Source organism: Phaethon aethereus, assembly GCF_964289735.1.
Source record: "Phaethon aethereus genome assembly, chromosome: 3".
Classification (NCBI taxonomy): Eukaryota; Metazoa; Chordata; class Aves; order Phaethontiformes; family Phaethontidae; genus Phaethon; species Phaethon aethereus.
The window spans coordinates 90,736,712-90,797,659 of record NC_138576.1 but is presented as its reverse complement, the minus strand read 5'-3'; the positions used below and the strand labels follow the sequence as shown (position 1 = coordinate 90,797,659).

The 60,948-nt window shown below is 43.5% G+C and overlaps 1 protein-coding gene and 1 pseudogene across 2 annotated transcripts; both read right to left on the bottom strand.

Moving 5' to 3' along the window:
- Positions 1-293: 293 nt before the first annotated feature.
- On the bottom strand, positions 294-27,158 carry LOC309403911 (protein ELYS-like; the record flags this gene model as incomplete). The annotated part of the gene is given in 28 exon segments (XM_081998206.1): positions 294-512; positions 1,002-1,109; positions 1,655-1,796; positions 1,883-2,030; positions 3,193-3,324; positions 3,419-3,563; positions 3,736-3,923; positions 4,680-4,826; positions 6,010-6,066; positions 6,174-6,295; positions 7,797-7,798; positions 7,800-7,890; positions 8,650-8,674; positions 8,678-8,754; positions 9,547-9,687; positions 9,851-9,940; positions 10,027-10,117; positions 12,063-12,194; positions 13,134-13,195; positions 13,663-13,844; positions 13,933-14,065; positions 16,416-16,566; positions 20,621-20,705; positions 21,724-21,840; positions 23,069-23,276; positions 24,055-24,235; positions 25,571-25,824; positions 27,038-27,158. Coding segments are annotated over 28 exon segments (3,504 nt in total). The 3' UTR covers positions 294-340.
- Positions 27,159-32,603: 5,445 nt separating this feature from the next.
- LOC309403912 (saccharopine dehydrogenase-like oxidoreductase) lies at positions 32,604-43,510 on the bottom strand (annotated as a pseudogene). The gene is made up of 12 exons: positions 42,793-43,510; positions 42,430-42,542; positions 41,450-41,530; positions 40,845-40,974; positions 39,480-39,529; positions 37,796-37,926; positions 37,154-37,271; positions 35,870-35,989; positions 35,688-35,744; positions 35,045-35,156; positions 34,348-34,429; positions 32,604-33,878 (listed from the first exon to the last, which is right to left on the bottom strand). The product of its transcript is annotated as a saccharopine dehydrogenase-like oxidoreductase (transcript).
- Positions 43,511-60,948: the final 17,438 nt, after the last annotated feature.

Genomic DNA, 60,948 nt, shown 5'->3' with positions numbered 1-60,948 from the left:
AGATTCGAGAAGATTCTAGAAGGAGAAGAGGGCATTGCCGAAGAAGACACGCCTATTCATGAATATGTATTAACAGACAGGATATAAACCAGGAACAGGAACTGTACCGCGTGCGTCTTGGTGGAGCAGAGACTCCCGGCGCACCCAGCGCTGTTTGCTTGCCTCTATTCGCTTAATAAATTGTAAGTTTGAATTGGAATCCTGTTTGGGACTAAATCATTTATAACAGTGTCAAATCCCTTTGCAGGTTTCATTTTAAACAAAGTTTACAAGCTTTTGGTTTGGCTGGTTTTTACAGGTTCTTTAAAATACCAACCTTAACCACAGGAGGAATCTCAAGTTACTTCCGCTCTGATACTCTTGAAAAATCCTTTTGTGAGATGGAACCGTGGCTATTTGATTTCAGTGGGCTGGAGGCCATGAATGAAGCAGGGGCTCTGCATGGTGACTGAGCGCTACCACCCTGTGCTGCAGAGCACGAAGGAACAGGATGAACCACCAAATCCAGCAGTCTGTTAAGATCCACAATTTAAAAGAGGAAAATAAATTAAAAAATGGGAAAAAATCATGCTGCGTTCAAGAAATCGGAGGTGATACATAGCAAAAACATTCAACAAACAAGAAATACGGGTGAGCCCTCACTCACCAGGCCCATGAACCAGTTACAGGCATTTTCTCTTTTTCTAATGATTTCTTTATATTCCATACTTCATTTCGCAAATCACTGCCTCTGAGGCAAGAGTAGTCCAATTTTAAGCTGCACAAGTGATGTGCTTCTCATGCCAGAAGAAAAATCATCCACATTTCAATGCTGGGACCACTTCAGATTCTCCACTTAGTTGTGTCCCTGAGTTGACCTTTTCTTTAACAGACACAAAACTATAGGAAAACAGAAGACTGCAAACACTGAGACTATAGACACACTCACACACACACACACACATATATGCATGAGAAGCAACACCTTTTTGAAATAATCGTTCTGTACAGGTCTACTATACCTGGAACAGTTTGGTGAACATTTTGTAACTGGTGTCACAACAAATGCATCGCGCAACTCTGCGTCAGGGAGAGGATGTGTTACGGCTGGTGGTTCCGTAGCTCTAGGACTAGATTTAAAAGGAAAATGTAAGTGACTTTCAATCCCCTGAAGTCCGTACGTATCAGAACTCAAATTTAGTTGACCGTACCACCTGGAGGAAAATCATCAGACAGCTGCTAGCCTCTTTTCCACTCTTTACAATTCTGCCTGGGTTTCGGGTAAAAAAGGCAGAAACAAGGCAGAAACTGGGCAGGAGGAGGTAAAAGAGTACTATTTGGTCACATGATCAAGTCTATCAAAATCCGTACACCGATAGCTTGGACGGTAATCACAGCTTTACTTTCCGCTATCTTAAATTCTGTAAACACATTTGCCATCATGTAAACATGTATATTTGCATAAATAAGATCATTGTAGCAGAAAAACTCTCTCCAACTATTACTTATGCTGTGTTGCTTCTTCAATGTTACATATCATATGAGCAAAACAAAGTCAAACAAAGCTTCGTTCAGGTGCACCTTCCCTCCGAAACACTAGCATCATTCAAACGGATTTTTCTCTCTCTCTCCCAACACGTACCTCAAGACTAAACTCTGTGAAAAGGCTGCTCACCTAGCATAGCGTGAGAAACTGGTTTGCTGCTCAATTCCCACTTGAACTTCTCCAATTTTGGACAATACATTATGGACAAAAGAATGCGCATTTCCTGCATGAGCTTGTTTTGTTACTGTTGACAATGGTGTTGGTCTTGCAACTGTAAAGCAAGAGGGAAAAAACATCAGCCTTGTGGAATCAAAGCCATGGTTAGTTGTCCCTTATATTTCACCCCCTAAAAAGTACCTTGACTTAAGACCGATGAAGGCAAACGGTAAGGCTTGGCTTTCTCCACAGCCACCTTCCTTTGAACTCTAGGCAGGATCTTGCCATATTGGTCTACCGTGGAATTTCTGGCAACCGCTCGCTCTCTCAAGCGAGGATCACAATCGTTCTGGTGCATGAAAAGCGTAAAGCAAAAAGGTAACTGATTACATTGCACAGAACTATCTGTGCTGTTTCTAATTAGTGAATAAATTTCCTCTACAGGTCGAGGAAAATACACCCACTGCACACACCAGCAGCAAGTTCTGCCCATCAGCACACGCCAGCTTCACCTGGTAGTTTTGGCAAAGTGGAAGGAAGACTAGAGGAATAACAGAACCCACAACTTCAAGGTAAAACAGCTATGGCACTCTGCAGAACCTTGTTCTGATACACTTGCTGTCACCTGCAATCCTCAAACGGCTGACAAAACAGCAGGCTCTCCCTTGTTTTTCCTGAGTCACCAATGTCCGAGATGACTGACTGTACGGGACAACTGCAAATGGTGTCGGACAAAATGATGTGTATGCTAAAATGAGTAAGAAAAAGCTACCTACACACACCTTCTGGTTGGATGAAAGTTTTCAAATGCAGGATCTAAAATTTCCAAAAGCACCTTTTAAATTTGGTGCACTGGAAAACTAGGGTTCCGGAAAACAGCAAAGGCGTCACAGATCCATAACAGAAGTTCACGCAATACGAAGTTAATCTGGTTAATTTGAGAAACAGAAGTTAGATAAGAATTTCCGCCATAAAAGTGGTACAGTTAAAGTTTTGGAATTGCGGAGCACGCTATAACTTGAGGAAACAAAGATAACCAAACCACCACGCAAATTTTACCCGTGGATGGGCATGCACACTGCTCTCAGCTAGAAAAACAAAGTTGCATGCCAGATACAAGAGATGACACCCACCATACTCTTCATTCCACAGAAAGAAGTGACACAAAAAACCACTTTTGATCATCTATACCATACATATGTGAACAACTGCGCGATAAGACTGGCTGATAGAAAAGATGTGTATTTAGTCCTCAGATGCAAACAAACTATTGTAGGTTGCATCAGCAATGGTCTGTAACATTTCGTTCTTAACTTCACAGAGCAGCTTTGCAGTAGTGAAGTATTCTGTTCAACGTTTAGGTTCAGCTATAACTTAAGGTGTAGAATCTTATTCCTAGTATTTCAACGAATGGTGTAAAAAACAACGCAGGATTATTACTGAGTACAATCAAAAACAGTTAGTTACACCTACACAGAAGCTTGCACACTTGACAGAACTTTTACACTTACCATAAGGTTAACCTTCATTGACTGATTCAACTGTAGTGCTGGGATATAGTTGGCACGCTGCAGATGGTGGACTAAAAGAAATTCATGATTCTGAACACCAGCATTGGTCTGTAAAAACTTCTCCAAACTCTCCTATGAGAAAGAACACATTTCAAAAATCTATTATGATTCTGCTTTTTCTCTTTTCAAAGAGACAATTAAGATTTTTTTTCTTGTCCACACATACTTGTTCAGTGTCTGTGAAAGGTAGCTTCAGTAAGTCTTCCATCAGTCCCATCTCCTGACAGATTTCATACATGTGTTTTAACAGCTCTTCTATGTTTAACTTAGTGGAATGTTGCTGCAACAGACTCCACGCCTCCACCATGCACCTGTAATTAATTTTTTTGAGATGTAAAGGAATAGTCTTAGTATAAGCAAAAAGATGCCCCAAAGTTATTGTATTCCATGTTTCAAGGAAATTTAGGGGATCGTGATTTACATTAGTCGTGCTCCACTTCTCACAATATTTGAATGCCAAAACGGCAGGATATATTTCTTTACCTATTGGACAACAACACAGTGAGGAAAAGGCGCACTTCACTGCTGCTTGACATCGATGGCTTCATCATCTGCAGGTATCTGAGGGCTCGCCTATGCTCTCCTTGGCACATGAGGGATTGAATAATTCTCGTATGTTGCCATGACACAGTTTTGATTGTAGCTGGGTGAAAGAGCAGGGCCAGGGAGTTCTGCAGAAGTTGGAGATCAGGTCTATTACAATATATACATACACCCATGCAACAAAAACATTCACAACTTTCTTAAGTGAGGGTGAATGGGTGTTAAGTAAACTTACATGACTCATGAAATATTTGATACAGGGTACGTAAATAACAATTCTTAAGTATTTGGCAGAAAAAAAAATTCACTTGGCCATACAGAAGAAAGCGGGTGTTTCAAAAGGAGTGATTCACACTCTTCTAGGTTAATCAAATCTCTGTACACAAACATCATTTTTTATAAATACACTCCTAAACAACCAGTTATTCTCCCAGACAAACAGACTATATTAACATCATGACAGGCAAAGCACAACCTTCAGCATCAGAAAGAACATGAATTCGGGTGAAAAGTCTCTTTTGCAGACTTCTGTCTCAAATCTTGCTGCCACGACTGCAGTTTCACTGTTTAGAGTACTTAAAACACTGGTTTTGAGAAAGTGCTCAACTGGTGTGCTGAAAACAACCTAAATGGATGGCTTTGAAAATTCAAATACCAAGCATTATGAAAGATGCTTTCTTCTTTGTTTTAATCAATTTCCTGTCAAAATAATGAAAACAAAGTTTCAAATCATAATTTACTGCTGAAGATGTCGTAGCAGTACTACAAAAAGGTGTCTATGGTTTTAGCACCTGGTATTAGCTAAGCACCGATTTTTTAAAATCATGTTTTAGATGACAGCTTTGTACTGCAATGTATGTCTAATTAAACTGCAACATACTTACTTCATAATCGTTGTGATCTAGAAGCCAAAAACCTTGAATAAGCTTAACAAGACCCCAGGGGATAGCAAAGGCAGTTGGGAAGGAGTCGACTGAAGTTTCCGTTTTATTCGGAAAGGAATGCATGATATCGAGCAGCAAGTAAATTGTCTGATATCAAGTATCTAATTAAGGCTAATAAATTTTAAGACCAAAAATTTATCACATTACATTTAGAAAAACATAATGAAGGAAGAATATAAGTAGGAAGCAGAAAATACTAATGTATAAATCTTGCCATTTTAAGCTATTGTAACCTGAAGATAGTCAGGTTCTAACCACAAAGCTGCATTCTGAATAAATAACCAGAAAGAAATACAGTTTGATTTCTGTAAGGCATTCAAAAAGGTTAACTTCAGGTCTTTAAATACTTCCGTTATAAACTCAGGTTCCCTCTTTAGGCAGCGGAGATACCAACTGGACATTCAGACCATTTGAACATCCAATGCTTAGTGATTAAAGCAAACAAATTCTACAGCTGGTTTTTTCCCCTCAATTGCAGAGTATATTAAACAACGTAAATGACAGTGTCCTTACTATACAACTTGGCTCTGAATGATTAAAACTGGGTTTAAAACAGTATGTGGATCACTCATTGGTAGTGTCATTTTCTGACATCGTTTTCAGGGACATGTTCTAATAAGACAGCTCTGGGCTACAACAGTTTTTAAACCCCTTGCTCTCTTGGCTCCCCTCTGGAGTTAGGCAACAATCAACCAAAAGCAATTCTCTGTATTTCAGCAGCTTAAAAAATTAAGTTGCTGCGCAATGCCTTTTCTCTTCTCCCTGGTTATTATTCTGTGTGCCAGCACTTTTAACAGAACAAAAGCAAGCACTGTCAGCTGGGCTGGAAAATTGATGATTTCAGTAAAAAACAGGTACTGGTTCTAACCACTGTTAGAAATACGTTTGTTCTGAAGCTGCACGTTTCAGTGCATCATTCTAGCAAGTAGCCATTTGCTACAGATACGGGTGCTTCCAAAAATTAAAAACTGTGTTTAAATTTTGAGAAACCCTAAAGAGGCTTATCATCTTCAACATTTCTTAGTAAATCTGTTTTGTCATATCAGAAGGCTTTGCAACAAAACATTAAAAAAATAAATCATAAAAAACCCACAGTGCTAAGAAATAAAACAATCCTTCTGTCTACGACTTAATTCTACACTAAAGGTTTTCACTTGCATTGTGTTTGAGGCATAAATAGAAAAACGACATTAAACTTGTAGGTGGCAAACACTTAGGAACATTTATGTGCATGTACTGAAAGTGTAATAAAAATAATGAGAAAGGATACAATTGCATGTTTGTAGCTTTCTTCAATGTTTTCAAGCAAATAGAGATGCAGCAGCGCCTGAAATGAAAAAGTGGAAGTTTTTAAAAAACTCCTGTCTTTCATAAAATCATTGGTTTGGGGGCCGGGGGGCTGCTGCTGTTGTTTTCAGTGATGATAACACTCACATGCAAACTAGCAGGTGGGTATCTCCCAGTTCCTCCTTCATCTCTCTGCCACACCTTCTCAACTTGGTCTCCTAACTGCGAAACCATTCCATCAATCATCAAGCAGTCAGAATCCCATTTTTCTCCGGAACAAAATGTAGCAAGGATTTGTGCAGAGTAAAACACTAATTCCAGCCTCTCAGATTTCCGCCAGTCAAAACAAAATAAAAGCTCCCATGAGGCAAAGAAAGCAGCAAACACACAAAGGCATGATTGTGACTTGAATTTCAAGTCATGAAAAAAATTTCCGAGTCAGATGAAAGACGTTCGTTAGTTCATATTCAATTATTAAAGGAGCTTGCAATAGAAATCCTAAAAGATCTCTCACTAAGGGAAAAGTTGCAATGACCTTTTAGTGTGTAGGTTTTCTTTTTTGTTGTGTTACTTGTAGTACAAAGGAAGAATAAACAAAGTTCTTTCAGTGCCAGAAATAACCACTCACACATTCTAGCAGAGGAAACATAACAGTATGAAAACATCAGGACTATTCTGCAACACAACTCCAGTGCCTCAAACTCAAGTGTTCCAAATCACAGCTGTGAGACAACATAATGGAAATTTCAGATTTTGTTCTCAGCATCTCTCTTCTGCTACTGAAAACAAGTTACTTTCAGAAAGCTGAGCATACAGGTAAAATCTTAGCATCATCTTAAGCAGCATTTATGTTTCTGGACACATACCAGTACAATTATGGATGGCTGAACTTTTAAAAATCACATTCTTCAAAAGTCCATCGCAGTCTTCTGCTGACTGCGACACTACCCTTTAATTTCCCGATGATAAAAAGCAGGAAAAGCATGCTAGAGGCTGTATGCTTCTAAGGAACACACGGGTCTGTACAGAAGTCACCTGAGCAGTAAGCTAAGTAAGCCAAACCTCCCAGTCAATACCTAACAGACTGCAGCTTCCCCCTTAACTCATCTTGTTCACAGTGCCACAGCCTAAGCTTCTTTAGGTCCTTCTTTAGTGTTCAGCACAATTTCCAAAGAAAAACCTATTATCATCTAATCCGAGGCATTAGCAAGCTAGGCCAGGAAAGAGAGTTCACATTAGGAAGTGACTTCTATCCAGCAGCCAGGAGAGTGCCGGGTGTGCCTAGTAACTACATGTAACTGACTATCTTGTTAAATTACACAAATGCACTTCCGAGTAGGAGATTGAGGCCAACACAATTATTCCCATCTGTTACTCGTCAATAAAACAGATGGCTTTTTTTTTTTTCATAACATGCTTTCTTCTCTGTCCAAAACCATTGCTCTGTGAACGCTATGCTTTGCTGAACCGGAGACGACCAACTCTATCCTAATCACAACATCTTTTTCAGTAGTAACGAATTGTACAGGTTAGACAATGAATTAAGTCCGCTACCAATAAATGAGGACACCAACAAATGCTACTGAGCAGAGGTATATATAAACATTTTAACACAGGAAAGTAGCCTCTGTGTTCCACAGGACACATGCACCGAGAGTACTGCCAGCCAACGCATTAAGCATAGCAAATACAACTGTTGATATGAAAGCCATCCATTTCCACTTGTGAATTTGCAGTGGAACTGTTCTAGAGTTTTTCTGCAAGGCTTACCTTGATAAACGCTCAAGTTTCTGTTGGTGACCGGTATAGTAGCTCTGAATCAGAGGATAGTTGTAGAAAGGTCGAGACAAATGCATATCATCATCTACAGGCAATAAAGGCAGAGCAAGTCAAAGAAGTAATATCACATTTTTAAACTAGAACTTTTGACTAAAAAGACAGAAGATCACACAAGCTAAGCATCAGGAGCCTCCAACTCCCAAAGAAGCCAGTCCTATTTCTGCCTCTGCTAAAAGAGATGTAGGACACAAGACTCAGTGCCTTCTCGTCTCAAGTGCCATTTCAAGTTTACAGTTGATGTAGTGTTCAGAACATGCAGTGTAAGCTGAAATTCACTATATAACAAAAAACAATTCTCAAAGGGAATGTGTTTTTGAAAATACCACGTGAGCATCTGTAAGACAGTCAAGGCTGGCAATAGAATTTATAATCCATCCAAATAAAGAAGTATTTCCAAGGCGTAGTTTTTCCTCAAGCAACACATAAAAAGTTCAAAACATGCAGGTAACGCTTTTACTGTAAAAACAAGCATTCCAGTACTAGTTGGTTAATGGTTATTTGGTTAAAAAGGCGTGTAGTTCAAGCTGTGGACACAAGCAACCCCTTGAAGTCAGAGGCTTATTGCTATTCCTAAAAACATCCAGGAAAGACACCGGTTGCATTATTCCACACTATGTAAACCAGCAAAATCTCAATTTCACCAGAAACTTCAGCATACGCTCTCACTGAACTAACATGACTCGTTACTGTTAAAACATTTACAGAAGCATGGCTAAGAACATGTTCATAGGAATCCCTTACTGGATAGTCTCCTTGTTACAAATGTGTTACGGTTTATGCTCACCTAAAGCCTCTGGAAGGAGACTGGATCAACAAAACCAGATGACCACTTGTGCATACAAAGAAATGAGGCTAGTTACCACTTGCTTGTTTGTCAAGTCTGCAAAACCTGAAAGAAGGCACAAGATGATTTTTGTGATGCAATTCCTTTCATTTTTACAAAACCCTCTTCATCAGACTAAATAGAAAGTACAAAAATAACACAGTAGAAATCTTTGTATTTGCATTTTTCACTCTGTACCTCTTTCTTATTAGAAGAAAAAACCCACAATCATCAACAAAACAAAAAGCAACCCCTACAAAGAACGAGTGGCTAAAACAAAAAAATAAATAAAGCCTGAGCTATTAAATACACTCATGAATAAGACATTTGTTTTCATGTAGCAGACTTTTTTACTAGAGCAAAGGGATATTCTTTCTTTTTTTTTTCTTTTTTTTTTCCCCTCAATGTGCCAAGAATAATTTAAAATATAAAAAGCGATAGAAACTCAAGTAACTTACTTTACAAAGTTACTCACTTATGCTTCCTTCATAGTTTTAGCAATTTGCAATACAAGATTTGCATGCAATTATAAATTGCTAGCTAAGAATGAAAAGGATTAATTTTCAGCATTACCACGTTCAAGTTGCTGTGACTTCAACCCAGTTGCCTACATAGGCTCTCGCTGAACATAGCCTCCCCTACCCACTTGCATGAACTCCACAACAAACCGTTTCCCTGAACTCAAAGCATATTAAACGGTGGTGCCAAGGTCTCAGACTTAAGCCCTTTCTCCCAGCTAAATGTGACTGTCTTCCAACCACCAAACCCAAAAAAAGCTCCTGTTTCCACAATTACAACCCAAGCATAATTCCAACTCTTAATAAAACATAGCAAAGATTTAGTAACATTATTACAAACCTTTTTGAGTAAGCTCTTGTGCTTCTGTTAGAAAACAGTTTAAGACTGTGCTAAGGTTGCTCAAAAGCAACTGGCAGTGCTGAAGAGACTGTAATGTCTGTGGGTCAACGAAGTTGCAAGAGCCGTCAAAGAGCGGAACACCTTTTCAAGAATAAACATCAAATCATTAGCCTACAGCGCAACTGCAGAGTTTCAATGTACACCTAAAGTAACCACGTGCAGTATCATATACCGGCAGATTACTGCATAAGCTCAGTTAGAAAGAATGAGTTTATGTTTGCAAAATGACTATGCTAGTACACACATATTTGGTCAAATTCATCTTTTGTATAGGCCACTTTGTTCCATGTCCACTCAAGAACAAACCGTAAATTAGCAGCGGAACTTGGCTGCTCTTTAAAAAAGTAAAACAAAAAAGAAATGAATCAACAACTTCAAACTAAAAACGACATGACATAAAAACAGCATAAGAACCATTACCTTCAGATGTCCAATATTTAATGCATCCAGTCAGAAGTTCTAAAGAACCTGTCTGGATGGCTGCTGACAATAGTGCTTCTAATTGCTCCTCCTAAACATAACAGACAAAATAAAATGAGAACCTTGCATACTTTCAGTATCTGAACCACCAACAGTAAATGTTTGTGTCTACCTGTGTCCTCATTCAGACATCACAAACCCAATTAGGACACATGCAACTAATTCCACATTCTTTTGCTTAATTCGAGCCGCAGGCTGGGCTGCCTGTTGTTCTGAGGAACACTCTCAGTTTTCCTCCGAAATTTCAACTTACGGAGGGCTAATTCTAATCTTTGCTTCCATGCCTCTGCATTACACTCTCAATTTACTGAGTTCAAATTAACTGGCTTTAGGAGCATCCTCTGCTAATACCCATTGTGCATTTTGTGCAGTTGAGTTTGCCGTCAGGAATGCACGAAGGGGACAGACCAAGTACAACTATGCAATGACGTTTGCAGGGAAACAGCGGAACTAAGGTCAAGCAGCTTTCTTGACTGTGACAACAGGAAGCAATTCTGACACCCAAAACGTTAAGTTATAATTTCTTAAATTGACAGAAAAGATGTGAAGCATTTCAATTCTAATAGGTTTAAATTTTAGGCTGTTCAGATACCATACTATCATGTAGTGGTAATCCTTTACAAGGATAATGCACAGACACGTGACATGAAGTAGCAGCTTAATTCAGCCGGTGTTCCGATACTTCTTTCAGGTGAAACGATTCTTCATAAAGTTTTACTTTTTTCTTTTAGGTTTTTTGATTGTTTGTTTGTTTTTAAACACATTCAAAAGTATCTTTCCCTTCTAGGCAAAATCGTTACACCCAAAGCAATTTCTACACATTAGAATACATATGGGGTATTCCCACCTTTTTCTGAAAACAGGTTTCAGACAAGGGAAACACACCAAATACTGCTTACGGTGGCCAACAAAACTCCTAACCAAGCTTCTTGACCACAATTCTGAAACTTGTCTTACTAACGTGCAAAAGAAATCCCTGCTCAAATACATCACAGGTCTCTGAATGATACAGTCACAATTCAGCAAAGGTTATTAAAAAGTTCTTGATTTCCCAAGTTATATCCAAACTGAAGGCAACATCAGAACATCTCAATTTGAATGTAAGAGTCTACATCAGGCTTGCAAAGGAAACAGTCTACACGCTAGGCCAGCTTGCCAAGAAATTTATTTTAGCTACCACCCTGTGCAGAAGTGTTCTTTGCCCTACCACACTTCCACAAATCTGGTGACGAATCCAGGAGACAGGAAGATGAGGCCAGCAGGAAGACTGCTTTCCCCTTCCTACTAGTTGCTCCACTGGGCAATGACTAGCTAGCTGATCCTTCAGCTTAAGTTCCTGCCTGGGGGAAGATGGGCTGTGTACCACATAGGCTCCATCTCTCATGAAACTCTTCAGATGAGAGAGAAAGGTAGGTGCACTGCAGATGGGAAGCCTATGACAGAGCGGGGTGAAGTCACTATGGGGGGAGAAAGCAGACAGAAGGTCGTGGGTGTCATAAGACAAAGGTGATTAAGGTGTTGCAGCAACAAGAGGGCCGTCTAAGAGGAGAAAACTGGGCTACTGTAGCACAAGGCAAAGGCTACCGAGGTGAAGATCTGCTTCGAGAAGCTGCAGAAAAGCCTGCTGACGAAGGGGAAATGAGGGCAAGCAGTGATGAAACTGTCACGTAGAGCTGACAACAGGAGTTGTTTACCACAGCCCACTTCCTTGGAAGCAAATGATCCTGTTTAGTGCAGCAAGCTGATGTTTGCAATAGCTCGCATCCGAGTGAGACACCCCCCTCGTCAGCTACTGCACTGGACCTAACACTTGAGAAAGTGATGGGGATCAAGGTCGTTCTGAGGGAAAGATGCTTCATGTTGCGCATGACCAGCACAGATTACACACTCCTTTGTGCATATTTGTGGCACAGAAGTAATAAACAGGTCTCTAAAGATGGATGTATTTCCCCCTTGATTCCCTGATGTGCACTCACCTGACTCAAACTGGATGGCTCAACATCAACTAGTCTCGGAGACAGCAAGCCAGCCTCAAGACACCTATTGTAGCTCTCATGAGTGGCTTCTCTTATTATTAAAGGACCCTGTTTCTTTAAAAATTTCAAGGTCTGAAACATCAATCGAGAACTACAGATTAAGACAGCATTATTATTCAGTCACCAAGGTTCTGGGTAACCACTAAGAGAAATAATAGAAACGTTCAGGTAAACTGTCAGAAAGCTTGCATCGGTGTTATGCTTTAGGTTCGCAATCTGAGTAAGCATTACTACGTAGAGTCTTAAAGACGGCAGACAAACCAACAGTTACAGTTTCTTTAAAGGAATCCTGTACAACAAACTAGCAGCCCTTGCAATGCTTAATTAAGTATTTTCAAGCTTCTATGTCAATAGACAGGCCTTTCTGTGTCCATGAACACTGACACAAAATACGTTCTATACAAGCTAAAACTAACGCACAACTTGAAATCACACTGTGGAAGATCCTTTCTACGGCTGTTTGTGCAGAAGCTGATGCATGTTGGAAATATTTGGTGAGCTCAAACTTAATGCAAAGTTCTTTGTCACAATCTGTGCAGTGGCTCAGAAGTTATACCTTGGCCAAGTAAGTTTGGGAGAAAAAAACATTTCATTTCTTCTCCAGCAGTTAAATAATTTTCCACTTTCTCCATTCTGTCCTCCTTTTTCAAGTTAACCAGGGATCAAAACCCTAACTCCGGACTATGCAGGCAGTTCCACTGAGGGGTAGTAAAGAAGTAACAGCTTTCCCCGACTTCCACAACATCTTTGTTCTTGCTCCGGGAGCAGCGTTCTATTCCTTTCTAGACATTCAATCCCTGACCGTGCTTCAACAAGAGACAACGGTAGTTTTACAGCCCCAAGAGTGCACCTAAAACGTTACCCTTTGCATAAAACTGGCAGGACACAACTGCAATTATGCCTGTGGATGGGCAGCACAAGCATAAAATGGTCTCTGACATTCAAAGCCGTGCAATAGAAAACTTAGACAAGGTACGTGACATTCTCAGTAAAGACATAGTAAAAGATCACCTCCTTCTGGAAGCCGGTGCAAGTCACATGAACAACTCCGCAGGTCAGCAAGCACGTAACATCTGCAAAAACAAGGAACGTTTGACAACCTCCCATACTCTCACAGCCAGGTTATGACCAGATTACAAGTTTTAAACAGCAGTGTCTGGAAAGACATAACTGAGGACCCATTTTCTTCATCAGATCACTTACAGACTTGTTTTAAAAAACAATTACTGCATGCAGAAATTTTATCTCTAGTGCTATTGAGGCGCTGTGCTTTGAGCTTCAGTTCAAAGTCATTTCATTTTATGACCGTCACCACTTCACAGGCTACATGATGAGAGCACCAAAACCCAAAACTCAGCAGACTGTCAGAGACGTTTCACAATATTAAATACCTTGTTAGTGCAACGTACTCAGAGTTGGAGGCGGGGTGGGGTGCGGTTTTTGGTTTGGTTTTTGACTGACAAACAATGAACAGGAGAACCAATAATTGGCATTTGACCTCAATTTAAGCTTATCACTATTAAAGCAGTGAAACACCTACCAAAACTATAGTCCCTTGGATGAAAAAGCTGCTCAGGTGGTGGATAAGAAGGAGGAGCTCCCCGACTTAGACTTCGCTCATGTACCAGAATATCCAAAAGGAGGTTTGGAGAAGTCATGCTTATCACAGTGTCCAGTGACCACAATCCAAAGTAGGGGCAGTCATGAAGGAATTCTTCTGGCCTTAAAGAAAACAAGTGCATAAGCTAAAGGCCGGCATTCAAATGAATTTTTTTGGAGGGGTATTGAAAACAACGTAAGAAAAACCTACCTTAGTGAATCTGGCATTTGAGCATGATACCAGCGATTAATGTCAAATACAGCCAAATAAACAGATGGTTTTCCCTGACCACATGTATTCACTTGCCAAGTGAAGACTGACACACTGGTCTCAGGAGATGTTACTGTAAAAGACAAGACATTGTTTCTTATGTGTGGAAAAGATGATCTCTCTGATATTTTCAAAACACCACTTTCTGTTTTGGCTTCATTCTGTTCTATCCCTCATGAAACAGAACACTTACTAAGACTAATCAAAAAAATGTCTGGAATAGCAAACATCTCTGTGATAGGTTTCAGTCATACTGCCCCTTTTTCTTGTTCAAATGGTACCAGCTCTAAGCCAAAGCAAACACACAATTATTAGCTAATTAAGTTTTCCAGACATTAAGAGTTGATCAAGACATTTAGCTAGACAAATAGTTTAGGGAAAAAAATATGCTACGAACATGTACATTGCTACTTTCAGAAAGCATAAAATTATCAGGTACACTCGTATCAATCAGCTGGCATTATTAATTTCCAGATCTGAGTCAACTGCAAGTTTTAAGAATAGCTCCTTTCCAGCATATTCAGAATGAAAGAAATCAATTAGCACAAAAAATTAATTTAAAAAAAAGCCAAACCCAGCAAACAGGCAATTGGAATAAAGATTTTAACATAAAACATTCCCAATGTTACACTTCAGCTCTCTCAACCCAAACGTGTTTTTATTAGACTTTGACAAGCTCTTGGTAGAGGATGGCATCACAAAAGAGATGGAAGTTGCTGCTTCGGGACTAAGTCAAAGATAATAAACAGAAATAACCTAGAAAGATCATGCAAGTGTCGTCTTTCTGACATCAGACGTAAGTTAAGGCCATAAGAAGGAAGAGAGGGAAGGTGAATACCACAGTCAAAGCAAAAGGCTATGAAAGTTATTACTGCAGCAGGCTCAAAGATATGGTCAGAGCATAACTGAATTTGTAAACCCAGAGACATATATTTAATTATTGCAAGATAATGAAAGATGTCCTAAGAGTTTTAACTGCATATATGGACAAGGCAAGTTAACTGCTTTAAGAACTTGTAGGAGTAGGAGCGTATTAGATTTAGAGAGGAAAAAATGTGCAGGCAGATCATGGAATCATGGAATCATTTACGTTGGAAAAGACCCTGATGATCATCAAGTGCAACCATAAACCTGACACTGCCAAGTCCACCACTACACCATGACTCTAAGTGCCACATCTACACATCTTTAAAATACTTCCAGGGATGGTGACTCAGGCACTTCCCTGGACAGCCTGTTCCAATGCTTGATAACCCTTTTGGTCAAGAAATTTTGCCTAATATCCAGTCCAAACCTCCCATGGCACAACCTGAGGCCCTTTCTTCTCGTCCTATCACTAGTTACTTGGGAGAAGAGACCAACAACCACCTCGTTACAACCTCCTTTCAGGTACTTGTAGAGAGTGATAAGGGCTCTCCTCAGCCTCCTTTCCTCCAGACTAAACAACCCCAGGTCCCTCAGCGCTCCTCACAAGACGTGTGCTCCAGACCCTTCACCAGCTTCCTTGCCCTTCTCTGGACACACTCCAGCAACTCAACGTCCTTCTTGTAGTGAGGGGCCCAAAACTGAACACAGGATTCCAGGTGCGGCCTCACCAGGGCTGAGTACAGGGGGGTGATCATATCCCTACTCCTGCTGGCCACACTGTTTCCGATACAGGCCCGGATGCTGTTTTCTTCTTGGCCCCTGGGCACACTGCCTGCTCATGTTCAGCTGGCTGTCGACCAGCAGCCCCAGGTGCTTTTCCACCAGGTAGCTTTGCAGCCCCTCTTCCCCAAGCCTGTAGCGTTGCATGGGGTTGGTGTGACCCAAGTGCCCTGGCACTTGGCCTTGTTGAATCGCATACAGTTGGCCTCGGACCATTGATCCAGCCTGTCCAGATCCCTCTGCACAGCCTTCCTACCCTCGAGTGCATCAACACTGCCGGCCAGCTTGGTGTTGTCCACAAACTTACTGAGGGTGCGCTCAATCCCCTCGTCCTGGTCGTTGATAAAGATATGAAACAAGACTGGCCCCAAAACTGAGCCTTGGGGAACACCACTTGTGACCAGCTGCCAACTGGATGCAGATGCAGATACAGGTTTGAACAGGGGAAAAAAAAAAAAAAAAAAATCAGGTAACATTCCTAAGCAGTGGACGGAATGACCTTGTTGTTCAAAGACGACAGCTAGAGGAATAAAAGGACTGACCGGCATCATATAGATAGCCCCACCACACATCGCTATAACATGTCAGCACGCATAAAATAAAACCTATTTTTTCCCTGAAAGAAGTCCCACATCACTTAAGCACACAGTTTCTTCTTTTTAAATAATCCAAACAAGCTAGTCTATGCAGACATTTAAGACTTTCAGCCTGTGGGTACAGAACAGTATTCATTGCTCAGAATCCATTTATTTTAGAATAACCAAACACAGACAAACCTTCATTAACGCTATCCTCTCTGTCAACGTGGTTGCAAAATTTTTCTACAGTCTGGCAGCTAAGTAATTTAATATTGCTGATCTGCCCTCTCGAGGGAAAGACTCCACCCATGAGATCTAAGCTATACCTTTCGTCACAGTATTCCAAACCCTGGGGAAAGAATAAAAGAGGAGGAAAAAGGTCATTTTGAGATTAAAACATACAGTATACCTAAATATGAACGAATGTCTCTCTCTGACATAATATGCATATTATACCGTGTGTTACCCTTGAGTTCTTTATTACGGTAAATAGAAAGTACAACTGACATGCAAGAGAATTAAGTGTCAAATTGTAATGGGTAAGTTTGGCTCTAAAGGCTTTGCACACCTCCAAAATGTAGCATTTCCCTAATGTTATTCAGATCAAAAGAATTTGCAGAATTCCATGCAGCATCAAGGTTTCTTTACAAACCTAAACGTATATTTACAAAGCAATACCTGAAATAATACAACAGATATGCACGCAAAGCTCTTTGCTCCATGTCTTGATTACAGAACCGATGGAGTTAGAAAAGTCGTGGCACTACAGCAGCTAAAGCTCTGTTGAGAGCTCTTCTCTACAGGCACACCACTGGAGTGAACATGCACCCCTCTGTCGCAACTATGAGGCCTTCTTAGTGGTTCACAATCTTCTTTCAAACCACGTCAGCTCTTACCAGCTCCTCCTCGAAGCTTGTCAGAGAGTAATGGGTGAAATATCCCTCAGTTCCTTCACCAAGCACAGCCAATAGCAAAAGGGGAAAACAGAAAGGACATGGGGTGCACATGGACAAGGTGTTTAGGATCACGAATTACTACAGAGTAAGCAAACTACTTTGAGATACACAGAGACCCCGGCAGGATTGTGTTGAGCCTCTGCTACCACCATCTCCTAAGTAAGCATTAAATGAAATACTCTCTTTCCAAATACAGCATTTGTTCATCCGGTCTACCGCACAACACATGAATTTGTGTATTGTGGACAAATGGCAGCTTTACAACTAAAAAAACACCCAAAACAAACCACAACAACAAAACACCAAACAAAAAAAAAGAAAACTCAAAAACCCCACGCACCACCTAACATAAAACAACCCCCAAACTGATCAGACCACATTCTCCCCAAGTTCCCTAAGCTTTCAGAGCTCTCAAAGCTGAGAAGCTGAGTTGTTGGCGTGAAACAACACATTCCAATATCATCTCATGCGATACATCTAATTCGCCTAATCTGAGAAAAGGCAAGCTTTCTCTTCACAGTTCCAGGAAATAAATATCAAGGCAGTCTAAACCAAAAATAATTTAAAAACCAAAATTAACTCTTTCATTACTGAGAAGAAAAATAATTCTGAAGCCCAGCAGTGTATTTTACATTTTCTACCCTGGGGCAAGCAAATCTAAGTGAAGGAACTCCATTGTATGGAAGATATTAAGCAAAGTCTTTATTGCCCAGTAAAAAATGAAGACACTTTTCAAATGAGATGCACTCATCAGACTCTGATATGAACGTAGAAACTCTATACTTTTCCATCCACAAGCACTGTGTAGGACAAACGTAAAGATCTGCTCCATCACCATGATTTCATGCACTACATTTAGCAACTGCTGAGATGGTACAAAAAGATCTTGGAAAGCCTAACTTAAAGCTAGCATTATGTTTAATTCCTTGAGCAGACTTACACCAGCCTTGAAGGCAATGGAGACACAAGCCTGACACGCATTTATAACAAGACAGTGCCACATGTGACAAAAGTCGTATTTGTGACTTTTTACTATGACACTGCTTTGCAGCCTCAAGTCTGATTCCTGGGAAGTAAAGCACTGCTGTAGTAGGCAAGTCTTTCAAGTTCCTTTGAACTCTATTCAGTGAACAAGGATCAACAATAGATTCCTCCTTGTTACTCAAACTTGGCCTGGCAAGTGGGAACAACTCTTACCTTTGCTGCCACTGAGGTCGGACAAGAAACTTGACTCAGCCAGCCATGTAGGCAGACAGTCATGTAGTACTGACCACTCTGTGACTACAAGGAAGTATTTTGAGACTAAAAGTGCCCGCTGTAGAGCACAGATTCTGCCCTAATGCATCTTCTGGGTTTTTCGGGGGTTGAAAATTGGTTTTGGTGGGGTTTGATGTTTTTGTGGCAGTAGGTGTTATCCCATCTTGGTATGTGTAAGTGGCTCATCTGGAAGCCAGCTGAAGAACCTGCCTTTTCCCCCCAGAGGGACTAGCTGTTTTGTTCTCTCTTCCACTTACCTTGTACGACTGGTTCCTGTTTCAGTCTTCCACGACACTCATCACAGGGATGCAAGAAGTAGCAGGGGAGTAAACTGCCTCAAACCCAGAGACTGGTGCCTGACACCTCTCACAAGCCTGTGAACGTGTGGCTGGTTGCATGGTCTGCACTGGCTTAAAGGTCTTACATTAAGTACACCACAGCTTTCTCAGGCCACAAACACAGTAACCCTATTTAATCCCTTTGTGTGCTTTCTTTAAAGAGTGTCAACTGGAGTTTCTAGTAGATGCATTTTTAAAGGCTGATGAAACGTTTCAACCCTCTGAGGTAAAGACTGACACGTGTCACACCTTTTGTTTGGGAAAATAAGATGGCCAAGACAAAGAACAGCCAAAGAGTTGAAGGTCAAACATTTTAAGATTGAAGGGTTGAGACAGAACAAAGTAGCCACGAGAGGAATGGATATAGACACCTCCTTTTTTACTCAAAGAAGCACACAGTACAAGGATTTGTCTGGGCCGCTGCTAAGATTGTAGCCAAAAATAACTTTTAAAAGAGGATAAAACTAAGACGGAGTTCAAAAGTGAAACTGCAGAAAGATCAAAGAAACCTTCTCCTATCAACCTGCCAAAGTGCTTAGAGCACTACAAGAGATGCAGCAGAGAACTGCAGAGAAAGCCCACTTACAGCTAAAAAACCCAATCAGGGTGCTCTCCTCCTCTACAGCACGGTATTGTTATGTCATAAAAAAAAACAGCGCATAAGCAGAGATAAAGAGAAGACATCCATATCTAGATCATGCTGAATCACTTGAAGATATTTCTACTTTGTCACCATGAGAGAGAATGCATTTTAAAGAAACACCACCTTTTCCAAACACCCAACCTTTACCTAGTCAAAAGCAACGCTTACAATTTGGACGTTGCTTCCTTACAAGAGGAAGCAGCTTTCCTGTATAGAAGGAAAACCAAAAAGGTCCAAACCCAAGCTCATGCAGAAAATCAAAACGCACAGTCACAATAAGAACACGTACCACGAGTGTTTAGAAACGAACCACCCCTATTTCATTCCACACCTATTGAGGACATGCATGAGAAAGTATCAAAACAGGAGGAAAAACTTGCTCTGAAGTGAGATTACTTTCCCCTCAAAAAGGTTTTGGAAGACTTCCAAGCATGCTACTGAAGACAACTATCCGTTATACAGATGCGGCTTACATCTGTTAGATGTCAGAAATATCATGATACCTCATCTATATTTTAAACACACCACCTTTGAAGCCAGTTCTAAAAATTTATGTATGCTCTTCTGACCAAGTCATACCACTCTTTACTGCATGTACATATTTTGCTGGCTTTAAGAGTAGACTGCATAGGTGACCCAGCCAAAAAGTAGAAAGGGTTACCTTTACAGCTACTAAGCTTCAGGATCAACACTTAAGAGACGCTGTAACTACGTTTCATTCCAAGTCCAGCTTGCAGAGCTCAAAAGAAAAACAAGAATATAAAAACAAAGATCAGAAAAGGACATGAGGGGGGGAGAGAGAGAGGGGGGCCATATTTTAAGAAAGGGAGACAGACAGAAGCTTATTCAAGCCTGCGGTTTGGTTAAGCAAAGCTACTCAAAGCTCTGTCTTCACTTCCTACGTGCCATTAATTTGGTGTTTCAGTCAAGAATAATTTTACGGGTAAAAGCTGTTGCTTCTTCAGGAATTGAATTTATACGGGCTCTTTGCAGACGAATCTAGCTGGAACACACGACACTGCAGTATACAATTGTATGGCTTGTTTTCAAAAAGTATGGCCACAGGCCATGCCCAAGAAGACTCAGCAAAGCACTTCTTTTTTTAGAGGTCTCGGAATTGTGATGGTAACTATTAGCCCTGACAACTTAACTGATACGCACTTAGAGAAAATGACTGTTTTCTTCCTCTCACATACATGCACGTCTTACCTCATACATGACTTGTCCTGATGCCAGGCGTTTTCTGTCACCAAATTCTAACTGCAACAGATGTAAACTCACAACATCACCTTCACTGAAAAAGGTAAAAATGAGGAAATTTGATGACAAAGCTGCTTTGTAGTCCTCATTATCATTTTATTAGATCTAGACTGAAGTATTCTTAAGAGTGTGCTCTTGCTGAAAAGAAAAACACCACTTCCCAAAACATCACGACTGGTCACATTTAGCCGCTAAAACATAAAGGAGGACGATCTGACACTAGCACACCTTGAGGGGCAAATGCTAACCATACAATATGGAGGCTTTAGCATGTTGTATGGACTAAATAATGTTGGAAATAGTGTGGAAATAGTGGAAATAGAATATCTCTTCACTTCTTCATGGTGAAAAGCTCTCGATCAAAACTGCTTTAAAGTCAAACTGAAGCAGACTGCCGCTCCATGAACACCTGAGCTGGTTAAATAGCTTCCCGGTGCTGGAAGAGAGAGCTCTTTCTCCCCGTCCCTTCCCACCAAAGTTCCAGTCCCTCTCTTGCATACACTGCACCCTTCCACATACTGATTTGATTCATTAGCCCAGCAGGCAACCGGTGACCTTTCTGCTGACCAGTGATCGTTCTCTGCCAGCTGAGCTGAACCGGCTCATGAAGGCTCGAAAGACTGCTAGAGTTGCCGCAAGGGAATCGGCAATACTGTCACCTCCCTCCTTTAGGGGCAGCAGACTGTTACATCGGCACATTTACTGGGCTAGATCTGCAGCCTCAACTACTTTTAACGGTAATTTAATACTGTGGTGCGAGTGTCAAACAAGCCATGAAGCAGTCGCCAAGAAACAAAGGAAATCATTTAAGAACGCAAGCACAAAAATACAGCTGCTGTTGCTTTGCGTTCTTTTCAGGAGGTAGGAACTACTAGGTCCCTCTTCACGTCCGTTAAAGCCTGTCAAATTTGCCTTGTAAGCGTAACAACTTCTGTACCTCAGAGAACCTCCCACACAGCTAAATAAACAAAACAACTATACATGTAGCAACTGTATGTGAACAAATATATTTTTTAAAAAAAGTCAGTCTCTTCCAGTAAGTTTCCAATTACCTTTCTTGTGTAGACTGAACAGCCCACAAGTAGCAACACTTGCGAGGATCGTTCTCAGGCTCTTGAAAAGTGACAGCATAGACAGGAATCCTTCCTCCTTCAAGCTGAGAGTGGTGCCTACAGGGTTCAAGAAAAAAAAAAGGTCAGCCCACCGGCACAAACTGTTTGCAGAAGGGCAGAAGCATCTTCTGAGAAAAGAGCACCTTACATGCTTATCCTCAAAGCACGGAAGGTCATACTTCTGGCTCAAACAAGTGAGTCAAGGAAGCCACTACGTTTTATGGAACAGTCAGGAGGTGAGGAAACTACTGTCCATCAAATGCAATAACCTGGGTTTATGTCCTCCTCTGCCTGAGGACAAGGAACACAAATGACTACTTCAGCTGCCACGCAGAAGATTGGTCCTGCTCTTGTAGCCTACTTCAATATTGAACTTAAAAAGCAGCATAGCTCCTGAACAAATCTAAAATGACACCAAGCATTTTTCTTCCAGGCTTCTGAACCGTATCTGCACCTTCACAATCCATTCTTGCCCCCTAACTATTCCTCCACTGTCTTTTTATGCATCCAATAGTTTCTGGTCAGTCACTGCAGATGTGCTTAAGGGAATCCCTATCTGAATTTGGTCAAGTATTTCAAGTGCGATTGCTCTGTGGCAGAGTTAAAATCTTCTCTACATTTCCCTATTGCTTATAGATTTACGGGTCCCTTATCCTCATCTGCAAGTCTTCCAAGTAAACTTTCCTTCACATGCATCGTTGCCTTGGAAGGGGTCAATCCCCTACGTCGGTCAAGGCTGAAATGCAGGAAAGAATCTGCCTTCTGGCACAGATCAGCTACTGGTTTTTCATGTCTCACTAGTTTCATCCTGGACACTTTAAAGAATATTATCACCAAAAGCGCATTCTTAACATACTTAAGCCTTTCCATGTATGCCCCAATGGCAGCAACTGGTGCTGCAACGTAATTTCTAAAATCTCTTTCATCAAAATACACACATTTCCTGGTTTCACTGAATCCTACCGAGAGGACACACTGTCTTACAGAACTCAGCTCTATCGCACCCTAACTGCTTGACGTCACCCCAAAGGAGCATGCTTTCCACGATTCCTCAATCCACAGGCACAAGAAGGAAAACAATGCTAGTCCATGGGGGAGAAGGCGGTCCACTTAATCCATGTAGGACTTAGCAGTTGTCTCAGAAGAGGATTTCCAAACATTCCAAGGTTATAATCAAAATTCCAGTCCCTGAAAAAGGTCTCTCTCCTAAATTAACATACTTCCTTCAGCAAAAAATTGAGACCCTTCCCCGTCCTGGCATGGCCAAGGGTACAGGCCTACTTACTCCCGCTGCAACGTTTTCATACTCCATAGTGACAGGTAGCCATCTGAAAAACCCACAACGAGCTGATTGCTTCTGCTTATGTAGCACAGGGTTGATATTGCTGCTCCTGAAGGATTTTGTAATTGGAAACAGAGATGCCTTCCTTCTGTGGTCACAGTTTCTCTCCTTTGTGGAACTCCAGCAAGAATTCTAGTAACGACTTCTGGATCTACACACACAAAACCACACCATAAATGAATGCGGTATGCCATTTTAAACACTGACGTGACAACGCGTATAAGCTACTTCTACCGCCCCAGGCAAAACACCCATTTATGCAACACTTCTCTTGCTATTTCCATGCTGGATGTGTTCAAAGAACATTAAGAACTCTCTGACGCGATGGGTATTCTCACTCGTATTTCAAAACCTGGTAAAAGTGTAACCTTCATAGACAAATTCTTCTTGCGCTCTGTAAATCAGAGGAGTCTGGGCCTCATGATGAAGCTATCTATCTGAAGTGACATCTACTCCTGAAGCCGCTGCTGTAGTAGCCGAAACAGCGTATGCAATCTGAGTACACAAATCAGAGATTTCATTCATCCAAATGCGTGATTTTTCATACGTCAGATGTTTTTTAAAAAACGAGCCCAAATTTTGTCCCAAGTCAATTTGCAGAAGCACAAGAACATTCCGGAGAAATAGGGCACCTCTGACACAACTCCCTATCAGGCAGCTGCACCAACTCAGATGCTACAATTCCTACACCTCACTGGCAAGAATCATAGCCACATAGGGGTCGGGGTGGGAGGAAGGCATTTAGAGCACTGGGAGGAGTATTAAGCCATTCTTCATCGGTTCAGGACTATACGGTGTCAAACCACCATCTGCAATCAGCAGTCGTAAATGTCTGCACACTAGTATCTTCAAAGTGGGACGTGTATTGTTTATTTAAAAGACACACCTTTCCTTCCTTTCAAATTCAAGTTTAAAACCTGCAAGCTTACCCAATGCTTCTGCTTCATTCTGATGGCAAGATAAATCATCCAAGCAAAGGTCAACCAGAAGTAGATGACCAGCATCTGTAGCCACTGCTGCCACTCCAAAGAGCCATCGCAGACTCCGATGTAGGTGCCCAGTGCTCACGCTGGGTCCTCTGTCATTAGTTATGGGTTCTACAGCAGTTACCTACAGGAAAACTACAAGTTGCTATTCAAGCTGTTTGACAAGCTGAAGAGAAATCATTCAGAAGTGAAGCCAGAATTAGCACATCAGAAACAAGACAATAAATACAGGATCGTAGGACTCGGAAGCAAAGCCTTGTTTCCAATTACATAAAGGCGGGGTGGGAACAGAAGGCCCTCTACAAAAACCTGTTCCTGCCTTCCACTTACTAGAGTTCCTACAGTTACCTAACTGAATTAACTTCACCTTAAAGTTGGGAATTCTATTCCTACAGCTTACTAATTTCCACCTCCTCCGTAGAAATAATTAACTCTAAGAAAGCACAGAAAATCAGTTCTATGCAAGAAACTTTATCATATTTAAGGGACTTAAGTAAGAAAGAGAAAACTAAATCTAGTTCTCCCACTGCCCACAGCCCATCAGCACTGCCATACAGCCGGTGCCGCCTTTGCCAAACAGGCATTAGGATAAGCCATGGCTGTCAGTCAGACGAGGCGGCGGGCAACTTGCATGGCAAACACACCATTTCCATGGGAATGAAACATTTTCAGAAAGTGCTGAAGGCAGATACTAGCTTCGTCACATTTACACTGGTCCTCACTGAGAAGAAAAATAACGACCAGATAAAGTAAAAAAAACTGTTTTAAATGCACACCAGCACTTTTATGAATGCTAACAAAGATTTAAAAAGCCAGCCTAAAACAACAGCAGGAAGAACAGCAGCTTGTTAGAAAAAAAGCTAACTCCAGCTCAGGAAGAAGTGCACGCTGCTCTTTAACATGCGACGCGGTCTGCACGCAACTTCATTAGGAGGTCAAGACAGACCTTTCAGCACTGCAACACATCACAGGGCAATAGTAGTGACTGCTGTAGCAGAGGTACGAGCTACGAGCACATGAAGACGCCTGCACTACAGCTATACAACAAAAGTATGTTGGTATATTTTGAAGGCAGTGTTTCTGACAGCAATCAAGCATGTAGGAAACATATGTTACAGACAGTTTGAAGAGTGGGGTGGGGTTTTTTGTTCTTCTCTCTGGCCAAAAAAAGGTATTTTTCAAGGCTTTTTTGTGCAAGTGGAGAGTTAGGTAACTATGTGCTCTACAATAAAACCAGAAAACTTGCTTCACTATCAGTAAACTCAAACGATAATGGTACCGTTAAGTCCAGGATTTTACATCAAGGCTGTCTTGACGGGGTACTCGGAAGTGACAGCGTCTTAAGGCAATATAGAAAAAATTCCTCCTACAAAGAGACGCTCCACAGCTTTCCCTGCAACAGGACTATGCAGCACCTAACCACCTAAAAGCTTCGTTTCTCCGACTAAAAAGTACGCACCCTTCCTGGAAGAGCAACTGCTTTAACCACTTTTGATATTCCAAGGTCGTACAGGCAGAGAACGCTTCCCTCGGCTTCTTCCAACCCAACCAGTAGTCCAGTTCTGTTCTGCCAGGAAAACTCCTTTACCACACGAACAATGGGAGGCTGTTCATTCACGCCGCCAAAACGATATGCCGAGAGCCGCTCTCCTGTCACAGAGTTCACGACCTCAAGTTGAGGACCACACGCCAGCCATGCTAGGTGCTTTCTCCCTGTAAGAGAAAAGCAAGCTGACTACGGCCCATCTCCAAGAGAAGGTTGAAAACAACTGAAAAATCACAGTCACTGCCCCTTTCCTTCAAGAAAAGTACCTAACAGAGGAAGACTGACTTACCTCACTCGGGTCAATTATTTAAAGTCGCCTACTGAAATCCTCAGGCAACGCTTCTTATTTTGCATTTGTACTTGCCATTCCTGCACTGAAGAATTCTGATCATTTGCGATAAAGATTACAATATATTGATCTACAGTCTTTATACCATGTTTGGCTTGTTTTTGCCAGAAATCACCTGAATACATATGGGAATACAACTCTTGGAGCATACTTCTGACGCAACAAATCTAAACCAATTCATTTCTAGTTTCTGAGTTTTACTTGACACATGCCTACTTTGGGCAAGGGTTTGGACTTCAACAAGAAACTATCTTAAAATGAGCACTGCTTGAGCAAATTTCAGCTTTTACACGTGCCGATCACAGAAAGAATTTAGCACATTCTGTTCCACTGAGCTACTTCAAGCTCAAAGGAAGTCTTAACTCAATTACTGCATTTACAGTCCGGTAGATAGACTCTACCTGGGCTTAACAGAAGCCTAGACATCCAGATGGGCACCCAGCTCTATCCAGTTTCAGATCACCCAGAAACTCAACTACCTAATCTGCTCAGCCACTTCCAGCAGCTCTCACTGGCTCCTCATCTGCACCCCATTAAGTACTTGGGAGATATGGGGCTGCGGCGCTGAACAGGGTTATCCTCTTCCTTCTGTTTTCATTCAGACTAGAAAAGAAAAATGGGGGGGGTTGCCTCTGCGACACTGCAGAAGAACTATTTCTGCATGTGACGTTAGGATGGTCCTAGAGCTTGAGCTGGTACAAATAAATACGGCCCAAAGCAACACTATTACTTTCTTGAAAACTGCCTTTTCTTTAATGAAAAATGGAGGAGGGCCCACTGACTGAGCACAGTAACTAAGTGAATTATTTTAATGGCACAAGACCGGTGCAAGCTGTTGTAATGTCAATGTGAGTAACACGCTAGTGTTTTACTATTCGCATTTTTAATCGTTAAAACATCCTTTTTGTTCTCTCAAAACCTGATGCGTCTTAACAGCACCAACCTGACACAGCTGATACCGTGACCCTACGCGTCAGGTAACCTCCAGGCAGTGACAACCTTATACCTAAAAGCTAAAGGAAAATGCTCACCTCCAGAAAACTTCCCGCACAGCACAGAACCTGGGGTTATTCCATCTTCCGCAAGGGCCTGGATAGTCCCCTCGGGAAACTGCAGCAGACTGCTCGTTACCTGAGCCGTTAGGTCTCCCATTCTTCACTGGAAAGAAAGGCAGAGATGCAAAACCAGACTTATGTCAGCCATAAATATTTCCGAGATTGACAGAAGTTTCATCAGTATGCTCTGAAAAATCTCCTCCACATCGCCTGTAGCTCTTTTCCTTAAAAAAATGGCACTCAGGACAGCTTTTGATCCCACAGCAGAGCAAAAGGAGAACCCGTTGCTTTCCCGATGCCTGTGAGATCACCAGCAAAAGGCGTCACAGAGGTACTGACAAGGTAAGTAACAGGAAAAAACACAGCACACCGAGTTCAAGTCTACTCACATAGGCTAGTAAGACGGGGCCTGAGAAAAATGGTATCTTAAAAAGCTTCTCAGTAACAGGTATAAGTTTCCATTTGTCCTTTCCCTTGGTTTTATACCATATCATTTATTGTCAGTCTTCTAGTAGATTTCATGCATCATTTATGTCTTGTTCACTTTTGCATGTTTATTCTGAACATTAAGGAATACTAAGTTCTTAACTACCTTCACTCTCAAATTCTTCCAGAAAATGTACTGTTGATATTTTCACATTACGAGCAATACAGACTTTCAGAGCTCATCAGTTAGAAAGTAGTTTTCCATACTCTGACAACGTAAACATAACGCAGCACTTCGAGGCACTGATTTTTTCCCTGGGCTTGAACCCTCATATTCCTTATTCCAGTCCCTTCCTTTCTATTGCCTGTCCTTATCTCACTTCTCGGCAAGAATTAACAAAAATTTCCTTTATTTTTTTGGTGGGAAAACTTAAAAACTGAAGTGATTGACACGATTACATAGCAGGCCAAATAAGAGATACTCCATAGATGTGCGAATACAAACGACTTGAAGTATCCATGTTTTGCAAGTTCTGTGCGTTACTGAAAAAGCCCCCGGAAGACAAGACAGTTTAATTATCTTGCTCAAACAGCACTGCTTTCTTCATGAAGTCTCAAAAGGCAGGCAGTATGCGTCATTCACTGTTCCCGGCTGTTACACACGCTGAGCAACTCAGGCATCAAACAGAACCCTTACTCTGTACTACGAAGCACTACAGCCAGCCACCTAAATGTGCACACAAAGCCTTGCTGCATTAACTGCAGCACACGTGTTCTCCTGCAACTACAGTTTTAGGATTGTTTCTTTCAGCATGCACTAGTAACCTATTTTCCTTACAGCACTGCGGGTTACGGCTAGTTTTGAAGACTACACTCTGGCAGCAACACAAAGCTAGGAAAGGGAAATGTTTATAAACCAATACCGTTTCTATGAATTGTTACTTCTGCGAAGCAAGATCATGCTTTGAAACCTGGACACTGGAATCTACTTGATTGCAAGTCACAAGCACTCTACTTGTGAGCATGTTCCAGCATCTTCTGCCAGCATGAAAACAACGAGTGTGTGAAACACAGCAAGTGTCAAGTCAGGGTAAGTCAGGGTCCCGCAAGAGGCACAAGTCAACAGTTTGAAAAAAATGTTGCTGATGGCAAAGCCAGCATTGTGGGACACTGCTGCAGCCAGCCAGCCTGACTACTTTGCCAGAATTCACACCTCACACAGGTCAAGTTCCAGCCGGGACAACTCATTTGCAGCAGTTTGTTGGGTTTGCTTTTTGGCACCTGTCATCATTTCAAAGGGACAGTGGGGTGAACTTTTGCACTGCATCCAGGGGCTCCAGAGAGGAAAAAGCCCCACAATTTGACCAAGCACTCTGGCGTGGTTTAATCGTAATAATTTAACACCTGTGTTTTGTGAGTAGCCCGCAATACCAGATACTAACACACTAGGCAAAGAGCATCTTTTACATGTCTCAGCGTGTGCCCATTGCCTCTGGCCCTGTCACGGGGCACCACAGGAAAGTGCCTGGCTCCTCCCTTCCGGTATTTGTACACCCTCCCTTCCGGTATTTACATGCGTTGGTGAGATCCGCCCTGGGATGTCTCTTCTCCAGGCTGAACAGTCCCAGCTCTCAGCTCTCCCGGCCTTTCCTCATAGAAGAGGTGCTCCAGTGCCCTCTAACCATCTCTGTGCCCTTTGCTGCACTCTCTCCAGTAGCTCCATCTCTCTCTGGTGAGACTGGGGAGCCCAGACCTGGCTGCAGCACTTCAGCTGTCACCTCACCAGTGCTGATTAGAGGAAGGATCACCTCCCTCCACCTGCTGGCAATGCTCCTCCTCATGCAGCCCGGGATACTGTCAGCCACCTTTGCCGCAAGGGAACGTTGCCGGCTCACGCTCAACTTGGTGCCCACCAGGACACCCAGGGTCTTTTCTGCCAAGCTGCTTTCCAGCTGGGTAGCCCCCAGCATATACTGCTGCATGGGGGTGCTCCTCCCCGGGTGCAGGACTTGGCACTTCCCCTTCTTGCACTGCATGGCGTTCCTGCCAGCCCCCTTCTCCAGCCTGTCAAAGGCCCTCTGGATGGCAGCATGACCCACTGGTGTTATCAGCGCTCTTCACAGTTTTGTATCATCAGCCAGCTTGCTGAGGGTACACTATGCCCCCTCATCCAGATCATTAATGAAAACATTGAACAAACAATTTTTAGGATGTTGTACTTGCATCATTCTGCTAAGCTAAACCAAGGAGTAGTGGGAAATCAAAACAGTGGCAAAATAGAGAGAGTTAGGGTAAAGGCATGAAGCCTCTCCTTTAGCGGATATAGCCAACACTAACTGCATTTCTGCTCTTTTTGAAAACAGCGACTACAATCCCATTCCTCTTTCTGTCTGTTAGAAGGCAGATTAGTGTAAAACGCAACAGGCTCACTCCACATTCAGGAGTAAGCCGGAATCCAACCTCCCAGCTGTATCCTATACCAAAGTGGTCTGCGTACAAGTTGCCAAAATTACCATTCTTCTTCACCCTCGGTACTTACGACTTCCAAGCATCATCAGCTATTTCCAAGGGAAGGAACATGTCACAAGTCGCAGACTGATGATAGAGTTTTGGATTAAAAAGCTCCAGGCGGGAAAAGAAAAAAATTCAAGCAATTACGTGTTCAAGCAGTATGACATACAGCGAAGCCAGAGTTCTGGGATGTCAGTTTTCACTGACTGTAGCACATGAAAATCAAAGGCCAACAACGCTGTAGTCTTACTGAAGAAAAAGCTAAACCAGCTAAACCTATGGTCAGCTGCAGCTGAAGATATGATTTCACACAAGATGTTGACCACAAGAGAGGCCTCGCTGCCGCCTCCCATCTCTCCCTCTGCTCTTTTGTTCTCCTACTCTATTCCTGTGGCTTGCCTTGCACTGACTTGAACGCTTTCTAGTGCACTTTATGAGCCAAGTTTACTCCCTCAGCAGACAGGAAACTAACCCAGAAAAGCAGATCGTTTTCCACCAGGTTAGAGAGTTAAACCGGCTTGCAGAGAGAACTAGCAAGCATAAAAGCTGGCACGATGAAAGAGGCAGGACAATGCAATGGGAAGCAGGAGAGGGAATTCGTCCGTCCCCATCTTGAGGCAGTAAGCCGTTGTGCTACCTCATACACGTGTGAAACTACATGCTCACTTTGCAAGGACTGAGAAAAACCCCTTCACTTGTAGAAAGGACAGCACCCAAAACACAGCCGGTCAACTTTTTACTCCCTCTTGCGCGCAGAGGCTCACGACCTCACTGGGAAAGGCTGCAGCTGACAGGCATTGTTCTTTCCTTCAGCCCGATGTGGAAGCTAAAGGGACTTCAGGGGAGCGTTCCTCAGTGATCAGAGAAGGTACAACATCATGTGACACTATTCAGATCAATTCAGATCATGTTTTCAAAGGAAACGGGACAGAGAGTGGGAAGAAGCCCGAGAAGAAGAACAGGAAGAACAGCTAAGTTCTTTTCAGAAAAACAGCACCCACTTTGTTGAATAACAGGTAAAGATGATAGTCATGGAATTTTTTGAATTACTATTAACAACTGCTTCAGTGACATTTTCCCCAGGAAAACAGGAAGCAACTCACAGGCCTTGGAGGAGCAGCAGATGGAAAAGACACTTTCTGCACCTTAGCAGTCACGTTCAGTGAATTGGCACTTAGCTGTATTTTACTCCTGCAAGAAAGAGGATTTAGTGAGTGAGTTAGCAGGTGATCTAGTGACTAGATTACTGAGTCATTTCTTTCCCACTGAGGCAGACAAACTTCCCCCAACCCCGAGTTTTACTCTAAAAAGCTACTAGCATAACAGAGACGGTCTTTGATAATCAATCAATCAATGAGGCTTATTTCACTCAAGTGCAGCCTACAGGTTGCCTTGCAGAGTTTGTGTGGATGCCCCACAAGCTCTCTTAGAAGCACAAATCGGCGGCAGAAGACGAAAGGCAGAAAGGATTTCAGCTCCCTATTCCAACAACCCCCAACAGCTAAGATCCTACATCTGAAGCCACCGAGGCGAAGTGCTCCGGTGCGGAGGATCCCGCCGGGGGACCCTTCCTGTCCTGAAGCGGCAAAATCGCGAAGGCGAAAACGCAAGGAGGGAGGGGGTGCCCCAGGCCCCCCCACCCCCAACCCCCTGCCGCCGCCCCGCGAGCCGGCAGAGCAGGCTCCTGGCGAGCGGCCGCTCTGGCTCTGCGTGGTCGGTGACAAGAGCGACGGCGGCAGTTCAAAACGCAGCGCACCCGCCATTTCAGTGAGGCCACCGAGGCGAAGGATCGCGCCGGGGAACCCTTCCTAAAGCGGCAAAACCGCGAAGCCGGCAGGTCAGGGGGAGAGAGAGGGAGTCCCCGCCCCCGGAGCCGGCGGAGCGGGCTCCTGACGAACTGCCGCTCTGGCTCCGCGTGGCGGGGACAGGAGCGACGGCGGCCAAAGTCCCTCACGTACCAGAGAAGCCCTCAGGGAGCGCGAGCGATCAGGTAGAGAAACAGGACGTGGCGCCTGACAAGGGCGTGGCGCGGCAGTTGGTCCAGGCAGCGTGTGCAGGGGGCAGTCCCCCTCCTGGCTCGACGCTCTCTCGGCAAACGGTCAGAGGCGACGCAGCTGAAGGGAGAGCTTACCACTCTCTACAACCAGCTGAAAGGGGGTTTTGGCGACGTGGGTGTTGGTCTCTCCTCCCAAGTAACTAGTGATAGGACGAGAGGAAAGGGCCTCAAGTTGCGCCAGTGGAGGTTTAGACTACGTATTCAGAAAAATTTCTTTACAGAGTGAGCAAGCATCGGAACAGGCTGCCCAGGGAGGTGGTGGAGTCACCTTCACTGGAATTGTTCAAAAAACGTGTAGACATGGCACTTCAGGACATGGTTGAGTGGGCATGGTGGTGCTGGGTTGACGGTTGGACTTTATGATCTTACAAGTCTTTTCCAATCCTAATGATTCTACAGTTCTATCTGTCCAGAACAGAAACGTGGCTGGCACAAAATCTATACCCCTCTCTACATTAGGGATACAAACCCCATTTCTTCTGAAAGAGTTTTCTGCATATTTCTAACACTTTATCTAAACATAGAGAAATGTTGCTGTAAGAACCTGTTTTAGGTAAAAGCCAGCTTCTTTACAGAACACTTGGCAGTAGTATGAAGCAAAATTTGTTTTCCTGAATGCTGAGATTGTTTGTGCTGTGCACCAGATGTTGCACTCCTAACTAAGATAAAACTCCCATAGGTTCTTCTTTGTCTCAGGTGAATTAACTGTGTACTCCAGCATCTTTGAACAGGTGTATTTTCCTGAGGGAGATGGAGAGCTTTTTATCTCTCCGAATAATTTCCAGAGCTTTAGAAACATCTCGGCCACCATTCCAGCACCGCCTGCAGCTTCTCCCAGCTCCATCTGGCCCTGGCCCAGCGTAGCGCACCACACAGCTCCCCACCAGCCACCGCCCATGCCACCTCCTCCACCAGAAACTAGATGGTGAGGCATGAGGCCCTGAACACCACCAGCTCAGCTCGTAGGGGCACTTGGGTGCCCTGGCCCCACTGCCTGCCATGTGGAGAGGAACCATCACACTGCGGGTCATGGTCATATTGACAAACCTACTCTTTGTACTTTCTCTTCTCTCCTTTTTTAGTACAGCTCACTACAGGCAAGCCAGTAAGGATGAAAGCGAACATACCTTGAGACAACTGTATGGCATCAGCTGATCTTTATAGTAACACAGGAAAAAAAGAAGAAAAAATAACTATTCCATAAACTGACAAAGAACAACTACTCTTTTATTTCACTATGGGCACTAAAGCTTTGCAAGAATGAAGTAAGACCACCACAGACTAACAGCACCTATCCCAAACAAGCACAAGGAGTAACTAGTGGTTTTACCTGCTAAGGCACTTGTTATCCAGGGCCTGCCTGCTTTTAATAGCTGGGGAATGGAGCAGAACCAGAAAGCTGTGGTTACTTGTGAAGCAGATGCCACACTGGTGCCATTAAATAGTAACTTAAAACTTAGATGAAAGAGATTCAACATTTTACAACTAGTACCCAGTAAGTCACTTATTTAATATGCCCGTGAATTAAAACTCAACAGCCTTCATGGGTTAGCTCACTATAGCAAGTAATATTATACTTTTTAACTCATTTTTTCTTCCGTTTCTGCTGTAAACAATAGCACAGTGAAACTATTTTATGATTAAGCTTTTACAGCCAAATGAGTTTTATTGAAGTTAGACCCAGGAAAGGTGTTAGTTCATACAGTTATGTTTTGACTTCAGACTTCAGGCTTGCTAATAACAGAGAACTCAACACCACATTTGTTGAGGCGATCAATCAGTTTTGTTTTAGCAAAGGCAGCTCCTGGAGAATATACACCACCCCTGTTAATGAAAAGCAAAAAAGAGAAAAACGTTAGTGGTACAGTGACTGCAAGACACCTTTTTCTGAAGTCAAAGATGTGTTTCTGTGCCTAACAAAGAAAAAGCCACTTTGTCCCACAGGAGAGTGTATGAGGAATTTGGCAGGCTGGTCATATTTAGAGGATCATTCCTGCATCCAGCAAACTCAATAGAAATCATTCCATTAACTGAAAATACAGACACTGATGTGATAGATTCTGCAAAAGCATTACTAAAAACCTATGACTACATCCTTTCAAATGGAAAGGCAGATGAAGAGTAAGTGGCTTTTACAGCAGCTTGTGGTGAAGTATGTCGCTTGCACAGCCATTTGGGTGAGGTAATACAGAAATCTACAGGGTTATGAGACCTGTATTTTCAAAGAGAAACATATGCCCACAGTAGCTAAATTTAAGGCAGGTCAAGCTGTTCTGCATGGGAAAGTACTTACTGTTTAGGCAGACAAGTTGCATCTTCCAGAAGAGATACAGCTGCTTGAACCACTGCAATTGGTGTAGCAACATAGCCAGGCTCTGACAAAAAAAAACCCAAACACCATACAGCATACTGAAATGTAGAACATAGTCTTGCTCTTACCTACAGCAGGCTGAAAAATAATCTCTCTGGCAATGAAACGGCCTTCCCCATTTAAGAACATCTTTCTTACCTGCTAATCATCCCAAGCAGCTGGTGAAGTCCTTGAGATCTAATCTGGAAAAATACTGCTTCAAATACAGTCCTATAACTCAACAACCATTAGCGATCACCTCATGGTGCCAAAGGGCTCTCCATTACAGAAAGAGCTTTCCCCATCCTGTGCTTAAATTCAGACTTTTGCTGCGAGACTTGCATTCAGTTACATCTCTGTTTAAAGAAGCTATGCCTCATTAAACTCCTTTCTGAATATACATTCTTGCTGTCTTCAAACTTTACTTCAGGCGTCATCTCGCTTCAAAGGAATGAATTGGCTATTTCAAAAAACAGGTCACAATGAACAGTAGTATCCAAAGTAATACTATGTAAAGGCTGTTGACTCTTCCATGTTGCAAGAGCTCCTTGAGGGTGAAAGGAACAGCAGCGGAACCACAAACCTATTTTGGAGTAGGGAACATGAGGCAAAAGCAGTTAGCTGCTACTAACATGCATACCTGGTCCTTTCACTTCAGTGCAGATCTTTACATTTGGTTTGCCATTCTGGGGATCTTGCCCCTCACTGTAACCCTTGCCAAAAAAAGTCATTGTAAAAGAGGTTCCCTCCATCTGTAGTGGACAAGACAAGTGTGGTCACCAAAACAGTAACTCATATCGGGCAAGCACAAGTAGTAAATACAGGTATCTGTTATGCTAAATACCACGATCCATCTAAACATGGGAGTAATTAGAGTTATTGCTTAAAAGGTTCAACCTCATCTAAGTTTTTAATCACTTTCGCTTCGTTGGAACTGTTACTGTTCTAAAGTCCATTTATTCTCTCAGTGCTTTCAGTCCTGGGTTTTTGCTACTTCAGTCTCCCTCTGTCATCAACTCTGACATGTTGAGTGCTGTGAGCCACGCGTGTTAAGTACATCAGATCCGGCAACATGATCCACTTTTTCTCATATGAGTTCCACATACTTTGATGTCTGGTAGCAGAAGGCATGATTATTTAAATATTCAAAGCTATCTGAACAGGCACACACAACGTGCATTTAGAAATTATTTCTCTGAGACTAAGCAGTTGACTCTAGATTACTATTCCACCATTACCATAACAAGTTTATTCAATACTTGTGATGGAAAACGGTCGGTTACCTGTTTCTGTGTTGGTCCTTTCTTTGTGAAGCGTCCAGCAGAGAAGAATTCCAGGTACTATATAGCAGGGGCGGGGACAGGACAAAAAAATAAAACAAACAAAAAAACCCCAACCAACAGTAAACTAGAGGGAAAAAAAAAGATCTACAAACAATTAATTCTTTTGCATTTTGAACACTTACTTTTGTTAGAAGTTTTCTTCCAAAGCTAAACTTCACAAGAAGAAGAAATACAATGCCAGCAAACATCAGCTTGATAACAGAGCCAAGACCACCTATGTTCACATAAGCAGCATACTGCACCTGTGGCAAAAAAACATTTTCCGTGAACTTACATTAAAATGTTGGCATCAATTAATTTGTAAAAATTAATCCACCCCTAAATCAGGATGCAATTGTTTGATATGATAGATAGCTGTTTAAATAGGGCCTTAAACAATTGTCTTAGTTCTAAGCAACTCTCTGAATAATGCTGCACTTCATAACTCATTATGAGAAGACAATAGAAGTACAGAATGGCTAGGGAGCAAGCAGGGTCAACAACACTGGAAAACTTTAAAGAAAGATGTGTTTTGGTATCTGATTTGAGGCTTCTTTCCAGAGATCTTTCTTTCCTCCTCTTTGTGCTTTGGTTTAAGAGAAACCGAGGCCTTACTTTAGAATTCTGGAATAGCAATGGCAAGCCCTTCTCATTAGTAGTTCCCAAGTATATCTTTAGAGCCCTAGCTCACCTTCATCTCTTAACTGGTATCTGTGATTCTGCACAGCTGTTACACAGATTGTTGGTGCTGGTCTCCTCTCAGGAAACCATGGAAAACAAAAACTAAACATCTTTTCCCCACCACCTCTTCACATTGCCTTTACTCTGCACACCAGAGACCCAAGCATCAAAGAACTCTCCAGATACAAATGAGCAGCATCTGAATTAGTTACCAGAATGTTTACTACACTATGCTCACCTGACCTGAGTCACACAGACTACAATTATAATGCTTTTAGAAGCGCTACTGATACAATTAAAAAAAGCCTCTGCACAGGAACAGAATTCAATGAATTTATCATTCCTGAAAATCATGAAGCCTACCTTTCAAATACTTCTGTGACTCAAGGCTTCCAGTCCCTACAAATCATACCCAGAAATCAGACAACATGAGAACCCTACAAGAGACTCTCATAACTATGATGCTAGCAGCAATAAGCAAGCTCATCAGGCAGAGTATCAAGTAGTATTAAACAGGCCAGTGCACCCAGGAAAACCTGGACCACATCAGGTCAAGCAGCTTCCAAAGGTGATCAACAGAACAAGCTTCCTTCTTTACAGAAGCAAAAGCACATTGCACTTCATTATTATTGACCTAACTACAGAAATCCTACTACACAGATCTGCAACAAGAACGGTTATTACATAAAGGAAAGATTCACTGAAACTTGTAATAAAGACATAGCATACTACTAACAGTAACTTACAGGTGTTTCCTGCAACTCTGTGTGCAAATAACGCTGAGACCATTTCACAACGGAAACGTCAGATCCCATGAATGGAACAGAGTACTCTTTGAATTCCCGGTTGTAAAACACAAGTCCCCTGCAAATGAGGAAAAAAAAAACCCAGAAAATTCAGAAAAAATGTTCAAATGTTCAAGCAAACAAAGAAATTGTTCATAGCAGCCTACCAATACTGGCTTTTTCTCAAGCATTTTTATGACATCTTTTTTCACCGAGAGCAAACCATTCCAACTCAAAATTCCATGTGCTATAGCAAGGATGAATTTGATAATCAAAATTATATTCTTCTCACATTTCTTTTTTCCGTTCTACTGATCACTTCTGAAATCAAACTCAAAAGTTTGCCGTGTCAATAAAAGTCTTTTAGAACAAGCTAACGTTGAGACCCAGTAAATGCTGGGACATGTTCTGTTTTTAGTAAAATACGAACAAGTCAGTAAAACTGAATTTACCTTCAATTCTACTAGATGAGAAATTATGTGTTCCTATTATACCGAAGTCCTAACTGCATCTTTTTAGTATTTAATAATATGTTAACCACCTATATAATAAATACTGGAACTGTTAGAACACAGCATGTTTCGTATCTTATGCTTCTTAGACCTTCTTTCAAGTTTTGCACCAACTACTGGAACAGGGGCATATCCTATCTTTTTGCGAAGCTTCCTCAGGTTGTCTTGATCTGCAAGGCCATAAACAGCTGACTTCCAGGTCCCATCATGTACACAAGAACCCTGGGGACATACCATGAAATTCAGTGTCTAAAGGTTTCATGTATGATTTTAGTAATGACCCTAGAATTATCACATATATGTAGTATGATTACATGCATTGAAGTACATTGAAATGTGGTTGGTTGACTTTGGCTGAACACCGGGTGCCCGACAAGCCGCTCGCTCTCTCCCCTCCTCAACAGGACATGGGGAGGGGAGAAAGTAAGATGGAAAAAAACCCCTTGGGGGTCATGATAAATGCAGTTTAATAAAGTAAAAGCAAAGGCTGCACGCAGAAGCAAAGGAAAACAAAACATTTATTCTCTACTTCCCATCAGCAGGTGATGCCCAGCCCATTCCCAGGAAGCAGGGCTTCAGTACACATAGCAGTTGGGGCGAAAGACAAATGTCGCAATAATGAATGCCCCCCACCCCTCCTCCTTTCTCTCAGCTTTTATTGCTGAGCTGATGTCATATGGTATGGTCTATCCCTTTAGTCAGTTTGGGTCAGCTGTCCTGGCTGTGTTCCCTCCCAGGACCTTGCCTACCTCCAGCCTACTGGGTGAAGCGGGTGAAATGTTGGAGAGGCCGCCTTGATGCTGTGTGAGCACTGTCCAGCAGTAGACAAACCACTGGTGTGTTATCAACACTGTTCTAGCTACCAATAAAAACCACAGCACTAGGAGGGCTCCTATGCGGAAAATTAACTCCATCTCAGCCAGTCCCAATACAATCTCCAACCCATACTCCGTACAATTAGCATCATGCTCAGGTCCCACATAATTTAATACACACATATATGCGCATACATATATGTGTGTATATATATATATATATATGCATCTTCTAACCATCCCATTGTATTTAATTATCGTTACTGAAATCCCTTCTTACCAACACTTAACACTACATATTTAAACCATCTTTATACCCTACATACAGATTTATACATTCTCATTAACTACTATCTCCTGTCCTTCAACAGGTAGATATTATTCTCCCATTCCATGGGCCTCCTCCACTCTTCCAGATGTTCACCAGAACTTGGGCCCCATCTGTCAAGATAGGTGCACAGGACAGGAGAACCAGTGCATTGGGCACCAACACTGGCTTGGTTTGTGTCATCGTTGACCTCAGAATTATTACATATATTACACATTACTACAATTATTACATATATGTATTACGATTGCATGCATTAAAGTATGTTGCAACAACCCCTCCAAACAAAAAAACAAACAGCCAAACACTAGCATTACTGGCAACACACTACATATCTGTTATAGTTCACTTGTGTACGAATCCTTCACACATCTCTGCAAAAACTAAGTATTTCTTGAAACAGCTTAACACAAAACTTTACATAGACAGCCTATGCAAATGAACCTTACAACAGGGTGTTTGCTTGGGACACTTTTATTAGCTCCTAAAGAATAAAATTCTGAGGCTTATCGTCAAAGAACTGCCAGCTTGGCACTTGGTCTGAATTAATGTAATGACAGTTGTTCTAATGGGCTACGGTGATGTTATCACAAATACCTCTTGAGTTTCCAAGAAGGTATAAACCAACTAACCTCAGGCCCAGATTTCACCGTAAGGAAACTTTCGACAGCAGTTAAGGTACCTTTAAGGGAGAAGAAAACATTACTTGTCATATACGGTCATGGGTTCACCAAGCCACTCTGGTAGACTCAAATAGCAGGCCACCAATGTTATTAGTTGAAAATGCGAGTCACATCTTTATCTCAAAGTAAAATAAACTGAGGTTAAGTTCCATTTTAGCTAGCAAGTATCAAATTTCTTATGTAAAGTACATCAATAAGGCTCACTAATATTATCTTTACTCATTACATTTTTTCCTCTGCAAAAAAAAAGAAACACAAGATTTCCTAAAACATTTAAATTTAGCATAGCTTGTGTTTTGCAAAGAATGCTTAGTTGTGATGAACAGCAAAACAAAACAACTCCTCCAAATTCCGCTTTGTTTTGCTTTGCTCAGTTCCTTGTGAGATCGTAAAACTGTACGTGTATGGGCAAATTTCAGTATGACAAACAACTGGAGAGACAGGTGACCAAAACAGGAAGAGATAAGAGACACCTTTATTCAAAACAAGTATCAGCCATCAAATTATAACCCCATGAACCACCAGATACTCATTTCCATGCCTCTCCTCTCCCTCCAATAAGATCCAGACAGACTCCTCTTAAACTGAAAGTTAAGGATATGCTCCAGTATAAAGCAATCCCACTTAATAACAGTTTTAATAGTACATAAAAGCAAAACATTTGGATACTCTTACTGGCCCTTCCACTTTAAAGTGAGACCTGATAAACAAAGTATCTTCATTGGAGTTTAGGATCAAGTACTATTTGCATAGAATTAAATCATCTCACATCTTTTCTAAAACGTATTTATCCTCTTTCAGTTACTGTCTAGCTGCTCGTAAAGAAAAGGCATTACAGGGCATCGTCTATCTACTTACATTAACACAACAGCTTCTTGGTGCTCGTGGTAGAACGTGAAAACTTATGCAACCTGATTACCCACTAATTTGCCATCTCTTTCCCACAGCTTTCCTTGTCCTCAGTGTCTCTTCCCTACAGGATTCCTGCTGCACAAGAAGCACTGTGCTGGGGCTTATGTAGGGACAGCCACACGCTAGCTGAACAGCCCGCTGCTGACAACTGAAGGGTCTGTTCTCTTAGTGAGCAATATTATCTTGAATCCCTCTTCTACCTAGTGACCAATTTCCTCCAGTATAATGGGAATATGATTTAAATTTTTATTTATCAGATTTGGTTGAAACTGGTCAGCTGGTAAAGGCAGGCAAAAAGAGAGACTGAGGGAGCTTCCACATCAGCATTGCTGCTTTAGAAAGCCAGGTGAAAGCATAATCTGCATTTCTTTGTCAGCATAAGGTCACACTTATTTAAGTCACCTTTCAGCTTGTCTCTGGTGTACAGTACTCCCATATCGGCTGGTATAGAGTCAAAGCCACAGCTTCCAATGATATATACTCCCCTTTCCGCAGCTTTTTTGTTGTATTTCAGGTACATTCCTTCCAGAAACTAAAACACAGTCCAAACAAAGATTTTAAGCATAACTCTGTATTTGGCCATACCCAATATTAACCATCAGCACTTTACTCTCATATCATAGCACCATACATATTTCAGACCACTTACGAGCATCTTTAAGACAGACGCATATTATTCATGTTTTATGGTATGAAACCCCCACAGCAGCGCAAAGAAATGCTATCTACACAAAACTCCTATGTAGAATCACAACCCAGACTTGAATCAGAATCCAAAAATTTTGCATTTGCAGAGAGAACCTGAGAGGCTCATCTCAAAGTAAGAAAACTATACAACTAATACACATTAATGCACTTTAAAACAAATAATGCACCTGAAAATCATAGATCAGGAGGCAGAATTTGTCTTCATGTTCAAAAACATTAGCAGAAACATGAAACATACTGAACAAATACTCCTTTAATAGATCCTTGAGGTAAGGTAGCATTTTTCTGCCATCACATACCTGGGGTTCTCCACTGATGTCAATGCAGCTTGCACCATTTTCAACACAAGCTTCCACCACAGGCTCTCCAAAGAATCTATACTATAGCAGGAAAGACCACCACACGTAATGAAACAAAATCCACACACCACAACTCACCCAACGTGCTTTATCTAACGTATCTATAATACAAGTAAACCCTTGGTGACTATTGATTTTGCTAAGTGGGACAAAAATTGAATAGTACTTGCATTTTTTGGGCGGGTGGAGAGAGCACAACAGCCTAACGAACTTCATCACTGCTAATGGAGTTTGGTGCACTGACTACTCCACCCTATTTCCCTCATCAGAGTACAAAGGCCAATTTAGTATTTCTAATCTCCATTTCTGCTTTTTGCTCTCATATTATCAGCATAGCCTCTACTTAAACACTCAATTTCAAAGATGTTATCATAATCCAACTTCCAGCTCTCATACTTTGATCCCCTCTAAATGTGCTGGAAATATTGCCACTGGAATTTTAAAGGGGCCAAGAGCTTAAACGAGCAAGCCTAGGGGCTTTTTTCCCAGCTCTATTTTCAACCCTAGCGCCACTTAAAACATTTTGGCCCAACCCAAACCTCCTCCCCACCTTACAAGCAGTTTTTTATGCTGCCTGTGAAAGGCTTAAAAAACACCCTGCAGTACTTCCGCGAGAATTGTCCGTGAATTACACCACCAGAAATCGCGGTGGGAAATCTTTAGGCGTTTACAGCACACGGCTGTACTTTTGGCTCCACTTCAAAAAGCTGCGTGTCGTCTGGACGGCTCCTGAAATGCCGGAGCCAGCGGCAGGTTGCCCGGTAGCTGTCGCAGCGCTGCCGGCCCTGAGGAGCTGGGAGCCCCCCCGCACGCGCACGCAGGCGAGGAGCGGCGGCCGAGGGGCAGACACCGCCCCGGGCTCTGCCGGGAGCCGCGCCCGGCGGACGCCGTGCGAGCACCGCCCGGATCACCACACTCACCGGGCCCACGCAGTTCAGCACCAGCCGCGTCTGCCTCGTCACGGCGGCCAGCGAGGCCGCGTCGCCCACATCACACAGCAGCACGCCGACCTCCGCCCCGAGCGCCTCCTTCCCTGCGCACCGGAGACCGCCGTCACCGACACCGCCCGCCGCAGGCGTCTCTTCCCTTCCCGGGCCGAGCCGCCACCTCCCCGGCGCAGCCCCGATACCCGAGGGGCTTACCCCGTTCGCCCCTCAGCCCTTGCCCTCGCACCCGCCCGTGGGCGGCTCCCAACGGACAGCGCCGGGACTCCGGGGCCGCGCGGGCCCCGCCGTCCCCGGACGGCGGCGCTGCGCCACACGGCCCCCAGCCGCGGCCCATACCCAGCCTCGCAGCCGCCCGCTCCAGCACCGCCTGCAGCTTCTCCCGGCTTCGCCCGGCCACGGCCCAGCGCAGCGCGCCGCGCAGCTCCTCGCCGGCCGCCGGCCGCCGCCCGCGCCACCTCCTCCACCACGAATTGGCCGGTGAAGCCCGAGGCCCCGAACACCACCAGCTCATAGGGCCGCTCGGGCACCCCGGCCGTATCGTCGCCGCCGCCCGCCATGGGAGAGGAACCGCCGCACTGGCGGTTAGCGACAGGTAACGGCCGGTACGAGGCGGCCCCGGCCAGGCCCGGCCCCTCGCCAGCAGGGGCGGTGCGCGAAGCCCGCCCGCGCGGCGGCAGTGACGGCCGTTGCGGCGGTTGGGGGCGTGCCGTGCCGAGCGGCGCGCGGGTCTGTGGGCCTGCCGGGCCCTGGCGGCACACAGCTGTACCTCGCGCCCAGCGCAGGCCCTCAGCCGCTGCCGCCTGTCGCCATTGGCAGCGGCGGCTCGGCCCCGGCCGGGGGAGGAATAAGCTTTGCTCTCGTTCCGGCAGCTGGGAAGGAGGGAGGGGTGCTGTCTCTCGGCGGCTGAGGGGTTTTTTGACATTCCATGAACAAATAAAAGTATACCAAGATAGATCTCAAGATACCAGAAGTATACCAAGAGGTTATGGAGCTTAGCAGCTTAAGCAACAACGTTTCTAGAGAGAGGCCGTCATTACTGGTTCCACAGGAGACATCTGTCCTGATGAGCACAGCTCATTGCTGAGTTACTGCCATAAGCATTTCAGCACAGATGAGTATAGATCAACTGAGTGCTGTTACTAATCAAGAAGAAAACCTTAATTACCTAGAAGTAAAATGAAATACTCTGTTTTCCCCCCGAGTACAGCAAATATTTATGTTTTGCTCAACAACAAAAGCAGAACAACGCAAAATTTGAAGTCCCTGTTGCGGTGGGGAGAAGCGGTGACCCTGGAAAGCCACAATGGCAAGGAGCATTTGCAACTGCATGGCATGGTGAGGTATGGTCATGTTTTCTGTGCTTTTCACAGACAGGCTGCTCACCTGGATTCCAGAGGCTTGCAGCAAGTCACGTGGGAAGCAACCTCATGAATCCTGCTCACTCGCCCTTTCTCCCAAGGAGCATCTGCCATATCTAAACTGTTCCTGACAGATGCCTGTCTAACCTGTTGGAAAACCTCTAGTGGTAGATGCTTTCACACTGTTCCCAAGGCAATCTCCTCCTGCATTTTATTATACATATGGCTGGAGACAAGAAGCTGGATCTCCACGTGCTGTAGTTTCAACCTCATACTATTTCTCATGTTTCTAGAGGACATTAGTAAAAGATTCAGTCACTGAGGAGTATATTAAAAAGATGCTGCAAAGCTGGAAACATCCATGCATCTTCTCAGTCTTCCCTAGATTAAAAAGCACTAATTCTTTTGATCTTTCCTCACAGGCCACTTCATACATACATTTTTCCTGTTCCCCTCTGAACTCTTTCCAACTGGTTTGCATTTTTCTTGAAATCTAGTGTCCACTGCTAGGCCCTACATTCACATTGTCAGTGCTAAATCGATTGAAAAGGTTATGTGATGTGCCAGAATTTACCCCTGTTCATACATGCCCCAAGCATTTGCCTTTATTTTATGGCAAGTGTCACATTATTGATGCATCTGCAGCTCATGATCTGTTCTACCTCTGGGGCTTTTTCCAGTCACTGCTGCCTAGCCAGTCTTTTACCATCTCAGGTTTGTACTGAAGGTTAATGTCCTTTCTGAATACATTTGAAATATCTACAACTACCTGAAAGGGGGTTGTGGCGACGAGGGTGTTGGTCTCTTCTCCCAAGTAACTAGTGATAGGACGAGAGGAAATGGCCTCAAGTTGTGCCAGGGGAGGTTTAGATTGGATATTAGGAAAAATTTCTTCACCGAGAGAGTGGTCAAGCATTGGAACAGGCTGCCCAGGGAGGTGGTGGAGTCACCATCTCTGGAAGTGTTCAAAAAACGTGTGGATGTGGTGCTTCAGGACATGGTTTAGGGGACATGGTGGCACTAGATTAATGGTTGGACTTGATGATCTTAAAGGTCCTTCCCAACCTTAGTGATTCTGTGATTCTGTAATTGCTTTTGCAGATGGTATGTGCTTGCTGACCTGCGGAGTTGTTCATGTGACTTGCACCGGCTTCCAGAAGGAGGTGGTCTTTTACTGTATCTTTACGGAGAATGTCACGTACCTTGTCTAAGTTTTCTGTTGCACGGCTTTGAATGTCAGAGCCCGTTTTATGCTTGTGCTGCCCATCCACGCGCATAATTGCAATTGTGTCCTGCCAGTTTTATGCAAAGGGTAACGTTTTAGGTGCACTCTTGGGGCTGTAAAACTACCGTTGTCTCCTGTTGAAGCACGGTCAGGCATTGAATGTCTAGAAGGGAGTAGAACGCAGCTCCAGGAGCAAGAACAAAGATGTTGTGGAAGTCGGGGAAAGCTGTTACTTCTTTACTACCCCTCAGTGGAACTGCCTGCATAGTCCTGAGTTAGGGTTTTGATCCCCGGTTAACTTGAAAAAGGAGGACAGAATGGAGAAAGTGGAAAATTATTTAACTGTTGGAGAAGAAATGAAATGTTTTTTTCTCCCAAACTTGGCCGAAGTATAAGTTCCAAGCCACTGCACAGATTGTGACAAAGAACTTTGCATTAAGTTTGAGCTCACCAAATATTTCCAACATGCATCAGCTTCTGCACAAACAAGCATAGAAAGGATCTTCCAAAGTGTGATTTGAAGTTGTGTGTTAGTTTTAGCTTACATAGAACGTATTTTGTGTCAGCGTTCATGGAAACAGAAAGGCCTGTATATTGACAGAGAAGCTAAACAATGCTTAACTAAGCATTGCAAGGGCTGATAGTTTGTCGTACAGGATTTTTTTAAAGAATCTGTAACGGTTTGTCTGCCAACTTTAAGACTCTACATAGTACCACTTACTCAGATTGCAAACCTAAAGCATATTACTGATGCAAGCTTTCTGACAGTTTACCTGAACATTTCTATTATTGCTCTTAGTGGTTACCCAGAACCTCGGTGACTGAATAATAGTGCTGACTTACTCTGTAATGCTCGATTGATGTTTCAGACCTTGAAATTTTTAAAGAAACAGGGTCCTTCAATAAGAGAAGCCATTCATGAGAGCTACAATAGGTGTCTTGTAGCTGGCTTGCTGTCTCCGAGACTAGTTGATGTTGAGCCATCCAGTTTGAGTCAGGTGAGTGCACATCAGGGAATCAAGGGGGAAATACGTCCATCTTGAGTCTGACTGGCAACAGCCCCAGCAGATCTGTCTTTAGAGACCCGTCTTGTAATCCTGTGCCACAGATAGGCACAAGGAAGTGTGCAGTCCGTGCTGGTCATGCGCAGCAGAAAGCGTCTTTCCCTCAGAACGACCTTGATCCCCATCACTTTCTCAAGCGTTAGGTCCAGTGCAGTAGCCGACGAGGGGGGTGTCTCACTCGGATGCGAGCTATTGCAAACATCAGCTTGCTGCACTAAACAGGATCATTTGCTTCCAAGGAAGCTACAGTAGCCCAGTTTTCTCCTCTTAGACGGCCCTCTTGTTGCTGCAACACCTTAATCACCTTTGTCTTATGACACCCACGACCTTCTGTCTGCTTTCTCCCCCCATAGTGACTTCACCCCCCTCTGTCATAGGTTTCCCATCTGCAGTGCACCTCCCTTTCTCTCTCATCTGAAGAGTTTCATGAGAGATGGAGCCTATGTGGTGCACAGCCCACCTACCCCCAGGCAGGAACTAAGCTGAAGGATCAGCTAGCTAGTCATTGCCCAGTGGAGCAAGTAGTAGGACAGGGAGAGCAGTCTTCCTGCTGGCCTCATCTTCCTGTCTCCTGGATTCTTCAGTAGATTTGTGGAAGTGTGGTAGGGCAGAGAACACTTCTGCACAGGGTGGTAGCTAAAATAAATTTCTTGGCAAGCTGGCCTAGCATGTAGACTGTTTCCTTTGCAAGCCTGATGTAGACTCTTACATTCAAATGAGATATTCTGATCATGGCTCCAGTTTGGAAATAACTTGGTAAATCAAGAACGTTTTTAATACCCTTTGCTACCTCTCTATCGTTCAGAGTCCTGTGATGCATTTGAGCAGGGATTTCTTTTGCATGTTTGTAAGACAAATTTCAGAATTGTGGTCAGGAAGCTTGGTTAGGAGTTTTGTTGGCCACCGTAAGCAGTATTTGGTGTGTTTCCCTTGTCTGAAACCCGTTTTCAGAAAAAGGTGGGAATACCCCATATGTATTCTAATGTTTAGAAATTGCTTTGGGTGTAATGAATATGCCTAGAAGGAAAGGATACTTTTGAATGTGTTTAAAAGCAAACAAACAAACAACGAACCTAAAAGAAAAAAGTAAAAATTTATGAAGGATCATTTCACCGGAGAGAAGTATCAGAACACCAGCTGAATTAAGCTGCTACTGCGTGTCGCGTGTCTGTGCATTATCCTTGTAAAGCATTACCACTACATGATAATACGGTATTTGAACAGCCTAAAATTTAAACCCATTAGAATTTAAATGCTTCACGTCTTTTCTGTCATTTTAGGAAATTGTACCTTAGCGTTTTGGGTGTCAGAACGGCTTCCTGTCGTCATAGTCCAGAAAGCTGCTTGACCTTAGTTCCGCTGTTTCCCTGCAAACGTCATTGCATAGTTGTACTTGTTCTGTCCCCTTCGTGCATTCCTGATGGCAAACTCAACTGCACAAAATGCGCAATGGGTATTAGCAGAGGATGTTCCCGAAGCCAGTTAATTGGAACTAAACTGAGACTGTAATGCCGAGGCATGGAAGCAAAGATTAGAATTAGCCCTCCGTAAGTTGAAATTTCGGAGGAAAACTGAGAGTGTTCCTCAGAACAACAGGCAGCCCAGCCTGCGGCTCGAATTAAGCAAAAGAATGTGGAATTAGTTGCATGTGTCCTAACTGGGTTTGTGGTGTCTGAATGAGGATACAGTTAGACATGGACTTTTAGTGTTGGTTGTTCGTATATATTGAGGGAAAACAAGGGAGAGCCTGCTGTTTTGTCAGCCGTTTGAGGATTGCAGGTGACAGCAAGTGTATCAGAACAAGGTTCTGCAGAGTGCCAGAGCTGTTTTACCTTGAAGTTGTGGGTTCTGTTATTCCTCTAGTCTTCGTTCCACTTTGCCAAAACTACCAGGTGAAGCTGGCGTGTGCTGATGGGCAGAACTTGCTGCTGGTGTGTGCAGTGGGTGTATTTTCCTCGACCTGTAGAGGAAGTTTATTCACTAATTAGAAAGAGCGCAGAGAGTTCTGAGCGATGAACTTCTTGCAATCAGTTAACTTTTTGCTTTACGCTTTTCATGCACCAGAACGATTGTGATCCTCGCTTTAGAGAGCAAGCGGTTGCCAGAAATTCCACGGTAGACCAATATGGCAAGATCCTGCCTAGAGTTCAAAGGAAGCTGGCTGTGGAGAGGGCCAAGCCTTACCGTTTGCCTTCATCGGTCTTAAGTCAAGGTACTTTTTAGGGGGTGAAATATAATGGACAGCTAACCATGGCTTTGATTACACAAGGCTGATGTTTTTTCCCTCTTGCTTTACAGTTGCAAGACCAACACCATTGTCAACAGTAACAAAACAAGTTCACGCAGGAAATGTGCATACAAGAGCAACTTTTATCAGTAATGTATTATCCAAAATTGGAGAAGCTGGAGTGGGAAATGAGCAGCAAACCAGTTTCTCACACTATGCTAGGTGAGCAGCCTTTTCACAGTGTTTGGTCTTGAACTACGTGTTGGGAGAGAGAGGGAAAAATCCTTTTGAATGACGCTAGTGTTTCGGAGGGAAGGTGCGCCTGAACAAAGCTTTGTTTGGCGTTGTTTTACTCATACGATATATAACAGCGAAGAAACAATACAGCATAAGTAATAGTTGGAGAGAGTTCTTCTGCTATGATGATCTTGTAAACACATATATTTGCATATGTATGATGACAAATGTGTTTACAGAATTTAAGATAGCTGAAAGTAAAGCTATGATTCCCGCCCAAGCTATTGGTGTACGGATTTTGATAGACTTGATTGCGTGACCAAATAGTACTCTTTTACCTCCTCCTGCCCAGTTTCTGCCTCGTTTCTGCCTTTTTCTTACCCAAAACCCAGGCAGAATTGTAAAGAGCAGAAAAGAGGCTAGCAGCGGTCTGATGATTTTCCTCCAGGTGGTACGGTCAAATAAATTTGAGTTCTGATACGTACGGACTTCAGGGGATTGAAAGTCACTTACATTTTCCTTTTAAATCTAGTCCTACTGATACAGAACCACCAGCCGTAACACATCCTCTCGCTGGCACAGAGTTGCGCGATGCATTTGTTGGGACACTATTTACAAAACGTTCACAAAACTCTTCCAGGTATAGTAGATCTACAGAACGACTATTTCAAAAAGGTGTGGTTTCTCATATATATGTATGTGTGTGTGAGAGAGAGAGTGTGTCTTTACTCTCAGTGTTTGCAAAGTGTTCTGTTTGCATTTAGTTTTGTATCTGCTAAAGAAAAGGCCAACTCAGGGACACAACTAAGTGGAGAATCTGAAGTGGTCGCAGCATTGAAATGTAGACAATTTTTCTTCTGGCATGAGAAGCACATCACTTGTGCAGCTTAAAATTGGACTACTCTTGCCTCAGAGGCAGTGACTTGGGAAATGAAGTATGAAATGTAAAGGAATCATCAAAGAAAGAGAAAATGGCTGTAACTTGTTCATGGCCCTCATGCATCACCCGAAGTGTGAGGGCTCACCCGTACTTCTTGTTTGTTGTATGTTTTTGCTATGTTTCATCTCCAATTTCTTGGACGCAGCATGATTTTTTGCATTTTTTTAATTATTTTCCTCTTTTAAATTGTGGATCTTAACAGACCGCTGGATTTGGTGGTTCGTCCTGTTCCTTCATGCTCTGCAGCACAGGGTGGTAGCGCTCAGTCACCATGCAGAGCCCCTGCTTTGTTCATGGCCTCCAGCCCACAGAAATCAAATAGCCACGGTTCCATCTCACAGAAGGATTTTTCAGGGGCATCAGTGCGGAAGTTACTGGAGATTCCTCCTGCGGTTAAGGTCAGTATTTTAAAGAACCTGTGAAAAACAGCCAAACCAAAAGCCTGTAAACTTTGTTGAAAATGAAACCAGCAAAGGGATTTGACACCAACACTGTTGGATTCAAATTGTGGAGTATTTTCAGAATGCATGTGGTTATTGCAGATAAAGTCCTTTTTGAAGCAGTACGTTGGGAGCAGTCTTGAAGAGGGAAACCCTTTCAGTACTGTCAAGTCTTTTTTAAGCTGCGCTAAGAAGACCTCAACGCTTCTTGATGAAGAGGTCTAGGTATTTTTACAGCAGTGTCACTTAATTAAGTCTAGTGCGCTGCAGACAACAAGGTGCCACATCCTTTTTTTTGCCGTATAATTAGTTTGAAAGATAACATTTTATGTTGACATTAAAAAAAGCGCCAAAAGAAACATGAACAGCACGTTTCCTTAATCATTAATCTTTTCCTACCTTTGGAAAAAGACCAGCGCAGAGGCTAGACTTTGTCCTCTCTGCTGGTACAATCGCAGTTTACAATTTTTTACACTAATGCTTCTGTCTAGTGGAGTCTACTCTTTTGAAGGTTTGCCTGGTTTTCAAGTAGATGTTTTTATTTCTTTTCATAGAGAGCGAAAGTCTTGGCCACATCTGCTTCCGGTTGTCCTGGGTTTACTCCTCGGTCTATTCTCAGATCCAGCCTTCGCACCACACCCCTAGCAACTCCCTCTGCATCTCCGCGAGCAAAGAAACATAGAGTGTCTGTCAGGGAAGAGAACTCGAAGGCAAGATGGACTGTTGGGGTAAGCTGGGCTGTAGTTAGTGACTTTTACGGTTAAAGGCTTTACAGACTCTGATTTGATTTAGATTTTTTTTCAAGTTTGCCAAAACTCCCTATATTGAGAATTGGAACTGCACATCGGGATGGCAGACCTGAATTTGCTCAAAAAAGGTCATGTTAGACCTTCTGTAATGTCACGTGCCTGCAGGAACGTGTTCATAAGAAATGCCAACGAGCTTGGCGGTTTTTACCCGAGAGGTGTTAGGAGCTGTGATTGTTCCAACCTGCGAGTTCAGCTCCCCGCTAGACCTTTTGAAAGGCTGGTCTGGCAGGAAGGTAAGGACTATAGATTGAGCCAGTTGTTTGGGTTTGTTAAGCTTTGTGAATTAACCCTCTTCAAAAGCAACATGAGTCATAAGCTGCATTTACTTTCAATCTCTCTTTTTGCAAGGCTGCGTTTCCTTCAGCTATGGTAACAGTAGACGCCTGGTGAAGAGAGCTGTACTGTTGTCTGTTCTCCAGCCCTGAAGTTCGCGGTTTTGTTTCTTGCCTTGCATCAGGGGTAGCATTTGTACAGCTGTCAAACGAAGTTGGTCCATCTGAACGTTGCCCCCTTCTACTCCTCCTTTTGTTCTGTCAGTTGGATTCCCTGGTTCGGCTCCTCATGCAACTGCCGATCAAAATCAGGGGCATTTTTATGATACCTTTTTTATACCTGGTTTTTGTTTTTATTGGCTGCTATAAAGAGCTGCTCAGCTGTAACAAGAGGCTCTTCCTCCAATACGAAGTTCTTACTAATAATGCAGCATGGCCAGATTAATTTACTTGCTCCATGCTACAGGCACAGTGAACGCTGGGATATTTTAGTAGTGCATCCAACTCGAAAAAGCAAGCATAACAAAAGAGAGCTCTTGGGTTATGCTTTCAGTTATGCAAAGCTCCCTCCTCTTGAAGGCACAGTAGTGAAGCCAGTGAACAGTGCTGAGAACAAGCCTCACAACAGCTTGTAAGCAAGCACTTACAAGACCCACTTCACCTTAATTCTCCAAGGACCTGGAAACTCAGTAAGCAGTCAAAAGTGTGATTAGTTTTTCCCCTCAGCTTTAAAAGATAGTGCTAGAATGAGAATTAATCTTGTAGTGCCTTGCTTAAGGTGATGCTTGTAAAACTTACAAACACTGGTACATATTTTTCTTTTGTGTGTGTCTTGCTTTGACAAAAAGCATATGCATGTTATTGGTTGTGAACTTTTTTTTTTTTTTTTTAAAAAGTTACCAGAAGATGCTAAAGCGCTATCTGGAGACTCATGTGAGCATCATCATGGAGTGGTGGAGGATGCTTGGTCTGAAAGTAGAGAGAAACCAATGCTGTTTACTCCGAGCAATCCTGAGGGTGATGGTGCTGAAGCGGAAGATTCTTCAGAGAGCAGACCTGGAGATGGTTTGGAGAAAATGGATGTCAGCCAAGAAAATAGTAAGTTCTCTGCCAGGTCAGACCAAACTACTTTGGAGTGTCATGATGCAAAGTCACCTGGCGATTTTGAAGATGATGTCATCTTCATAGCTGCTACACCAGCTCATTCTTCCACTGAAGAAACTGCTGATTTACCAGAATCGAAGAAGGAAGAAGACAGTCAAATGGTCGAAGATAAACCTTTCCAGATGGAACAACCCGATTCATCAGAACTAAGAAAAGAAGCTGGTGTGTTTCACCCTAAGATAACCTAAGATCCTGAATTTTTCAAATGGCCTTCAAAGAATAACCTGATAAAGGAACTTGGTCATTGCTGGGCTACGGTACAAACAGTTCTGTACACTTTGAGTACTCTGGAGGCATTAGAGGGCAGTCTGTATAGCCCTTGTTTGGCCTGAGCTGGCAAACTTATGCCATTCCTGCCTACTGTCTGCTAAGGTAATTGCTGGATCTGGAGGAAGCAGGCGGTAGAAACAAGGCAGAAGAGGAGGATGTTTCTAAAAGGGAACCTGTTGACATGAGAACAGGTTAGCAAGCAGCCAGGCTTCAACACCACCGCTCAGTCATTAGAGAGCAGAACCAGAAGAGACCTTAGATGTATTCTTGTGGGAGAGGGGAAATGGAGTCAAGCAAGGAAAGAGCATTGCTGGAATGCGATAAATATCCAAAGAGAAATAAGAAAACTTAGTACTCGCTTTTAAGAAGGAGGCATGTTTTGTGAGGTTTGGATGTGTTAGGTCAGTAACATGTCAAGCTTAGTTTGTAAACAGAGTGTCCCTGGTCATTTTGTCTCCTTGCCTGAAACTACGCATCGGATTTCTTGTTTTACTGGGAAGAAGAATTCAGACCTCCTGTGCTTTTGAAGCCTTGGCAGCATTATTCTGGTAGATCACTGTCCTAGCTGAAATGCATAAAGGCTCACTTTAAAATCACATGAGTGTTTTAACGGACTTGATGTTAAGTGCAACAGGGAAGTCATTCATCTGCTTGTTTTTGTAGGATTTGTGGAAGACTCAAGTGCTGAATGTCTCCCCCTTCCTGAGGATGGTAAATTGGTGTTTAAAGCTGCTGAGGCTGCTACTTTTGGGACTGCAAGCGAAGGGTAGGCTTCTAAAATCGATACATTTTTGGGCTCACACAACATGTAGCTGCTGGCTTTCGTGTGTTTGGAAGCTATGATTTTGACCCGGTATTGGTCCTCTCCTGTGTTCTTAAATGTAACGGCTTTTCTAGTCCTTTCTGTCTGTGAACAGAACTGGCTTGGCATGAATAGAAGTGAGCTTGACTAGCTGCCAGTTTAGGCCTTTTTTCTCCGGTCATTGCAGGCCCCAAAGTGTGCTGATGAAGACTTCCTTCACCAGCCTATGTAAGCCTTTCTACAGTTTGAGGGTTACTAAGCAGATGCTGTGAACATGCGCCTTGCTTGTGTCTGAAAATTGTGTAGCTACAAATTACACCTGAGGTTCCTGTAACTTTAGTGGCTTTGAACACTTCCTGGCAGTATTTCATACACTGAATTTTTATTTTCTGCGTGTGCTCAATTAGCATCTGCCTGTTTCTGGTAGGGAAGCAGTTTTCTTGCCAGACACTTTTAAGAGCTGGAAGTGCTTAGTGATAAAGAGAGAATGTAGGCAATGAAGTAAGCCTCAATTTCAAGTGGTAACATACCCTGGTACAAACTTCTGTTCAGTTTTATGTAAACCTGCAGTAGAGCAGTTGCACTCTTCCTACAGAAGACAAGTAAGACCTTATTGTTTAGCACAGCTCTGTTGTTATGTTACTGTCTAGCGTTAGATAGCTGGGAAGAGCATTAAGTACTTGATTCAGTGAATTCACAGAATGAGTCACAAACTGAATGTAGGTACGTTGGTAAAGGAACTTGTAATTTTTCTTAATTTCTTCTGTTCTGAAACCTGAAGATTTTACAGTGCTAAGGTAATTTGCACAGCTCTTCAAGGTTTGGTTTGAAGCTTCATGATGAATTTCTCTCTCTCTCTCTCTCTCTCTGTGTTCATGAAGTGAAACAAAGCACCAGGGGTCCAAGATGTCCTGCTCATCAGAAGAAAAAGCCAGGAAGCGGGCACAAAATCTCTTGGCAGACACAGAATCTGCCTCTACTCAGGAAGACATACGTCCAGGTGCGAAAGTGGAAATCCTTGATCCTCCTAGGCGAAGAACAAGAAGAGTTCCACATGCGAAACCAGAAAAAAGGGATACGCATGAGCAAACACCTGCCCAGCCAAAGGAGGAATCAACCACACCCAGGAGCACAACCAGGACAGGGCGTCGGGGCAGAAAGAGACGATCGGTATTGGAGGAGAGCACAGGGGAGGAGGCCTTCCCCCGAGGACCTGGGGACACTCCTGTGCTGCTTAAAAAGAGAAACCCATCTGCGCGCGATAAAATACTAAGAACCTTAATGGATCGTATTGCAAGAACCTGCCCGGTGTGCAACTGAGGCCTCAGATACCTGAGTAGTTTAATCCCCTGTCAGAACTTCCTCTCATGGAAGACTACTCTCGGGGTTGTCAGCGCAATAAATTTGTTTGCTGCAATTTCATCCATTCCCATGTAGTTTATCAGAAGTAGCTTAGTTGTTGATTTCTGGTGGGGGCAAAACAAGCTCCAGGCAGAAGCCAATCCATAGTTTCTCATGAGTAGTTAGGCAATGTTTGTAACCTGTTAGTCTAGGCCAATCGCAACATACTATGAAGTAATAGAATTTCAAGTAGTAAGAGAGCATTTGTTTCTTGTTTTGTTTGTACTTTTGTCTTCTGTCCCAATCTTGTAGGTATCTGTTCCAGGACTGCTTTTTCCACCAAAGCGGTCAAGATAGATAACGAGTCTCTTTGATACGCCTGGAGATAAATGTACTGTCGTTCCTTTTGAATTAAAGCTGTTCCTGAAACAAAATGCATTTTCCAAAGCACTGTGCTGTGTGTGTTTAGTCTTGTGAGATGCACCATAAAGTGAACTCTTGGAAGCTTATGGAGACACAAAATCCAGGGCGGCTCTGTTGTACCTAGACCCACCATTGTTTATTGCCACCTAAGTGACAGCGAGCGGATAAGAGCACGTAGGGTTTCCTCACTCTGGGCTGCCGAATGAGATTTGCCAGCCCACGTTTTTGGTGCTCACACACTGTCCACCGCTGCTGCTCTCGGAGTGAGGATTGCCGAAGGCAGAGATATCCTCAGCCACCGCCTGCTTGCAGGTTGACTCCGTGTTTAAGATCGTCTATGTCCCAAATATTACCGGTGATCTTTGGCAGTCTCCCACTGGTGTCCAGAAGTAATCTCGGGTCACCGTTTGTCTCTGGTATTCGCTGCTTGCCCGTTGGCGCTGTGCAGAACTCCTGAGCTCAGTATAACAAGCGTCCCTATAGCGAGCAAGCGCATACAGCACAGCACAAGTGTGGGGCAGTCCGTGGCACCTCCCCAACCGTGCATGAGGGAACGCTGCAGTGGGGCAGCTGCAAAGACGTGGCCCCAGAGGGACAGGTGGGCCCGAACCCTGCTGTCCTCGCTGTGTGTGCCCCCGGCCAGGCGGCGGGGTGCTGGGTGACCGTGGTGCTGCTGCTGACGCGTGGCCGAACCACCTCGGCGCAGCCGTGCTGGGGGAGGCGACTGCTCGCGGCTCTGCTCTGGAAAGCGGGCCTTGCTCCTATCAGCGCCCCCCCAGCTTTTCCCCTGGTCGTCTCTGTACCAGAGCCACAGTTTTTGGTGAACTCTGCTGTCTGAGCAATTGACGTGGTAATTTTTTCCTGCTGTTGATGCCATATTTTAAGAGCTTTTTCTCAATGAAGCAATCACTAAACGGTCCGTCATAAATCTGGAGGACTGGGCAAAAATCCTCAGGGTCTGAAAGAGACGGATGGAAGGAAGGAACGTGAGTAAATCTAAGGCTAACCATGTTAGGAAATGTGATCTGGTTTCATTTTTCTTTTTTTAAAATCCTTTTCTGCAAAGTAAAAAATAAATTTCTATTTATCATATCCAAAAACCTTCCCTCCATTCAGGATTCCTTGCTGTGTGGCTAATGAAGTTACTTAAATTAATAAAGCCTGAGATGTACGTAAGCACAAATACAGAGAAGCATGTACATAAGCATGAACATACAGAAGTTTCTAATCCTGTAACTTCTTTGGGTTTTTTAATCCCCCACCTTCCCCCCTTTGCTTTTGACAGTTATGCTTACACTGTTCACTTATTTTCACTTTGTTCTCCCTTAGTGCTCTGGCTGAGGTTGCTACAGGAAAGAAAGTGCTGCATGGCACATACAGGGACTTGGCCCTGACCCACGTGCTGCTGTCTGCCCTGGGGGTAACAGCAGGACCATCGTGGTAAACTGGTTCTTGAATTTGTAACCCACTTTGTCTGTTGAAATAGAATCGTACGGCTCTAGCATTGGTGAAAGTGGGTGAGCTTTAAAAGTTAAGATTGCTTTCTGTGCAATGTTAAGGTGAGAACCCTTCTGGTGGTCAACACTTCCCTTCCACTATTAAAGGCGTTACTCAAATGGAGGGCACCTCTGTTTTCAGAACAGAAATGTGCCTGGCACAAAATCTATACCTCTCTCCACATTCGAGATATAAACCCCATTTCTTCTGAAAGAGTTTTCTGCATGTCTGTAAGACTTTATCGACAGATAGATAAATGTTGCTGTGAAACTCATAAGCCCCGGATTTAGACAAAAGCCAAGCTCTTTACAGAAAACTAGGCAGTATTATGAAGCAACTATTTTTTCCCCTGGATTCTGAGATTATTGTTTGTGCTGTGCATGAGATGTTGCATTCCTAACTAAGATGAATCACCCATAGCTTCTTCTGTGTCTCATGTGAATTAACTGTGTACTCCAGCATCTTTGGAGAGGCATTTTTTCTCACAGAAAGTGCTATCAAATGAAAGAAGGAAGAATACAAATAGAAGATGTGCATATGTGAAAATGTTGACTGTAAATGCTGATAGATTTTAACCATAGTTTACCTGAGTTTCTTCAAATGCTAACTCCCGTGATTAATCAAAGGTGATTTGAACAAACTTAAGGACAGATTCTTCAGTGGTTACTTGTACAAATACCATCAACATGGTTTTGTGAGGGTTTTCTTGCGTTGACGCTCGCGTAAGCCAGTTACTGGGATTCAAGTTCCTTCACGACTGACTTTTGCAAAAACAACCCATATCTTCTCATCTTTCTTTCTCTCTTTCTCTCTTTCTGCCTGTCTTTTCTTGCAAGAACGTTAAGAAGCGTTAATTTGTAGCCAGATTGCTAAGACACTAGGGTTCTCATGTTGAAGGACTTAGTGGCCTGTTTTGCCATGTGAAACCTTACCTGACTTTTGATACTGTTTAAAACTCCTTGAAAAGCCTCCTTCAAAAGCTAATGCCAGTTAGTACTTTTCCTGTGCTTACAGAGTGCGGCCGTGAGTGCAGCAGACACCTGTTACGAAGAAACTGTCAGCTTTACGGTGTGCTGAATGGTCCACTTTTGTAAGTGTTTCCTCTCTGGTCTTGGTGCAACTTGCAGTCAGGCACTGGTCAAAATGACAAAAGATAGCAGCTCAAAGTGATTGCCAGCTGAGGGTGCAGAAAGAGGGAATCTGTCAATAAGCAAGGGGGGCCCATTAAGAGCTGCTTCTGTATTCCTACTAACGAACGGCATCTATTTTTACAACTAAGTGGAACGACAGAAGTAACTATTTTTCCTGAGCATTCTGGGTCTCGCTCACATGTGTGACTTAACTCAGCTCCTCTCCTTCCCTTTCTCTCCCAGTAGCGCAGCACCTCTAAAATGAAGCTGTAGTTTGGGGTCCCACAGACCAAACATGGTTTGAAGCGTAGGACATAGAGACGATCCCTGCTGCCAGGCATTTGCCGTCTCTGCTTCCCAATCCCAGACCCCAGCGACAGTGCCACACGGAGCTTTTTCCTTCCTGCCCAGGAGCAGCTTGCTTCCCGGCCACTTCCCCAGTCCGTCGGCTCCTTCTGGAGGAGAAGGTTCCCTCTCTCCTCGCCTTTGCTCTCCTCCTGCCCTTCCTGGGGCTCGGGATGGAAAACCGCTCTCTTTGCCATCCTTTCAGTCAGGTTTCCGCTGGCACTCCAGCACTAATTCCTTCCTATTCCAGCTCCCATAAAACGAGGTGCCATAAAACACATCTGTTGTCCCGAAGTGGATCAGGGCTCAGTGACCCTGTAGCCGCAGCAGCCGGGCTGTTAGCAGGTGCCAGGAGCAGAAGGTTTAATGTTTCCAGCACCAGTTCAGTCCTGCAACGAGCTGACTTGCTTTCATGTGCCGATGAACACAGACTAAGAAACGCTCCCTAAAGCTCGCTCCGTGCAGGGCCAGCTGGAGTTGTCTCTGCAGGGGATTTGTCTGCCCACTTGGCGTACCCACACTTGCAGTGGGTCAGGTCTGGTTTGGAAGTATCCCATCCCACATTGCCCCACATCCTAGAGGCACAGCAGCCGTGGCTCCATTGCTGCCAGTTAGGTTTTGAGGGGGGGAAGAGAAGGGTTCTCCTGGGCTGGCAGGGGCAAAGCAAATGAGGCTGTGATTGCTGGTAGAGAACTGACGAAGAAAGAACTGAAGAGAACTGAAGGCTGAAAATAACAAACTACTGTCCAGGCTGGCTGGGCTCGGGAGCACAGGGCAACCAGCAGACAGAGAAACACGTAGGTATTTCAGCATAAATATAGCTACAAAGAGCAAGTAGATTTTGACTTCCCCAAAAAATCATCGGGAGGCATTTTTGGTAGGCAGTTACACTAAAGAAATGTGGTGGGAATGCAGCTGAGGTAAGTCCACGGGAAAATTTCTTATGAAGTGGGCGGCAGAGAACGTTTTGAACAATCTCTGAATTAAACGTTTTAGTTATCCTGTTTGTGTATGGCAATAGGCACCTGAACACAAGATTTCCAATTCTTCATTAGCATCTCTTATGAGAGGTGTTTCACAACGTATTAACCCCGGTGTGCCAATCCCAAGGATTTCAAAATACTTGGGAGGGAGAGAGGAGACCTGCATGAATCCTGCTCAGCCCTGACACACGTGCAGGAGCACAGGCCTTGTTGTGCCACCCCACCCCTGTCCGGATTAGGACTCCCTCTGAGCCTGAGATGAGGCACGGGAGAACCAAGGCCAGCAGGAGCCTTGTCCTGGGTGGGCACTGCCCACAGGTGGGTGCTCTCCCCTAACTGCCTGCTGGCCAGCTCGTGCTCTGCTTCATTAAGGCAGCCTGACAGCGCTGCTGAGTCTCTGCCTGCCGGCACGGGAGTGGCAGTTAATAGTCTGTGACTTGGGATTTTTTCCAAAGGTGGTTGTTTTTTTTTTCTCCCCAGACATACTGCTTTTAAAAACTTAAAAAGAAAAAAAAAACAACCCACGAGACTGCCTTTGAGAATTGCTCCCTATACTCATTTGCAGCACTGGCATGGGCACATCCAGTTGCTCAAAGTCAGTTCCCTTATCAAGTGTTGATGGTTTGCTCAAGGTAAAAGTCCAAAACAAGTGTAAGGAAGGATACTGCCGGCAGGAGTGAAAAATGTTGCAACTGTAAAAGTAAGGAATATTATAAGGCAACGAGAGTGGGCAAACATCAGAGCTGAAGAAAGAGATGGAGGTGTTTGCAGTTGGCAGTGCACCGAGCCATGTCAAAGCAGCTCAGACTTGTGTTGTTTCAAAGTCCTTGGTTCTCCAAAGGGAAAACCAAAGATTTTTCACTTTAAAACCAACCATGAGATAAACACCCTAGAACTTGGGGACAGATGTGTTCTTTGTTCTTAAAAAAAATGAATACATATATATATCTATAGTGCTTTTAATTTGGGGCATGTTTCTGAAAGCAACCAAGGTTGACGAGTTATTTAGCCAGACAGAAGCATTTCAGTAGGAGGCTGTGGTGTGTAAGAGCCAGGGAGTGCAGGACGGGCTCCTCTGGGAAAGAAGGGGCGTGATGGTGACTTGATTAATAATCATTCAAGGCACACCTTCACTGAAAGGCCATACGCTGCTCCCCTCCCCCTTGCTCTTCACAAACCATTTCTTTGCTTCAACATGGGTAACTGCCAAACAGAGGAGGCAGGAAATTCGCTCTCTGCCTAGAGCGGCGATTGCAGGGAGAGGGCTGGGTTTAGTGGGGAAAGCACAGCTTTACAGGAATCCAGCATGTTTTGGGGGGGTAACTTGATTTTTGCATGAAGCATCCATCACACAGCAGAGTTGCTGACTTAAACAAAGGTGCGTGAATTCTTCATTAATACACTGTGACTCCAGGTCTGGAGCTTCTGCCGACAGAAAGAAGCGTGGTGTCAGTCTTTCAGGTCTAACAGTTGCTTCCCAATCACGTTTGGTAAAATTATGGGAAACGTAGGGACTTAATTCTGTGGGGAATGCCGAAGCCCGTTTGGGGCGTATGGCTAAACGTGGTAGTTCAAGCGCCTCCTTGGACCCATCAGTCCGGATGATTGTATCCGTCTTGGCTGGCAGCTGTCCCGTGCCTTTGGGCACACAGTACTGTGTCCTGCTCTGCTGAGGACAGCTCCTCGTTCATGTACTGCATCACCTTGTTTTCCTACATCGATTTGCCTGGGGTTTGCTTTTTCAGGACAGTGAAATGAACGGAATCAGGTCTCTGCTGATTTTGTGTCTTCTACCCAGCAAGCTGTCGGGGAGAGTTTTAGAGAAGGAATGGTGACAAGCCTTCGCTGGTGTGGTATTGTTTACTGGTGTGGTGAAGGGCGTACTTAAATTGGTAGGAGAGAGAGTCGCCAAAAACCTGGGCCTGTTGCATGTGTCGCAGATGCTTTGGCAGTTCATCTTCTCAG